The following is a 70352-nucleotide window of genomic DNA, read 5'->3' as shown; positions in this document are numbered from 1 at the left end:
CCCTCCTGGGGATTCGTATCTCCTGAGAAAGAGAAACAATACGTCCAAAAAGAGAAGGAAGGAGGGGAAAAAACAGGGACAGAGACTGGGAAGGTGGGTATTTTGGGATGTAATTAGTGCTAAGAAGACAATAAAAGAGGTCAATGAGAGAGAGTTGGGAAGAGGTATTCTTGGAGCCCATTTATCCAGAGCCTACTTTCTGTTGAACTAGAGGTAAACTGATGATAGGTTGATAATTTGGACATGTAACTCCTTCCAGATAACATTTTCATTAAAACGGCTGCTTTCAGAGTACTGATTTCAGACACCAACGGGCAAACTAACTACAGGCTTGAGCATTTCCGGCTCCATCCGGCCGTAGGCAATCAGCTTTTCCATCTGTGTGTAAACCAATCTTGCCTTTATGTCAACTGTTTAATGTAAAAATATTTCCCATCACTCCAACCCCAAACGGTTATTTGTCTGACTACTGTAATTGCATACAATTACAGAAAGAGATTTCACCAAACAAAAATTATATTGGTTTCTTGACGTGTGTTACAATCACTTTTATGTTGGGAAAAAATGATACGTCAGTGCCAACAACTGAATAGCCCACTAAGCCGTGGGAGGCGGCCCTCAGAAATGGGCCAATGCACATCTGTCACCTGTTTTTCCACCACAGACGTATTCATGTGAGGGACCAGACGGATTGAAAATTTTCCGATAACTCGGCCAGGGATGACGGTTTTAGCTCCAGGCTCATCAAATGCACCCTCAATCCCGTGGATTGACAGCGATGGGTACCTCCATAGGTGCATTAGAATTTCCTCCTGAATTAAAATAAAATCATTTTACTAAATTAAAGAAGCTCAAGTAAAACTGTTCAATTGTATCGCTTGTATCGCCGATTTCTGTGCATCTCTAGCACTGTTTGTGACAAGCTAATTATCACCTTCCTCAGATGTGTCTGGACTAGCCAGACAAGTGGGATTTCCCCTCCAGACCTGAGACACTCTGCTGCCTCTGGCTGACCGAGCCGCTCCACCGAGGAGGGCCCCTCGTCGCTCGCGCACTCAAGTTAATAGATGGCAAAGGGGCCCTTTCAGAATTTGGGGCTTGATTATGAATTTCTACCCCCAATCATCACGATGATAAGTTGTGTAGTGAAAGCATTTTCTTTTTTCAGAAGGCTTCAAAGAACTCTGCGTATGGTTGAGCCAGTTTTCTTTGCTGCTGTGACCAAGGCGGAGCTGGTCTGAGGGAAGAGATATACTTCACGGTAACAAACTCTGTCACATCTGTTCAACAGGGTTCCCCTTCTCCTGGCAGGTCCCCCAGCCACCACACACCAGAGCAGCAAAGGTTTTAAAAAGAATAAGAAGGAGAAGGCGAAAGAAACCATCCAAATTTGCCAGAAATGAAAGCTTTGGGCTCTGGTTTACTTACACTGAGGCGGCAATGTAGTAACTCACAGATTAGCCCCCAGGGCTCTTGATTTTGTCTATTTAAATGAACAACTGGGGGTCTTGGAACGGGAATGATCAGACTCTTCTCAATCTTTAAGCAGACAGCGCAGACAGCTGAACGCATTGGGTCTAATAAACTGATTTGGAAAAGCATGTCTGTGAGATGGGCGGCTGCCCCAAGGTTACATGCCCGAGGCCAGTGCTGGGCAGGCCCCACACAGACTTCTGGTTGATCTAGACCTTAGGGAAGTAAGTGGCCACGAAAGTGAAAATCTGCCTCAGAATTAACATCTGCTTTCAGTTCTGAGATGTGTGGATGAGCAGAACACAGTAAATCAGGAATTGGGAAAATATGATTTATTACTGTCATTCCTCTTTCAGATCAGCCATCAACTTGTGAGCATACCTTGGTGTCAAACAGAAATTTCTTAACGTGGCTGCTATGCCGGTATTCCTCCAGGTCCAGATCAATGGCTTTGTACATTTTTCTCTCTTCTTCCGTAAGAGGAGCCACTTGGTCATAGATTCCAGGGATCAGAATATGACCAGATGAGTCCACCAGGCTGCCTGCAAGGGACACGGGAAACCAAGCCAGGGAGGGCTTACGAGTGCACCGAGGTTCCGGCCCGGGCGCGGGGGCCCGGGTGACTCCTGTGGCCGCAGCGGGCCTTGTGACGGGCCCTGGTCCCCCCGGGCAGAGCCGCTAGCAGCACTCACGTCTCCAAAGGACAGAGCTGGTCTCCAGGCAGACTCAGCCTGAGCCAGACCCATTTTAATGTCTACCTCATCAGTGCAGGGATGGAAATACAGGGGTCTGTGTACATGTAACTGGGTAGGACTTAGCTGCATGACACTGGTCCTCAATTGTACCTTCTGTATCAAAAACAAGGTTCGTTTTTTAAATGTTCATCTATGCTGAGTTAAAAAGTAATACATGTTCGTCATTTAAAAACTTAACTATGAGATGCTGGAGAGGATGTGGAGAAACGGGAACCCTCTTGCACTGTTGGTGGGAATGCAAATTGGTGCAGCCGCTCTGGAAACCAGTGTGGAGGTTCCTCAAAAAATTAAAAATAGACCTACCCTATGACCCAGCAATAGCACTGCTAGGAATTGACCCAAGGGATACAGGAGTACTGATGCATAGGGGCACTTGTACCCCAATGTTTATAGCGGCACTCTCAACAATAGCCAAATTATGGAAAGAGCCTAAATGTCCATCAACTGATGAATGGATAAAGAAATTGTGGTTTATATACACAATGGAATACTACATGGCAATGAGAAAGAATGAAATATGGCCTTTTGTAGCAACGTGGATGGAACTGGAGAGTGTGATGCTAAGTGAAATAAGCCATACAGAGAAAGACAGATACCATATGGTTTCACTCTTATGTGGATCCTGAGAAACTTAACAGAAACCCATGGGGGAGGGGAAGGAAAAAAAAAAAAAAGAGGTTAGAGTGGGAGAGAGCCAAAGCATAGGAGACTGTTAAAAACTGAGAACAAACTGAGGGTTGATGGGGGGTGGGAGGGAGGGGAGGGTGGGCGATGGGTATTGAGGAGGGCACCTTTTGGGATGAGCACTGGGTGTTGTATGGAAACCAATTTGACAATAAATTTCATATATTGAAAAAAAATAAAAAATAAAATAAAATAAAAACTTAACTATGTATGGGTATGTCTATACAGCATTCCTGAGGAACCAAAATCATCATTCTCAGCTTCCCCCCCCCCCCCCGTAAGAACCATAATATAATAAGTACTCATCTTCAATCAAAAGTATAAAATCCTTGAGATCAGGTCTATGAGGCATACATGATGACTACAAATGCGTTCATAGTGAATAGGCAGATATACCAGTCTTTATTTCTGAAAGAGTTTGGGGATTCATAGGAAGGGGGGGGAGAATCATCAATGAATATCTACAGAGGAAGTAGATTTAGTAAAACACTGCTCACTACCTTGAAAAAATACTTCTCAAAGCAGCAAGTAGACTAGTGGAGATGGTGAAAAATGTAAGCGGGACATCGAAATTTCTCTTCGATCCACGCGGGACTCTTATTCAAGTGAAGACACTTCGCAAAACATATGCCCCACAGGCGTAATGAGATTGTAACTTGACAATGTCAAAAAGCTACTGTGACGCACTGTACCTTGAGGGCTTCCTGTTAAAGCTGACACTTGACAAAGCTCGGGGCTGGAGGCTCTGTGAGCACCGGTGTGTCCCCCCAGTTACGGGACACCCGCTGTGCTCAAAGAACCAGAGGAGTGCTGGGGACGCTGAGGATACGTTAAGACCCTGCTTTCGTCAGCAATGGTGCCATCTGTGGCCACACAGGCTGAATAGCAAGTGTGACCCGGCACAAGCAGACCAGCGGGTGGTCTGGCTGTCTGCGGGCACAACGGGATCCAAGGCAAACAGGCTACCAAAACCCACAGGACCAGTGGTAGGGTGGTGTCCCAGCACTCTGAGGCCATCCTCGAAAGCAAGACCCCAAGTTTCGAGGGCATCAAGGCAGCGAAATGAGAAGGGAGGTCTTCGCTGTTCTGGTTTTTGACCACATCCTCCTTAGCCCCTCCCCGGGCCCCCTGTGTAAGTCACCCAAACTTCCACAGCCACCCTGGGGATGGTATTGCAGACCGCTATCCACCTCCCTACGCTACTGCGTTATGGGATTCGTCGCATTTAGCCCAGCAGAGCCTGTGTGAAATACGTGATACAAACCAATTCATAAAATTGAAGTTAAAAACTAAGCTGGGTGCCAAGTGATTGGGACTGGCCATCACTGGCTTGCAGGCCACACTCTGCACCCTCACCAAAATCAAAACCGAACCTAAAAGCACCACCAGGAATCACCAGGTCCTCCCTTCGGGGCACGTCCCTAAAGGTCTGCCGACACTCTTGAACGCAAGGACAGAGCTGCAAAAGTGCACGAAAGACAGACCCCGTCCGTAATGCGGCTGGAAAGACACAGGGTAAAGAAACACGTGAGGGTCCACGAGCAAAGAGCTGTGAAGGGGAGCGGACACGCAGGAGCAAGGAGCAGGCAGGGCGCCAGCCAGGTTGTGTGGGACGTGACCGGCACGGTCTCGATGGCGAGAAGAGATGGGTGTTCGAAACGTCAAGGTCAAAACAATGAAGACCTGAGACACGCCAGCAGCCAGGATGCTCAGTGTCCGTACGGGACACTGAACCGGGACATTGTTCCTGTCATTTCAGGCAGCCGTGCCAGGCATCACCGTGGGGATGGGAGTCAGGGGTCCTTGGCAAATCAGGCTGTGACGTGAGCAGGGGCCTTGCCTCACGCTCACTGCACTTGGCCGGGGCCCGGGTGCGGTTTCGAGTCTTGGAGCCTGTTTTCTCAGGATGCAGGACAGCCGTCCCAGCTGCTGGCGGGACAGAGCACGGCCGACACCCCCCCGAGTCCCCCGACCCCTGCCCCGCGCACCCACCGGCAGGGAGATTCACGGGAGGCTCAGCACGCGGTGGCCTCCAGGCGCCGCAGGACCGGCCGGAGGGAAGACACCGCGCGCATCCGTGCTTCTGCCCCACACGGCGTGTTCTCGCTGCGTCTTTGCCCAGTCCTCCAACACCGAACGCGTCGGCAAGAAAAAGGACGTTTGCCAAGAGTTCATCTCCCCACCCCCTCCTCGTTTCCCACTTGAAATCACCGTCCTTCGAATGGGATGTGATTTCTGCAGCCACGAGGGCCTCGGCCGGGAGCCCAGTCTGGAAGCGCAGGGGAGGCGGAGGGTGGCGCCTTTGAAAACAAATCAAGTAATCCTTGATCCTCAGGAGGCCCCTTGGAATCTGACGTTTGGTAAAAGCGCCCTGGACCCGGTGACCTCCCTGCTTTGTGGCTTTTAGGTGAGGGCAGGGAGTAGGAATGCCCACAGAGGAATGCCCAGGAGCAGAGGGCTCTGTGCAGACTGAGTATGTCCACCCCCACCTCCTCCGACCTCCCATGTACACCCCACTCTAAGCCTCTTTGAAAACAGGAACTTGCGGTGTTCCCGGGGCCCGGGGGAGCTCCCTGTATCCCCCTGGTGGAGACTCCATGGCTTTCATACCGTTGGCACTCAACACACGTTTATGACTCATTAGCACTCATGGTTACCGGGATCACACAGACAAGGAGCGAGGACAGAGGGATTAGGAACTTGCACAAGGTCACACAGCAGCACCTGACTAACGTGTAGGGCACCTGCCAGTCTGCAGGGGGAAGAACCCAACAGAACCCGCTCTCCCTGACATCCTATCGCGCAGCGGCCCTCGGGGAGAGCCCGGGAGCGAAGACGCTGTCGCGGTCAGCAAGCACAATCCCTGCTTGTCATCTGATCAGTGCTGCAGTTCAACCGTATGTCCTTCAGGTCTTTCTACAAAGCATATGAAAGCCATATAGAAGACCCAATCCAGAGTCACTTCATTATGGATTATTTGATTTGTCTCAAAAATAAGAGAAAGTGAAACCATGTGTTTTTCATTCTGTTCGTGATCCTGATCGGATTGTTCTTAACAGAACCATATGCATTTGTAGGACTAAACAGAATTCTATGCCTGGGCGAAACCATACAGTCTAAGAGGATGCAATGCAGCAATCGTGATCGGGGGAGATTGAAATGTACCATAGAGATTTGATGATGCTGTTCTTAAGGAAAAGAAAATTAGCTCTGGTAAAACAGAAGATTAACTCTTTTTCCCCCCCACAATACTGAGTTGCATGCTATGTGAATTCTTCTGGAAACAATTTAAAAACTTTAAAAGAGAATGGATTGTTGTATTCCGTCTGATATTTTCAAGCATGTGAGATATGGTCTAAGAGTTATATTTTAGGAAAAGTAGAAGGTCATAAAGGAATAGATAGATGATAGATAAAGAGACAGAAAGAACAGGGGCACCTGGGTGGCTCAATCAGTTAAGCGTCCGACTCTTGATTTCGGTTCAAGTGATGATCTCGCAGTTCAAGCTCCACATTGGGCTCTGTGTGGACAGTGTGGAGCATGCTTGGGATTCTCTCTCTCTCTCTCTCTCTCTCTCTCTCTCTCTCTCTCTCCCACCCCCCCCATCTGCCCCTCCCCTCTCATGAGCTCTTTCTCCCTCTCTCTCTCTCAAAATAAATAAACTTAAAAAAAAAAAAAGACAGACAGGACAGACAGATGGGAGATAAATGACAGATAGCGTAGCTAGATAACAGATGATCGATGGATAGATTTCATTATTTACTTTGGGGAATGAATGAGCAAGAAGCTTTACAAGTAAAAACAGTTCTGAAGACCCTAATGGCGCAGGTGGACTGATGGTGCCCTCTCGAGACTGCCGAGGCCAAGGGGATACAAGCCAGGGGGCCAGAGGTGACGCTGTGTCCACACACGAAGAAAAGAGACTTTTTCTAGCTGACTCCCATAGCGGACATGCTTTTTGGGACATGTCTGGCCCAAAAGGGACACGTTGCAAAGCTTTCACAGAAGTACCCTTTGTGCCAAGTGAAGACAGATCCAAGTATTGTGGGGTCTGATGCTTCCCCGAGAACCTCTTCTTTTAAAAGAACACCCAATTATGAACACAAAAGCACAGAGTCCCTGCCAAGCCTGCAAAAGGGGCTCATCCAAGTGAGGCCCCTGAATATGAAGCTTCCTTGAACTCCCGGGATCCAGCCGGATGCTGGGCAGGCCGACAGAAGCAAGAGCTACAGGAAGAATCAAGGTGATCAGGGTGGGCACTCTGGCTCTCTGGAAACACGCACACGTACACATGACCTCCGCTTCCATACCCCAGACACGCTGCAAGGTCAGGGGCAGGCAGCCACGGGCAGACCCACGGGAGTCCTTGTGCCACTGGGGGCCACAGCAACCTGGACAAGAGGAGCCAAGTGGTGCTGATGTATTTGGCATCACCTCTGGATGCTTCTCCAGAAGGGTCTCTCCGCTAGTGACCCTGAGCGTGGCCAGTTGTGTCACAATATCCAGTAAAAGAAAAGGGGGTGAATTGAGGAAGAGCTTCAGTCCATGAACGAAAGTAATGTGGACTCAATAAGCCCAAGGAACAGTTAGCCAAAGCGGGGGAAGCTAGGAATACGGTTCTTCTTCTACTCGACCCTTACTCAGAACTGGCTCGGAAGCCAAGGGAGGAGAGATGCACTGAACCAAACGGAACTGTATTCCAGTAGGTTCCCCAGTGGTTAAAAAGTGAAATGAAATAAGACATTACCAAGAAGTGCAACCAAATCAGCCATTGGCTCATGGAGGATGCCGCCGAAGGTTCCTGAATGAAAATCTTGATCTCGGCATTTCACCTGGAAGGCAGGTAGGAGAGAAGACAGGCACTTACCCCTGTGGTAGCTCTGGCAGCAGCTATCACGTGGTCGGACACACCCCACGTGCTGTCCCTCAGGACTCCGGGGGATACTTCCCGGTCACAGTGCGTGGGGCACCTCCCGCGTCTTCGTTTCCCGTTCTTTCCTGCATCCTCTGAAGCTGATTTCAGTCCCCAACTGTCCCTCCAACATGGCTCTGTCTGAGGCCAGCAGCCCCTTCCCCAAGGGGCTGACGTCTCTGTAGCCCAACCCTGCCTGTTGCTCAGCCCTCCTTCCAGAAACCTCCTCTTTGTCCTTTTCTTACAACTCCACTGGTGTCTCCATTGGTAACTTCTTCCCTGCCTCCCGCCCTGGAGCTCCGTCCCTGGCTCCTACTCCCTCTACACACAGAACTTCAAGAACCCCTTCCCTTGGAGGTGCCGGGGGGCTCAGTCGGTTAAGCACCCAACCCTGGCTCAGGTCACCATCTCGCCGTTCATGGGTTCGAGCCCCGCGTCGGTTTCCGTGCTGACAGCTCAGAGTCTGGCACCTGCTTCAGCTTCTGTGTCTCCCCCTCTCTCTTCCCCTCCCTGGCTTGTGCTCTCTCTCTCTCTCTCTTTCTGTCAAAAATAACCATTAAAAACATAACAAAAATAAAAAAAGAACCGCCTCTCTGTGCTTCATTTACCACCTCCACACCCTTCAGTGTCCATCCCTGGAGGTCTGGCCTTTCACCTACCACTCACCTGACCTCAAAATGTTGGTTGCTTCTGGTGCATAATACTTTGGTGTGCTCCCAGTTTCTGAAATCCCGTAGATGTGGAGGGGAGCTGCGCCTCTGCTCCCACAGCTACCTCCTACCAGCTCACCCATTTCCAAAAGAAGAACAGACACGGGTCCTGTAAACCTGTCACCTTAAAGTTATCTTTGACTTCAGTGCACCCCACACCCAATCTGCTACCAGCTCCTAATGAGTTGCATTGAAATGTCTCTCTGGTTCGTTCCCCCCATCTCTCCTGCCAGGTTGGTCTTCCCCTCCTCCGGTCCATCTTCAAAGCACTGCCAGACGCATCTTCCGTTGAGTCACTTAAGCTTCAAACCTTTACTTCATGAGGCAGTCACACTAACTAAAGCACTGTGGGGCCTGCAGAGTCCCACCTCCAAAGTCTTTGCCACCTTCCCTCCACCCCCGATTCTCCTGTCACTTCCTGCACCTGCTCGTGGCCTCCCTTGACCAAGCCAAGATCTCCGCACCTGTTGTCCTCCTGTCTCCCCTCAGCCCTGCATCGCCCATCACTTCTAACTGTCTGTGGCCAGTGGTGCTCTTGGCCGTTCCCTCGTCCCTCCATCACACCGCCTGGAATGACCTCAGCCCTGGGTCAGCCCTGCCCACTTGGGCCTTCTCCTACCCTGGCTACTGAGCTCGGCTGCTAACAATGACCCAACTGCAGGGCAGGGGACTCTCCCTGCCCAAGCCTCCCCGACACTTGATCATGATCCGGTCCGTTCTCCCACCCAGTCCCCAGTCACCCTGTGGCAGGCAGACGTACTTCCTACTCAGCAGAGACCCAGAGACGCAGTGGGACAGATGTCCTGCACGTTCTCCCTCGGCAGTGTCATCCTGCACCTGCTCAGAAGAGCTCAGGACCCCCCGCCCCGCCGCCGCCCCCGTGCCTTTGCTCTCATAAACCCCCTGCTCCCTCGGAGCTTTTCGGTTGCCTCCTGAAGGTGCCCAGACCCTGTGCCCCTCTAGACGTTCTCTCATGTCACGCCTTCTCAAGGCCAAGTCTTTGAGAGAGGTTTCCTCAAGGACCTCGCTGCTTCTCCCTCCCATGTCTTCAAGCATCTGGGTCTCCGGGCAGTAAACTCCTTGAGGGCAGGGGCTGTTTAAGTCAGGCTGTCTGGCCTGGGATTCGGCATCCTCACATCTGGTGAGCAGAAGGCACACGCTGCCCTTTAAGTGCCTGCGAGCGCGTGAACGTTTCCACCTTCTCTACACCCTCTCATGCTCACAGCCGTTGGGTGTGGACAGGGCACGTGTGGCTAGTGTGCACACTGTTGCACGAGGACACACGAAGTGGCTGAAAACCTACTGATCTCCCAGGGAGGGCCGTCTGGCTCTAAAGTGCTATCGTATGACTAGAAAAGTTAAAGGAAGCCGAACTGGACCACCTACTCAGGGATCCCAACGAGCCTGGGAGGGGATCACTGGGCCCACTTTACAGGTAAGGAAATGGAGGCTCCGAGTGAAGGAGCCTGCACAAGGCTGCACAGGGAGTGAGCCAGAATTCCCATCAGCCTCAGCCATGCGGCGCCCCCCTCCTCCCCCTGCCGTGGGGCTCCTGCCCCTCCTTTCGGCAGCCTGGGCCCCATCAGGCAGTCTCCTTACCCCCTGCACTGCTCTTCTTACCTCCAAACTCCACAGCCGTGCTTCCTAAACCTTTTGGTTTTGTGAGTCACAAACCCCTGTATCCTCTCTCCAGAAAAATGCACACAGCACAGCCACTCTGTTTGGGGGGCTTCCTGAATCCCCCGTCCTGAGACCTCCGTGACCTCTGTGACCCGGCCAAGCCTCCAGGTCAGAACTCTCCTCTCTCAAGAGCTTTCTCTCTTCCCTCCAAGATCCCAGGACGGACTCCTCCCTCGCCCTCCTGGAGCTTGCAAATACCTCCACCCTGAAGTAGCTGTTCCCTCTCGTGCCGTAGGTGAGGGCCGGCTTCCCCTGGTTGATCCACAGGTTATCTGAAATTACGATGTAGTCTACACTGGAAAAGAACCGGTCCTTTTCTTTTCTGACCAGTTCCTCCAGGGCAACAGAACCGGCTTCTTCCATGCCTTCGATGATGAATTTGATATTCACGGGGAGATCCTGAATCAGATTAACAACAGAACAAACCATTCTGTCAGAAACTTGCACAACATGCCCATTCATCTTTTCGGATCCAGAAGTAGTTCGCGTGTGACATAAATCCATCACCACACGCATTCAACGTACGGGTTGTCCACATACCCAACGGCTCCATTTATAACAAAGGGGTCAGACCTAAGACCAGGAAGCAGAATTCAAGGGAAGGCCCAGCGTACGGCCTCCAGCATGACCCATCGATTCAGCGTGGACCACAAAGGACTCGGGGAAGGAATTCCTACCGAAAAAGCAACGTCTACACTTCAGGGCTCGGCTGGGCCGCCACAGAGATGGGCACCTTCCTCCTTCTCCCCAAAAGGAACCTTTCAAGAAAGGTCACTCGATTACAAATCTTTTTCTGTTCTCGTAATTCTGAGCGTGATGAATGAGAACTCCTTCCTTTGAACGACTGTCTAATGTTTAAGCCTCAGGATAATTTTTATTTCAAGTATCTGTTATTTTTCAGCTTTGAGTTCAATCTGCCTTTTAACTTATTCAAAGGCTTTGATCTTGCAGCAAAATGGAACTCAGGTTTTTCTCTAGCTAATATTAGGGCACAGAATAGCTCCTTTAAAATTTTTACAATGTGCCTTTCCCCCATTCGGTTTTGATCTTTTTGTATCTTTATAATTTATAACTTCATATCTTTGAGAGCCACATGAAGAGGAGAGGTCAAAGTCTTTTCCTGGAGCATAAAACATGCACAGGAGAACTCTAGAAGTAATTCCATGCAGATAATCGATGGCACAAACATACTAATTAGTTTTAACGAGTGGGATTGACTCACCAAAGATTAACAAAGGCAGGATGAGGGGAGGATTATATATTAGAAATTAAGTGACCTTCGGTCATTCAGTTGGTTAAGGGCATTTGGGGATAACGATTTGTTCAAATGTATCCCTTGGGTACATTTATTTCTATGTGTCTTAAGACGTTAAGCTGAAGTTCTGAAATATTAATATTTGAAAGCTCTTTATTAACATTTAACTAGAAAACAATTGCTGAGAAGTAGTTGGAAAGCTTAAGAATTTTCTGGCAAAATGTGATTAACACAACACAAGCCAGTAGCTGCTACGTGTTGGGGGAGGCAGACGGCACAGCTGTCCGCTCTGTCACTGACACCCAAGGCGCCCGAGACGAGCTGCTCCACTCCTCGGCCACTCACCCACCCACCTATGCGGTGTGGGTGTTAACAGTTGTCTGCCTCTCGGTGAAGTTAGCCACTGAGGTGAGGTGCATTTGCGCGCTCGATAAGCAAGACAAGAGAGAGGACGGGAGGGCAGAAGAACAGGAGGGCACCAGCAAGGAAGAAAGCACACTGCAAAGGGCCTCACACTCCCGGGCTCAGAGCTCCTCCTACCTGGGACTTCATCTACTCCACTCTAGGTTCCTGAGGTCGAGGGGACTATTCCTATTCACACGTCAGGTAAATGAGGCTCCAAGAGATTAACTGATTTGTCCAAGGGCAGTGAACATCTCCTCTGTTTTTGTTTTGTTTTTTAATTTTTTTAATGTTTTATTTATTTTTGAGAGAGAGACAGAGACAGAGACAGAGACAGAGACAGAGACAGAGTATGATCTGGGCAGGGGCAGAGAGACAGGGAGAAAGAATCCACAAAGCAGACTCCAGGCTCTGAGCTGTCAGCACAGAGCCCGATGTGGGGCTCAAACCTGTGAACCATGAGATCATGACCCAAGCCGAAGTCGGACGCCCAACCGACTGAGCCACCCAGGCGCCCCTCTTCTGTTTTGTTTGTGATCGTGTGCATTTCAGAGTTGAAATTTAAAAAGCAAAGCAAACTTTGGCCTTTATATATAGGAACTTTATTATAAATATTTCTTTCTCCCTTGGAAGGAAGGAAGGAAGGAAGGAAGGAAGGAAGGAAGGAAGGAAGAAAGAGAGAGAGAGAAAGAAAGAAAGAAAGAAAGAAAGAAAGAAAGAAAGAAAGAGACAAGAGAGAGAAGGAGGGAGGGAGGAGGGAAGGAAGAAAGGAAATAAGGAAGAAGACACAGAAAGAATGTAGAAAGAACTAAAGAAAGAGAAAAAGAAAGAGAAACCAAGATCATGTTAAACACTCAGGGCTTATTTAAGCAGGTATGACAACTCGGGAGGCAGCTTTGTAGGGGGTCAGTGGGACCCAGCCAGAACAATGGGCTCACTTAGGAAGCCCGTCTTTCTCAGTGAGATAAAGCAGTGGAGTCAAGAGTGGTTACATCCCTCTCTTCTGCTCTGTCTCAGGAGAAAATGAACTCCTGAAAGAGAAGGCCCTGGCTGCTGATGAAATTGCCTCTAGGAAAACATGGGACAAAGTCAGGACCTGGTCTGACGGACAGGATTTGGAAGAGGCCATCCAGGAGGGTGGGCTGGCTCGCTCTGCCTGGCACCCGGACACAGACCCCTACTTCCCCAGGTCTCCTTGGAACAGGCTGGATGGAGACCCACACAGCGGGACCCCTACCTCGAGCCTCCTCTGTCCTAGACAGGGTGTGCTGCTCTCAGAGCCTTTGGCTGGGGCTGGGGTGGGGACGACGGGCAGAGGGTCTGCTTCCTCTGTGACTGGTAACACCTTCCTTTTTGCCCATGAAGTCACCCGATGGGCCCCATTTCCTTTTTAAATATCCAACCTTCAAATGGTTAATTCAATGAAGTCATGTGAGCAAGAGGAGAGGAAGGTAGAAAGGTTACACATTTCGGTCCCACAAAATCCTTCTGCACTCCAGAGGCACAGAGCTAATGCTTTGTGGAGCCCAGACAGGAACCGAGTGTAATAAATGTGCATGTCCCGGAACCAACAGAGCCAACCCAAGCTTCCTTCTTCTTGTAATACCGCATCGAACAAGATAGGTGCAAAATGTCAACCCTATGACTTAACTTAGGCGCCCCATTCCAAACTGCACTTCAAGGAATATTCCACAATGGACGCCTCATAAGTAAGTCCTGAGAAGAAGGGAAGCTCTGGCTCAAAGGGCCTTGAAGAACTTCCTAAAACTCCGAGGCCATCTCACTGTACCCAGAGACCCCAGGGCCATGAAGCAGGTCCGGTGCGAGCTAGGGAATGAGGCCAGGACCGTGGGGACCTGTATTTGCAGCCCCTGGACCTCTCGGGTGTCTGGAGCACAGCAGGTGCTCTGAACTTCATGCACAGGGAGAAGCCGGCAGGCGGCTTTCCTTGGGAAGTGCCTTAGGAGTCGGGGTGTGACGGTGGTGCCTCCCCTCCTTCCTCTCCTCTCTTCCGTCTCCATTGGAAACGGCCCCTCCCACCACGTCTAGCCCCAGGGCTGTCTCCTCTCCGGGAAGATTCCCTGAACTTGCAGCTGCCACGGGCTCGGCGCGGGGATTTCCCAGCCTTCCCCAGAACAGGGAGCACGGACAGGGGCTAGGAGCCAAGGGCCAGGCTCTCCCTGCCATCGTGCTCACCAACTCGACGGGCTAACTCGGTGCCAAATGGAAATACGCCATCAACTAAACAGTGTTGGAAAGCTGACCACCCAAATCAATGCCCTCATTTTTACAGAGCAGAATCTGAGGCCCAGAGAGATGAACTCTCTTGCCCGTGGCCACACGGCTAGATTGAATCCTCGGTTTGGAGTCTAACCACATTCGTTAGTAGGAGGAGGGTGGTGTGAGATGAAACCACCCCTGAAGAACATCGCATGAGACAGTTAGATGCAAGCTTGGGTCCACCAATGCCATCCTCCGGTGGCCTGAAAGAGGAGGTCCCCCTCCTCAGAGCTGCACTCCTACCTTTCCATGCCCTGACTTGGACACCTATTGAAACCACTTTTCACACAAGTGGAAAGAGATCTGAGGATTCAGACAGAATGTCACATACCAGAGAGTTCTAGCTTGATAATCTGTAAAGCAGCTAATACGTTCTTTAAAGTGCATGTCTGTCTCTATTAATGAAGCCATATCTTGTGTTAAGGAGGAGGAGAAGACAAAAAAGACAAGCTAAAGTAAGATAAAGATAAAAGAGACAAGATAAAGATAGGAGACCAGACAAGAGAAAGATAAAAAAGACGAGTGCAGGCTCCTCCTGTGCTTGGTGTTTTGTTTTTAACTGTGGTCAACAGCGCAGGCTCAAAGCATCAGCACCACCCCTGCCCCAGACCAGCGGGCAGCCTCAGAAAGTCCCTTTGTTTTCCCAGGCCTCAAGTTCCTCATCTGTGAAGTGGGTGTGACGGTAACCCACACCCCTGGAGACTGCTGGGAACAGAAGAGGACACAGCGCAATTTTAAGCTCGGAGCACCGTGACACAAAGCACGCTGCCTTTAGTGTCATCGCCATCCTCATCTTTGTCATCCTTGTCGTCATCATTGCCCTCGTCATCACTATCACCCTTGTCCTCGTCATCGTGATCGTCATTGTCATCATTATGTCCTCACCATCGTCATCATCATCATCGCCGTCATCGTCAGTGTCCACATCGTCATTGTCATCACTGTCAACATCAATGTCCACATCATTGTCATTGTCATCATCATGTCATCATCACTGTCATCGTCATCAATGTCCACATCATTGTCATTGTTATCATCATGTCATCATCACTGTCATCGTCATCATCAATTCCACATCATTGTCATTGTCATCATCATGTCATCATCACTGTCATCATCATCATCAATGTCCACATCATTGTCATTGTCATCATCATGTCATCATCACTGTCATCGTCATCAATTCCACATCATTGTCATTGTCATCATCATGTCATCATCACTGTCATCGTCATCATCAATTCCACATCATTGTCATTGTCATCATCATGTCATCATCACTGTCTTCGTCATCATCAATGTCCACATCATTGTCATTGTCATCATCATGTCATCATCACTGTCATCGTCATCAATTCCACATCATCATCATTGTCATCATCATCGTCATTGTCAGTGTCCACATCGACATTGTCATTGTCATCACTGTCAACATCAATGTCCATATCATCGTCATTGTCATCATCATGTCATCATCACTGTCATCGTCATCATCAATGTCCACATCGTCATCATCATTGTCATTGTTGCCAATCACCATCCTCGTCATTGCCATCTTCACCATCACCACCACCTGCACTGTCATCATCACCATCGTCATAATGGTCATCATCATCAACACTGTCACCTTCACTGCCATGATCGTCCTTGTCATCATCATCATCGTGATCATAGTGACCAATGCCGACAACATCCCCTCCCAAACACAGCTGGTTACCTACTTCTTCCAGGGCTCTGAAGGCGCTCACAGCATTAATCCACGCTAAAACGGGGCCCTTGTTGTCTGTTGCTCCACGACCATAAAGTTTTCCTTTAAAAATAGGGGAAGGACTTTGAGAAAGGCACAGACGTCCCTGCCAAGTTGAGCAAGTTAAAAACAAAGGTAGTTTTATGGGTAATCATTTTAACTGTACTTTCTATTTTTCCAGGCACAAATCTTGCTTTGAGATCACCATGTCCGATTTCTTCTGTACAAACAGTATGGCCATCAGCTAGTCAGATAATACAAACTAATTTGCAATATACAAATCCCTCTGGCCTTAATAGGAATTAGCCATTTTATCCAAGCTTGCTGGAAAGAACCTGCAGACCTGTTGTGGAATGCCATGTAACACAGCCTCTCCTTTCAAGAGTTTATAATTCGCATGAGAATGAAAACAGGGTATGTGTGTATCTCCGTTAACCTTTCTTCTTTTCTTTAAAAAACATAATTTCACTCAGTACTTTAACAAAGGAAACTGTGTGACCCGGACGACTACCTTCCTCCCAAGAACCCCCATCTTGGGAGTTAACTCGCCCAAGAGCATGCATCACACGAACAGCTGTAGTTTATTTCACTAATGACTAACAGCCAGCCTTGTTGGACAACTGGTAGACTATAAGACTGGCAGCATTTTGTTGATCCTTAACGGTGACAGGGGATAGGAGTCACATCTTTAGTCCCCAAGCCTTGTAGGCAATCCCTTATCCACAAAGAACCCAACACTGATGCATCACTGACCATCCACTTCCGTCAGCGTGTAAGGGTCTGTGAGCCAGCCATCTTCCTGTCTAGCAGGCTGCACGTCCAAGTGGCCATAGAAGCACACGGTGGGCTTTTTTGGATCATTTCCCAGTTCGGCCAGGATGATGGGGGGTATCGGGAGAGTCTGACCGTCAGGCAACTGCAGAAGAAAAACAGGTCACATAAAAAAAATAAATAAATGATGTCTAGTTCGTCCAGAAAATTCAGACATGAGAGTAGGAGTCCTGTTTTGTTTCTACCCATGGTCTTCTGTAGAGCCCACACAGTTTTTCTGATCATCACTTTATCTACATTTAAAAAAGGGTACCATGAGCCACTTCATTAAAACCTAAAACGTAATGAAAAATACTTTTTTAGATGCATGGTGACAGCCATCTGAATCGAACATGCTCTTCAGTATGAACTCAGACTCCAAAGGCTTAAATCCAGTGGACATGGTTCTGGAAAACAGACCATTCAGGGATTCGTCAGTGCTGACGCGGGTGCAACGGCACTTAGAGGGAGGACTGCCATTTGTGACCGAGATGCAGTAAAAAGCCGTAACTCTGATGAAAGACTGGGTCCTTTGAGAAAGGTACATTTGGATGTAAGGGAAAGGACGGTTTGGGAGTAACTGGAACCACACGTGAAGGATGTGAATAGAATACGGAGGGGGGCCTTCCCAGTCCTGACACAACGAGAGATCGGTAACACCATCTCATCGGGGACAAGATGTAATTCTTCATCTTTACTGGGCATGAAGATTATAGGGGTGTTTTTTTGGAGGATCGAAGCCAGTTCCAGTCTTGCCACCCCCACGGGAAGCCATAGCTGACGCCCAGGGAGGTGGCCTCGCTCATGGTGGGGGAGGGGCCATCCAACCTGCTGAAAGCCCGTGTCCACGGAGTCCACGCTGGCACCCAGGCACCGAAGCTTGTCTGCAGCCAGGGCCATCATTCGGAAGAGCTCTTGCCTGAGGTGGGGCACGGGCTGAACGGAGTCACTCTCTACGGCCACCCACTCCTTAAGTATCTGTGAGGAAAGGCGACAAGGTGATTTGCCTGGGGAGTGTCACCCACACCCGCTCTGGGTGGGGTGCTCCTCACTGAGACGTCACTCAGCGGTAGGGGACACCAAATCTCTAGCACTCTTCATCTGACCTGAACACTGAGCTGGCAAACAGGCAACACCCAAGATGAACCGCCAGACGGGCCGGTAGAGACGTTTGCTGTGTAAGGAAAACAGGCCAGGACAGCTTGGGCACAGGGTTGCCTTCCTAGACAGCTGCGCCTGTCCTCCTTGGATCCACAGGGTGCACGGCAGGGCTCCTGAGCCACCACTTCTGGTTTAGTAAGAGCCTGGAGCAGCTGTCTGGTGACTCTGCTCTAGGACGCCGGGCCTCCCACAAGGCCCCGGAGGCGCCCGGCCCTCGCTGCTCACTCTGATCAAGTACACGGTGGCCTCGGCTGGGCTGCAGGGCTCCCTGACCACCCTTGGCATATAGGTGTTGTGGTCAGCCCCCGGCACCTCCGGAACCCAGTAGGCAGTGTATCCCGGGGCCTAAACTCAGGCCTCCGCAGGCGGACAGCCTTGCCTCCTGCACCGGGTTCTGCCCATTCGAGCTGGAGGGACAGCACATGTCCCTCATCCCCATGAGGAGGGCAGTGCTCTCCACCTGCGGGCAGTTGTGCATGTGATACCATCACACAATAAGAAATGTATATTTTGACCTTTGTCCTGGGCTCTTGACCAGAGCCTCTAAAACCTTGGTAATTTCCTATGAGATGACGGTGCAGGAGTATATTTTGTTCAGAGACTGGGCTCCTGAAAGAGAGCTCCCAACCCCCTTGGAATTTCTCGGGAGGCAGGAGCATATTTTGTTCTAATGAGGCAGTCCTAATGGGCTTCTGGATGGAGCTGGTCCCCAGAAAGACCACGCTGTGTTTAGAAGCTTGGGGCTTCCGACCCCAGCCACATCCTCTGGGGAGGGAGGGGCTGGACATTGGTTCACAATCGATCCTGCCTTCGTGAAGAAGCCTCTACAAGCGTCCCTGAAAGTACAGGGTTCAGACGTCTTCCAGGTTGGCGACTGCATCCGCGGCCCGGGAACGAGGCGCACCCCAACCTCAGGGGGACAGAAGGTGCTTCCAGACCGTGCCCTCTGTGCCTCTTCACCTGGCTGCTCACACATAGCCTTTATCATGTCCTTTATTACATAACATATGGCAACCGTAAGTAACTGTCTCCCTCAGTTCTGGAGCTGTTATAGCAAACCACGGGACCTGAGCGGGAGTCACGGGAGCTGCATGGAACCTGTGGGTAACTGGGGGCTCACTACCCGTGACTGGCATCCACAGTCGACGGTGGGGGTAGGGGGGTGACGCTCGTGCCAGGCAGGTGGGTCGGGAGGGAGCTGGACTGTGGATGCCCTTGGTGTCCAGAGAGCTATATAGTTGCTTGACATGTGGGAAACGCACATATCTGGCCACACAAGAGAGGGAAGCCAAAAAGACAACAAGCATTCCTTTCCGTGAGGATCAGAGAAGATGACGACACATGACTTATCTCAGCGCCCGGGCCCTAACAGGCACCCAATCAATACCAACTAGTATTGAATTATCAATAATAATCAATCACAGGGGCGCCTGGGTGGCTCAGCCGGGCGTCCGACTTCGGCTCAGGTCATGATCTCACGGCTCGTGAGTTCGAGCCCCGCGTCGGGCTCTGTGCTGACAGCTCGGAGCCTGGAGCCTGCTTCGGATTCGGCGTCTCCCTCCCTCTCTGCACCTCCCCCACTCATGCTCTATCTCTCTCTAAAATAAACAAATATTTTTAAAAATTAAAAAAAATAATAATCAATCACATTCCACTCTTGGGGCCCGAGCTGCTGATATTGGGACAGCCACCGTTTTTGTCAAAAACCACGCGTATTTTAGGTGACTGCTCTTGGACTCCCCACCTTATTTTAGTTTGATCTCTTTCCCGGTTGTGGCACTTTTATTTTTAGTATGAAGACATTAACTGGACCTGAAGGAATATCGTGTTTTGCACTCTTAAACTGACATTTATAGACCAGAGGCCGCCAAGTAATCCCTAAAGGCGACAGACTGGGAACGTGTGAGGAGGCTGCAGAAAGGAGAGTTTGGGCTGAAACACCCAAGTCAACCACCACACATTGCCCCCCGTTAATTCCAAACGACACCGGAGTCCCCAGTTGGGTTTCAAACACCCAAGAGGCCTCATGTGAAGTAAAGACACACACGAGTATGAGGAAGGATTCCATGAAGGTCAAGTGTAGGGCCAGCAGCCTGGCCATTCAGCCTTCGTGTCGGCACGAGACACGAGCTTTTCCCATCTGTCCGCCCATGAATATGGCCAACGCCGCTGGTGGATCCAGCATACGTACACTGAACGTGAATCGTGTGTCAGACATGGCGTGCGGGCTCGGGTACAAAGTCCCGTGAGATGTCACAGAGTTCCAGGGCCGTGGTGGACGCTGTCACGCGTCAAGGGGCCAGAGGGCCAGCGGAGGAGGAGGGGACTTTCAGGGAGACAGTGGCTACAGCCCTTGCCTGCCCCCACCCTCTCTGCTCCCAGGCCCCCTCTCCCCTTTCTCCACCCCTCCCACTCCATCTCTTCTCCGCGAGATGTATGCCCTGCACCACGTGCACTGGGTTAGGAATGGAGCAGAGGATTCTAAGGGAGGAGATAAAGTGCACATTGCACAAGGTCTACAAAACAGCTTTGACATTGACCTCGGCAGAACTCTGGACCTAAAGCTTGCTGCAGCCAGGTGGTATTACCCTGGCATGGCGTCACGGGGGGATGAGTCTCAGGCAGGCTCTGCAGGAGGAGGGACCTCAGCAAGGGCCCCAGTAAGGGAGGAATGGGCACTCTGGTGACGGTCCAGGGTCAGCGTGGGCTCAGCAGGTGTCAGCACTACGCGGACAGCCGTGAGAGAGAGAGATAGCACGAGCTGGGAAGGGGCAGAGAGGGAGGGGACAGAGGATCTGAAGCCGACTCCAGGCTCCGCGCTGACAGCGGAGAGCCCGACACGGGGCTCAGACCCACAGACCGTGAGGTCGTGACCTGAGCCAAAGTTGGATGATTACCCAACGGGGCCATGCAGGCGCCCCACAAATATTTCTTAGTTTAATTCAGTGAAGACTCAAGGGCATTTCAAATGGAATTAAGTTGCCAGGCAAAAAAAAAAAAAAAAAAGAAAATTCCACACCTCCCAGCAAATAAGCACTCACCCAGATACCCAAAGGGTATGCCATTTAAGCGTCTCGTGTGTGTGGTTCCTCCTACCTGTACAAACTCATTCTGGTGGAGATCGATGAACTGGAAGACCCTCTCCAACAGCCCGGAGGGTGGTGGGGACGGAGAGAACATGCCTCCCTCGAGCAGCAGCAGGTAAGCCAGGAGAGAGGTCACCTGCAGCGGGCGACAGGGGAGGGACATCAAAGATAAATACCAGATTTTGAACCTTCGACCTTTCAAATACTTCAAGAAAGCTTATGTTATCCAACACAGCTACTCCCGGTCATTTGGACTAAAATAACAAAAGGTAGTAGAACAGGAAAGAAGAGTTTTTGCTGTATCTTCACCAAATCACTTCATTTTCAACGCTGAAGAATTTTAATAAGACAGAAACCAAGTGAACACGTTCGGTAACATGCCGTCTTCCCTGTTGGCCCTCTTCCCGTGAAGGCAAGCCAGTGCTCCGCATCCCAGGCAGCAGCCAAGGGCAGTGTTTGTGTGAGAGAGAAGTGTGACTCAGTTTAAAAAAAAACCAAAACATTTTTGTGTGATCAACCAGTTTATTAGAAAAAAAAAAATTTTGTAAGGACTCTTTAAAATCCTGTGTGGCATTGTGGGTTCCTTCCATCCGCTCCTGAGGTTAGAGTCCCTTAAAAAGAAACTTACAAGCCATGCGGTAAGGACATCGAAGGCCTGGCCGTCACTTAGACACCGTCAGCCCCACCCTCCACCTGGGAGGCCCCCCCGGCCCTATCTCTTGTCTTCCCCGCGAACTGCTCTGGCCTCTCTGTTTCCAGCCATGAGGGGTCCCTCCTTCCCTTGCCTGTAAATGTGGGACCTGCTAGAGACCCCAGTCTCCCCCCTCCTCCCTCCGCAGCCGTCCCTCCACCCGGATGGTGGGCTCCAGGCTGGGCACAGAGCAGAAAAACTGGTCTGGATGAGGGTAGGACTACCAGGTCAGAACTAAACTAATCATCTTCTTCCAAACCAGCTCTTCCTTCTGGACTTTTGTACATTTTTACAATAGATCCTCGGCCTACGGTTCCAGGCACCAGCACAGCCAAGGTGAGGACTTGTGTCTACGATATAAGAAACTACAACTCAGTAATAAAATACAGATTAACCCGGTTTACAAATGGGCAAAGAATCTGAATAAACATTTCTCCAAGGAAAATACACAAATGGCCAACAAGCACATGAAAAGATGCTCACCATCATTAGCCATCGGGGAAATGAAAATCAAATCAAACCATAGCAACACAATTCACACCCACAAGGATGGTTAAACCCAAGAAGTCAGATGATGACAAGCGTTGGGGAGAATGTGAAGAAACCAGACCCTTCATGTGCTGCCGGTGGGGGCGTAAAATGAGGCAGCTGCTGTGGAAAGCAGTCTGGCAGGCCCTCAGATGATTAAACAGTTGCCATATGACCCAGCAATTGCACTCCTAGGTATACACTCAGGAGAGATGAAAATACACGTCCACACAAAAACCCGTACATGACCATTTATAGCAACATTATCCGTAACAGCCGAAAGGTGGAGATAATCCCAATGGCCATCGATGGGTGATACAGACAAGATATGTTGCTCAGCCCTAAAAACAAATGGAGTACTGATACCTGCTACTACAGGAACGAGCCTTTAACACCTTGCTAGGTGAAACCAGACGCAAAACGCTACAGATTGTCCAGAATAGGCAAATCCTGAGACAGAAAGCACGTTGCCGGCTGCCTAGGGCTGGGGGGATGAGGGGAGATGGGAAGTGACTGCTCACGGGCAGGGTTCTGTTGGGGTGATGACAACAGGTTCTGGGATTGTGACAATGACTGCACAAGTCAATATACTAAAGCCACGTAACTGCACCATTTAAATGGGCGAATTGCAAGATATTAAGTTATAGTGCAAAACAGTACAGCTGTTGTAGAAACAACAAGTATAAGCACTCATTCAGCATACCACTGAGTAGGAGAATTGTCCATAAAGGAAGCAAGGTAGTGGGTAACAAGGGGACAGTGAGCCGTCCTCGGTCAAGAACGGATTAAGAACTTTGTCCAGTAGGTGGCGCCAGTGGGCCGTTCATGGGCTCCCTTTGCCTCCTATTCTGGTGGGAACACAGCTGGATCCAGCTAGGCTCTTGTGGGGCAGAGCCAAAAGCTGAAGGGTGCAAATAAATCAGGAGGAAGGGACTCCTTGAGACCCACAGTGGCAGGAAGATGGAGCTCTGAGCACCCAGGAAAAGCCCTTTGAAATGGAGTAGGCTATTTTTTCCACCTAAACCAATATTTGAGCTTTTATTATCCACTCAATTTCCATTAAAAATTATCCGATGCTCCTCTCTGATGAAAAACAAAAAGGGATTTTTGAAGAAGAAAAGGGAGCCACAGGCAAAGAGGGAGAACTGTGACCGTAAGGCCTGAGAACATCTCCATTTCCAGGGGGAACTACCCCCTTCCCAATGGGAGCCGTATGCCAAGGACTGACCTTCCCAAAAGACCGCTCCTGGTGATGTGGCCCGGACAACAGGGGTCTACACCACTTCACTTTCACTCCCCCTCCCCGCGGAGCACATGGAGCGCTGCTGTCCTTTGCTATCAGGCCCACGGAGTGGCTCGGGGCACCAACCCTGCCTTTAAGATCTGGGGCCGACCCCAGGCTGTACCTCTGCTCCTCTCTGGAGTCTCTCACGTTCCTTTATCTGTTTGCTTCCCTGTGTTATAGTCAAGTTTGACCTTGAACTAATCACCCAACAAAATTCTGGAGATTTAGAAAGGCTATTCCTGACTTTGGCCTTGGCAGAAGGAAAAAAGTTGCTAGAGAAGGAGAAGTTGAAGAATGGGGTCGGGGGTAGAGCTGGGAAAGCCCTGGGGTGTTTTCTTTCAGGGAGCAGGTAGCCCAGCCCTGGGCTGCGGGGGCCGGTCACAGAGGAAGCCTTGCTTGCTGATTCCAGCTAGTTGTTCCTTGACTTAGAACAAATTTCCAAGTACCCCGGTGCTCTTATTTTTAAACACTTTACCTTTAAGACTTCTCAAAGTCATGCCCATGTCTGTGGTGTAACCACCCCCAGCCCCAATCCAGCCCCACCTCCTGAATGTCTCCCCTCCCAGGCTGTGGCCTGGCTTCCCACCGGACAGGACGCAGGCCTGTTTCTACTCTCCTCTCTCTCAGCTCCGCCAACAAGTGGACAAAGCCGGGTCATCGTGCGCTTAGCCGACGGCAGCCTGGAAATCGCCGAGGGCTGCCTTCACCAAGGGCCCTCCCCCCCACCTGCCTCAAAAGCAGCAGGAGCCCTGAGAGGGGGCTGGGGAGGGGGCGGATGTGGATAAAACCCACCCCCTCCCCATTTGCTGTCCTTGTTTGATTCTGACTGTTGAACAGAATAAACGATAGAAAAGGAAACTGTTGCCGCCCACAGAGCCTGGGCCAAGCTTGCTTCCTCCCACGACACAAAGGCCCATCAGCAGGGCCTACTTCCCCTTGTGAGCAACTTCAGTGCGGGGCCAACGTGCACACACGCACTCTACTCACCACGTCTCCTGGCGTCCCGCGCGATTGCTCTACAGGGCCTGCCTCTGCCCCGGGTCTGCTTGGATGGATTTGTTACAACACAGAAAAGAAGGCTTTATTCACCTAGTTTGTCTTACCATGACAGGATTAAAAATAAACCCCCACACCAAAAAAAAAAAAACACCAAAAACCCAGGTTTTTCTGCCGCTGCCGGCATTGAACTGAGCCAAGTGATCCCGGCAGAGATTAACTAACTCTGACAGCAATTGTCCCTTGAAGAATGAGCTGGAAGGGGGCGTGGCCTTCAGAGGGCAGCCTGGAGGCCCTCCAAGAGGAAGGAATTGGTTTCAAGGAGCAGAACTCCCCAGCAAGTCCCAAGAACAGGGGTTCCTCGGCCAGAGACCGCCCGAGGGGGAGCTGCGTAATCGCAGACAGCAAGGGCTCAGAGACAAACAGGAAGCGGGCCCCTGACCCCGTGCTCTCAGGAGGCCTGAGCTCCTGTACACAGCATCCAGCCCTCTTCGGCCCCAAGGCTCTGTGCACAGTGCTCCCTCCTGGATGGCAGACAGCCTGTCCGATAACCGAGCTCCCGACATCAAGGGCGCGTGTTTTCTCCTTCCCTCCCGTCTTCGCCCCACGTGGGCCGCAGGGAAGGAGAAAGCAGGCATCGCCCGCCTGTGATGTCACTTCAGACAGGACTCTTGTCACCCTTCTTATTCCCTCCAGGCTGGCCAGGGATCTGGGCCTCTCCAAGCACCAGCCAGAAGGAAGGCCCGCTCTGCGCGGCTTCCAGAAGCCCGCCGACACCTGCAGACACGCCAGCCATTTACAGCACGAGGGCAGACGCCGCGGACAGAGACGGTGAGGCTGTTTCTCCCACAGGCAGGTACCCGTGGAAGTCCCACGACGGAAGTCACGGTGCGGTGACTCTGCACCGTATGGAGCTGCAGAGTGGCTTCTCCCAGACAAGAACTTGTCTCCGACTCCACACCTACGCCAGGCCATGGCCTTCAACTCGAGGGGTAAGGGTGTGACTCCCAAACTGTCAACGCTGGTGTGCCCAGCCCTGGCCAACTGAGTATCCTAAGACGTCCTGGCTGTGGTTAGACCAGAGCCACCGCCTCCTTTTCCTTCCTTAAATCTCATTTGATTGACTTTTTCTAAGAGTTTTCACAGGAGAAGTCTAAACCGCCTGCAGGAGTGACTGAACGATCTCGGGAACAACAGATGAGATCGGGGTTCGGCGGCGGAAGGGAAACACCCAGAAGCCACAGAGGGCACGACGTGCGCACTGGGAGCCGGGGAGACCCAGGCCGAGCCCAGCAGCTGGGCTCACGGGGGAGGACAGAGGTGCTCCGGGAGTCAGGAGAGGAGCCCCGTGCGGTTCAGCCGGCATTTTTTCTTTCTTGGTCTAGAAACCTGTAATCGCGTACCTTCAACTCACAGAAAACTTGGTGTGCCTTCAAAGCATGGGGCTTTCCTTGTCCTTCAAGACTGGGAAGCAAGTCGGGGCATAAAGGGAAGGGCGGATTCCAGGCGTGGCTGCCTCCTGGAATAGTCCTGCGGGCGGCTCTTTGGATGTGAACAGAAAGTTCAACAAATGCAAGTTCAGGCACAGGGCAGTCCCAGGGGAGGGCAGGGGTGGACCCATCCCCAGTATTAGCGTCCTGGGGCTGCAAGAGCAAAGGGCCCCAGAAGCTGATGGTCTCACAGTTCCTCAAGCCTGTGGCCGGCCGTCTCGGGGGTCCCTGGCTCCCAGCTGCACCCTTCAACCTCGGCCTCCGGCTTCACCGGGCCCCCGCCCTCTCTCTCTTCAGAGGGACACTAGGCAGTGGCTTCAGGGGACACCCACTCCAGTATGACTTCATTTTAACCAATTACATCTGCAAAGACCCTACTTACAAATAAGGTCACATTCGGAGGTTCTGGGTGGATGTGAATTTTGCCCCTGTGCACCCGCTCTTTATTTTCTTATCATTACCCAATATTCTATACATTTGCTTAATAATTATCTGCCTGACTTTCTAGAACTTAAGTTGTATGAGGCCTAGGACTTTTGTCTCCCTGATCTCCACCTCCCTCAGTGCCTGTCACAGATTAAGACCCCAAGCCATAGTTAGGGACTGATTCAATGCAGAGTCCTGAAGGTCGACTGATCTTCACGGACGCCACTGCTTCTGGTTCCACACTGTGTAGAAAAAACGAACTTTGTCCACTGATAAAACCATTTCAGCTATAACATGAATAAGGGAGAAAGCCAAAGGTAAATCTGGGCAGACTGCGTTCCCTCCCAGCCATCCCAAGCATCTGCAGGGTTTCCTGAAGACCCACAACTGGATTTGTTCCTCGCTCTGTGTCAGGTCCTCCTGGCCTCCCTCCATCATCCACGGCCGGGCAACCCCCAGTTGTCCCCCTGCAGGACGCCAGCTGCTCCCGCCCCCTCCACGTCCACAGCCGGTACCCCACGACGCAGATGCCCATGGTCCGCACCCCTTCGTCCTAAAGGATTTCAGGTTTTCTCTTCTTCCTCAGAGTCCTCGGCTTCACCTGCTCAGTCTTCGGCGTCCTTAGCTGGAGACTCAGCCCTTCTTCTCTCCCCCCCGATTCCGCATCTCCGCCGTTCCCGTTATTCTTTTTCTAGAAGGACTAGCGTTGGAGTCTTTCACTCTGTCGTACATCCAAAAGCTCTCTCAGCTTTTCTTTTTTCTTCTTTACTTCTTTTCTCTTGGCTCAGCTTCTTGGGCAAAGCCCTGCCATGCTTTCCAGGTGACTGGTTCCCTCTTTGTGGCCCTTTATGCACTTCGTGAACCACTGAGTTTTTCCAGGGACGAGTTTTCATTTTCAGGACCTCCAATAGGTTGTGCTTCCTTCCTCTCCATCTGTTCTTGACTCCTAGGTCCCTCCCACATGAGATCATTGATTTCTTGAAGAATTTAAACACACATCGTTTGTATCCATTTTAAACATGTTCTACTATTTCCATTTCTGAGGATATAAACTCACTTCCCAATAGATTCTGTGGGCTATCTTTCTTATTATGAGTCTTAGCCACTTGAGGACTTTTCACCTGCAGGCTCGCCTTGAGTGGCAGCTGTTTCGTCCTCCTTCTCTGTAGTATTTCTGCCTAGGGATGCTGTGGTGGCCCCCACATGGTGCTCGGGATGCCTGGTCCAGGACCAGCTCTTACGGGGGTGGCTCGGCATTCCCAGACAGGGTGCAGTGGGGCTGGGGTGTGCCACCAGCAGGGACACCCAGCCGGTCCCTCGACTTCTGCAACGACACCGGCTCCGGTTGCCCTCTGTGCCTGGGCACTTCGGGCCCCTGTCACTCCCCGGGAGTCTCATTTCTAGATGCCGCAGCCTGTTTGGGACCCAGAGTCCAGCAAAGCAGCAGCTTCAGCCCCTGCTCCCCACTATAAGTTTTGTTTTGTTTTTGTTCAGTAGGGATATTTATTACATTTCTGAGTCTATTAATTAAATTTTAAAGCACATATAATTGGGGTATTTGAAGTGGACGGGAGAGCTTAAAAAGTGAGGGGAACCTGCATGATTCAGTCAGTTCAGCATCTGACTTCAGCTCAGGTCATGGTCTCACAGGTTCGTGACTTCGAGCCCCGCTTCGGGCTCTGTGCCGACGGCTCAGAGCATGGAGCCTGCTTTGGATTCTGTGTCTGCCTCTCTCTCTGCCCCTCCCCTGCGCACACTCTGTCTCTCTCTCTCTCTCTCTCAAGAATAAATAAACATTAAAAAAAAAAAAAACAGGAAAAATGAACTCATAATGAATCTTGATCAGAAGTCCCTAAGTGATTTCACGTCCCGGAAGGAAGATCTCCCCAGCCTGGCCCCATGCCAGCCTCACATGCAGCGTGTCCCCCCGCAGACTCACCAGAAACTTTCCCAAATCCGGGGAGGGCGGGGTTAACGTGGAGAGAAAGCTCCCTGAAAAGCCCTGTGCTCTGATCACTGCGCCTTAAAAGGCATGAACATCCATATCCTACCTACCCTCAGCCTCCAAGCCCAGTACACGGGATACATTAATAACTGTGGGCCCAGCACCGTGAGCTCGGGACATAAATCAAGGTGCAGTGTCAGTAGGGGCTTTGGGCTCCGTCATTGCCACAGGCCAGAGCTCCTGCAGAGGCCGGTGGCTGCAGCACAAGGGGTGTAGTCAGGCAACAAGATGTAAACTGTAAAGCTGGAGTCTGTTAGTACGGCCGACTCAAGGAGCTCCTCACTGTCTTTGGAAGCTCCGCCTGTGTGCACTCCCCCCACACCCGTGCTCACTCCCCCAACCCGTGCTCACTCCCCACCACCCATGTACACCCCCGTGTCCTTCCCCCACCTGCGTGCACTCCCCCCCCCCGCACCTTTGTACGCTCCCATCCTCCACCTGTGTCACTCCCCCGACTGTGTGCACCCCTCGCACCCGTGCTCACTCCCCCCGAGCTGTGCACACTCCCCCCATCTGTGTGCACTCCCCCCCCCCACCCTGTGCGAACTTCCCCCCTCCACCTGGGTGCACCCCCCACCTCCCTCCACCTGTGCAGCCTCCCCCCCAACGTGTGCACTCCCCCTTACTTCTCTTTCACAAGCTCCCCACTTCCTCAGGGTGCTCTGCCTCCCATTCCTTCAGGGGGACACAGGGACCAGCACCCCCAGCTTTATGTGCCCGTGGCTGCCAAAGCCCAATGTGGTCCTTTTCAGGGCCACGCATATTCCAAAAGGCGCCTCTGTTCCAACCAGAACTCTTCTGAACGGGAAGGATTGTAATCACTTGAAAGTGCAGTTGACACACAGGACACTTGAGGACTTACAGGGTGGCAGGGAGAGGTGCTCTGGGGACAGGAGGCCCTTGCACCCGGCAGTGTAGGAATTACCTACTGTCCTGTGCACAGAGCTGGAGAGGTGGAATGGGACTGTCCCTGTCCTTCACTGCCTCCTCCCCAGAATTAGTGAGACTGAACTAGAACAGCTGGTGGGGGCTCAGGCTCTACCCCAGAAGCAAGCCCCCAGCAGGCCCCCCCAGGCAGGAGCTCGGGGCAGGCGCCCCTACAGTGTCCGACCGGTCCACCCTCCCCCCACCCCCCTCCACTGTCCTCGCACTGCGACCCAAACAGTGCCTAGGTTTTATAAAATATGACTGGTTACAAAGTTTCCAAAATCTTTTTGGAAACTGGAAACCTTAAAGTTATACTAAGTTAAATGATGGATATTCATTAAATATCCAGACCATTTCTAAGATAGAATACTGAAACACTTATAAACATAAATTTATCTATTTTGGCTTCTTATTACAGACAAAAGAGACAAAAGATGTGTGAGTCTGTTGGCAAATATGTTCTACATTTGGGAAGGAACCTGTACTATGAGGGAGCATATGCCTGTAGAAATTATGAAGTGGTGTCTTCACAAAGTTGTTAATCTACTGCAGAATGTATGTGTAACAACTAGTTCACAACTGCTTACTTCCTGGTGTTCCCTAGATATTAAAGTTACAAGGCTTAAAGGTTCTAATCTACGTAGGTAAGGGAAACTAAGAATAATGAGGGTAAAGAAATAAACTCCGTACATAAAGTACACAGGAAAGTATTACGTGTTTTGGGTAAGAAAATGTATTTAACGAATGAAAATGTGCCCTTATTAAAAGAAAAGAGTAATTTTGTCCTAGTTTAGGGGTTATCTAAAAGCTATTTCAAAATGTAAAGAACAGGAGAATTGGGCACGTGGGTGGCTCAGTTGGTTAAGCATCCGACTTCAGCTCAGGTCATGATCTCACGGTTTGTGGGTTCAAGCCCCGCGTCGGGCTCTGTGCTGACAGCTCAGAGCCTGGATCCTGCTTTGGATTCTGTGTCTCCCCCTCTTTCTACCCCTACCCCGCTTGGCTCTGTCTCTCTCTGTCTCTCAAAAATAAATAAAAATGTTTAAAAAGAACACAGGAGAATAATACATAAAAAGAAAACACGTATCAAAAGCTGGGGGAAAAAGAGAGTAACAGAGAAAATCTTATGTTGTGTGGAAACTGGCTAAAATTAAATGAATTGATTACAAGGGTTTTTTTTAAGAGCTTTAATATCAAGAGTGTGCCTATATAAAACTAGAATGTATTATTCCTTCTCTATTAAAAGGACAAAATTATCTTGGATTATTGCAGAAGACTGTTCTTTACGTGTTGAATAATCTGCCTACAAAATGAAGATTATGTGCCTTGTCAAAATAACCCCCTGTACTTTCTGGTGTCATAATCAGGTCTTTGATGACTTAAGAAGGTTGAATCTTCTCAATAGTAAAAGAACTAAAGGTTTTGTTTTGTTTTTCAAACCAGGCAACTTTCTGGTCTGCCCTTGACATTTTTAAACGGTCACTCTGGTTGAATAGATAACCAAGTATTATTTCACAGTGACCTCTGATCATATTTAATCAAGTTTTAAACCTTTGGACATTTTTGATAACTTCCAAAAGTCAAATTCTACATGAAGTCTTTTTGATCTAGAACCAATATTGGAATTTTTCCAGAGGGTCTCTGGAAAATATCAAAAATTTGGGAGTGATATTAAATTATAATTAGGCCCACTGGACATGTTGGATTCCAGGAGAAGCAGTGTCAAACAAGTGATGTTTAACCTTCTTTAAGTTGTATTTGTACAGGTGTGTGTTACTAATACAAGTATTTCAGAAGTTGTATACAATTTCTAGAAATTTATCAATGTTCTTACTGTATGTATAATCCATCATAATACCAATGTTTACTTTTTTTTTTCATGCTTATCGATTTGAGAGAGAGATAGAAAACAAGTAGGCGAGGAGCAGGGAGAGAGGGAGAAAGAGAATCCCAAGCAGGCTCCACACTGTCAGTGCAAAGCCTGACGCGGGGCTCAATCTCATGAACCATGAGATAGGAGGCTTAATGGACTGAGCTACCCAGGAGCCCCTCCAACGTTTACTTTAAAATGCTGTGTGCCTCAGAAATAACCAAATTTCCTTGTCAATTCACTCATTTTAAAATGAGCTTTCAACACATGTTTACCCATGGTCATTTTTAAGTCTCTGTCATCCTCAGACAAGTTGCTGTCTCACTCTGATCCTTCTCCCAGAACACCTGTGATCTGCCGTAGCAAGGACACTCCACGGTGGCGTCCCTCGAGCCCTGAGACCCTGCCACGTGATTGCACAAGGATTTCCAGAATAAGAGAAGGCTGATGCGGTCACAAAACCCCTAACCCAGAATCAAGCAAAACAAAAAGTTAACTACATGGGTCTGAACAAACCGATGATGATGATAGTCATTTTTTAAACTTTTTGTTTGAAATATCACTGGCTCCTTTAAGATTTAAGGAAGCCCTTTTTTTCTCCTTAAAAAAAGTTTTTTTTAATGTTTTATTTATTTTTGAGACAGAGAGACAGAGCATGAGCAGGGGAGGGGCAGACTGAGAAGGAAACATAGAATCCGAAGCAGGCTCCAGGCTCTGAGCTGTCAGCACAGAGCCCAACCTGGGGGCTCAAACTCATGAACCGTGAGATCGTGACCTGAGCCAAAGTTGAATGCTTAACTGACTGAGCTACCCAGGCGCCCCCTTTTTTCTCTTCTTAAGCTATCTATAACTTACAGTAATCCGATAAATTATCTTTGTAAACAGGAATTAAAACATTTATGCTTTTCTCCCTGCCTGATCCCTCTGGAATCTGTAAACTCTTATTGAGTGTTCTTATTTCCATGGCAATATAATTTAATTGTATACACACACACACACACACATATGCAATGTATATAATATTTCTATATAATACATATATATATGCAAACTCATATGTTAAATAGTAATGCATTGTCCTTATAAGAAAATATAATTTAAAACATTGATTACCAAAGCCTTGACTGGAATGTCATATTGGAGAATAATATGCATATAGAATCAGATATGACCACTTTTAAGGAACTAAAGTCGACTTTATCTAACCAATGAAGCCCCCCCAAAACCAGCCTGGTACCTTGCTTACAGGGTTTCCAGCCTTACATGTAAGTACATGTAAGTAAGGAGGGATATTTTCTGGCAGATTTTAGGAAACTTAAGATATGAGTGCCATGTGATTTCACTTACATGTGGGATCTAAAAAGTAAAACAAAGGCACAAACAGAGTCTTAAAAATCAGAGAACTTGTGGCTGCCACAGGCTGGGAGGAGATGGGTGAAATAAAGAGGATTAAGAGGTAAAAACTTCCAGGCACAAAATAAGTAAGTGACAGAGTTGAAAAAGTACAGCATAGGGAATATAGCCAATATTACCGCGATAACGTTGTCTGGTGACCACACTTACGATGAGCAACGAGTAACGTCTAGAACTGGGGAATCACTATGTTGTAGACCTGAAAATAACACCGTATGTTAATTATAATTCAATAAAAAAATTAATTAATAAGAATATATATTGGGGACCACAGAAGAGAGGAATTCGCCCAGATCTGTTGGTATTACAGGCAAAGAATGATGACAAGTCCTTGGCTTAGCTTCCCGGTCTAGAGAGACTTCAAAAGTCTAATCTGAGATTCTTCATGGAAAGTTCTGGTAAAGCAGACTTAAAAAGAGCCTATGTGACCAGTCAGTATTCTTGTTGCACTTACGTAAATTATCCGGCCAAGTGTAATGGGACTAGACTCACTTTACAAACACATTAATCCTACTGTGATCACATTTGACCGAAATGGGGGTGACTGTAGAGAGAATATTGTGTTTCAGTACAGAACTGCAACACATTCATTATCAGATCCTAGACCCAGTCATTGTCTTTGAGGTTCTGTTATCCACCTATAAACTAGGCTGGGTCCTGAATTTTTCAGTTTCCTCCAATAGCTGGCGACAACTCTCCAAACTAATGTTTCCAATTTTCTCCCACCCTTCTGACTTGGAATTGCTAAAAAGGAAAACTTCCCTTTCTTCCCAACGCCCTAGAAACTGAAGCTGGACAACTTGATACAAACTTCAGAGAAATCACTACACCGGTTCATGTACGGACAGCTTTTCTTGTCTGCTGCCGGGTGGGCCACTCAGGAACTTCACCAGAACACCCAAGGCCATCACCGGTCACACCAACCACAAGGCAGGAATTCACTAGACTCACACCCACTCCACCATCTAAAGATGCTCCAAACCCAACATCCAGAAAAATCTCAACTGATCTCCCTCTAGACTAAAAAACAGAGTCTGGAGTTTGTCCTAATCATAAACTTTTCTTTCCTTAGAAATGCTTCTTGTTAAGTAGCTGACTGCCTGCACCACAGGGAGCCCTAGAAGAGATGTGAATAGATGAAGGGTTCCTTGGGGCTGGAGGTGGGCACTGGGGAATAGGAAGAGATTGACAAGGGTACAGGATTTCTTTTATGAGGTCATGAAAATATCCTAAAATCAGCTGTGGGATATTTGCACATATCTGTGAATATACCAAAAATCACTGAATTACCACCTGAAATGCAGATTCCTGGGCCTCCGCCCCAGAACTATGCACACGAATGTTGGTGGGGTGCGGGAGAGTTCAGGGTTTGGTGAGAAATGTCACCAGATGTCACCAAATGTCAGGGTTTGGTGAGGATTATCCACATCCTCCCTCGAAGTTGTACCTGGCTTTCTGCATTCAACAGAAGTTCTGCTCTGTGGTTTTATTACGAATATTGGTTTTTGTGGAAGAAAAAGCGAATATGGACAAGCACGCTGTCGTATGTCCTAGCTCGCCTGCCCGGAGCAGCCGTGGGGGCCTCAAGTCCACACCCGACTCCACCACTCACGCAGCACAACTGCATTCCAGGCACTGCAGAAACTACTGGAAAATCCTGCAGATCTCACCCCCGTCAGGTGGAGACGATGAGTGTCTAGCACACCTGAAGTGGCTCATCTCAAGGGCCACCCGGGCATCTGCCCTGCCCACCTGGCACACCGGCACGGCACACGCTCTCCTTAGACAAACGCAGTCCGGCACCCTGTCCCCTAGACTCCGGATGTCGGAGGTCTACTCTCCATTCTTCCTAGTTTGGGATCCATTGGGCTGGAGTTCCGCAGCCTCTAGAAATTCCCCTGGACCTCAAAGGAAAGGGGAAGAGAAGGTCTCATCAAGGCCCTCAGCTGCCCAAACTAGCGATCGCTCTGCAAACTGCCTGGCTGTGCTCCCACCGCCACCCCCATAAAAGACAAGGCTGGCATAGTGGACCGATTCACATTTGGAAAACAAAGATGCTTCAGAGAGATTCATTCAATCCGAAGGCAGAGGAAGGAACAAGGCATCTCATGCGCACAGATAAAGGGATGAAGTAGGGGCCCGGAAGTCATCTGACGTTCCTGAAGGCCATCAGGGCAGCTCAGGCAGCGTGACAAAACAGGTGCTTCACCGCGTACGTGTGGAGGGGCTGACCTGTGAGCGGGAGCAAGTGCGTGTGCCCAAGGCCAGCAGAGCTGACACAGAGGCAGGGGACACACCCTATGACATTGGGCAGGTATGGGAGCCCCTGCTCTGTCATCACGGGCCCTCAGGAGGAATGTTACGTAGGAGCTAGACCAGCATCGGCGGGCCCCGAGGTAGCCTGCTCGGGCTGCCACAAGGAGGTTCCATAGGCCGGTGGATGCAACAAGAGAAACCTGTTCTCCCCCAGTTCCAGAGGTTGGGAGTCCAAGATCAAGGTGTGGGCACAGTTGGTTCCTTCTAAGGGCTGGAAGGGAGAAAATCTTCCCGGCCTCTCAGCTTCTGCTCCTTGCTGGTGGCTGGTGTTCCTCATCTTGCAAACACATCACTCAATCTCTGCCCTTACCTGCACATGCCCTTCTCCCTGTGTGCGTGTCTGTGTCCAAATGTCCCTCTTTCATAAGGTCATCAGTCCCATGGGATTAGGGCCCGCCTACTCCAGTATGGCATTGTCATAATTGCATCTGCGAAGACCCTATTTCCTAATAAGGTCAAGTTCTGAGGTAATGGGAATTAGGACTCCACTGTAAGAATTTTGCAGGGGGACACAATACAACCGCTAACAGGCTATGTCTCCAAACCACCTCAAGAGATCTTTCTTTTTATTTTTTTAATGTTTATTTATTTTTGAGAGAGAGAGACAGAGCGTGAGCAAGAGAGGGGCAAAGAGAAAGGGAGACACAGAATCCAAAGCAGGCTCCAGGCTCTGAGCTGTCAGCACAGAGCCTGATATGGGGCTCATATTCACGGACCGTGAGATCATGACCTGAGTCGAAGTCGGACGCTTAGCGGACTGAGCCACCCAGGCGCCCTGAGAGATCTTTCCAAACACACCAGACCGTGAATCCAAATCTCCAAGGGTTGTCCTGGCCAAGGTTGGTCCCTGATCTCTCCCCACGCACGGTTGGGGCCACAGGACCATCTGCACCACACATCTGGCTCAACGTCCACACTGTTCCCTTTCAAGCAGGCTTTGGCCATGAGCATCTGTTACTCCAAGGAACTTCTCTTCTTACTAAATAACTGTTCAAGCTGCACATTGAAGCAGCCTGTCCACCAAGGCCATTTCAAACATAGGTCAGTGGAATTCTGCAAACCATCTTTCTATGCATCACTCCATATAGGGGCTGTTGTCTTATGACAGATTGACAGGTTCTCCTAGATGCAGGTGATTTATGATGCTGACTGTGAACCTGGTCACGGACGGTACCAGGCTCCACTGACTGTCCGAGTCGGCCCACAGTCACGTGTTGATGGGAAACGGTGCAAAGGAAAAGAAAGGAAGGCGTGAACAACGTTGGATGAGGCTTGCTTCCTGATGCCCACACAGCAGGCTCCCTGAAGCCGCAGGGACTGATGCAGATGTTAAAGTCCCCTCAGAGAACTGAGTTAACAAAGTGTGCCCCACGGATCCTTCCTCTATCTGATGCCACGCAGTCTATTTTTCTGATTTCCTTGGGACAAATGTGACGGCACGCCTACGGAGTGATGGGAATTTCAGCAGGCACATTTCCCGGCCCTGGTGCAGTTACAAGTGGCCACGTGACCCCTCCCGAGAGTCAGAGGCACGTGGAAGGAACACGGGCGAACTCTGGATTGTGCCTGAAAGCCCAGGCTGAAGTGCGGGGGGCACCGGAGCAGCCACCAGGGGCGGTGACGGGACAGAGCCGTGGGAAGCGGGCCCCCAATGACAGAAGAGCTGCCAGCAGCCCGGCCTACCCGCGCAGACCTTACGAGGACAAACGTGGACACGGTCGTCGTGGCGAAGCCTCTGGTCCCAGTTGCCCGGCCTATGTCCTCACTAATACACGTGGTAAGGATTCTGACACGTCTGTCATCTTCTCCTGACACTGTTACCGCAAGGAACGGGCAGACTGAACTTGACCTTCCCTCCGTGACGCGGAGACGCTCCAGTCCCTTCAGGTTCAGGTCTGAGGAGCTCCTCTCAGCTCGTGGCCTTCCGGGTCAAGGATGGGGCCCTGTAAGTGCTAGCTTTTTCTATGGGAGACCAGCCAGGCGGTTGTGTTTTTGTTGGTGGAGTAAGACAGTACGGACAAGCTTTGGATTTCTGCAGTTCAGAGGCCTCCCCAGATGCAGAACAACTTCTGGAATGCTCACTGATGAGCGCCATCCCCTCCGCACCACATGGGGCTCTACCCCCCGACTAGAAACCAGAGCTAAAGCGCAAAGGCCCGGAGCGAGGTGGCTCAGAGGGCCGAGCCGCACAAGTGTCCACGGTGAGTGAGTGGCCTCAGAGGCTGTCCTCGGACCAGCCTCGCAGAGGGTTATGGGTGGGCCGGGGGAAGATGAACGGGGGGGGGGCCCGGACCTGAGGGCTCTGCGGAGGAGAACCCAAGGAGTGAGGGTGAGAGAGGCCGCGGGGCTCAACGAACCACATCTGGTGTCACCAGTCCGCTCTCCTGGTGTGGGTGGGTGAGGAGCCCCTCCCCCCACCATGAGCCCACATAGCCACCCACACCCCCTGCACAGGATGGCGTGCTCTGCGAGTGAGGGCAGGGGCAGGGACTCTCCCAGACGCTTCGTTTTTACTTTTTATTTAGCAGCACATACTGAGAACAACGAATCCTTCCACTTAGGCTTAGGTTTTGAGGAATCATAATGAAGAGAAGACAGGAAACACTAGTCACGGTTTAAGGTCTCGAGAAAGGACAGAACCGCACAACAGCGAGGGATCGGAAAGGGTGGCCCCCCGATTAATATCCTGAGTGCGCACGAGCCTGAGTCAGGAAGCAGAGATGGGACAGAAAGCACCCAGACCTCTGTTCAGCCCAACTGGATGCCAACCAGAACCTCCCACAGAACGTGTGCTTTCAGATCTTGGCTATTTTCCAGAGCCCCTCACGCTGACCACCTCTGAGAACTCAGCTGTCATCCAGTCTGTTACTGACAAGAGGGAAAGGAGAGAGATGGGCTTTGCTCTCCTGAGCGATCAGAAGAGAGCACGGGGCGGGGGCAGAGGGCGGGACTCCTCCGGCAGTGCTCCGGGGAAGACGGGCCGTCTCACTTCTCCAGCTGAGACACCTCATACAGGTACGCAGCCAGCATCTTGGTTCCTTCTATGTAGTTAAGCCTAACGGAGAAGAACAAGCCATCGTGTTGGCTGGTGTCCAGAGGTCCAGGCGCGCACACGGCATTTTCTGGGACGCCCACCGTCCTGCCCTGGTTTTTAGTTCCGCTGGCCTCTAGAACCTGGTTCTCGAGTGCAGGGTCCAGTCCAACCGCTCCTCTAGGGACCAGTCCTGGCCCGGCCTCACAGAGTATAGGGGGCCTCACCCAGGACTTGATAAGAAAAGCCTTACTTTGATCACAGCCCCTCCTTTTGTGTGTTGGATAAGAGGCTTCCAACTTGTGCCCTGACACCCAGGTCTCTGGGCCCTCCTTCTGCCCTCTGAGCAGGGTCTCGCCTCTGTTTTCGCCCCTGACTAGCCCACCCCCGTTACCCCGAAATGCCCACGGGTCATCCCTGCCTGGAGCGCTCCTCACTGCCGCTAACCCAGAGACCACCTTCCATCCCTGTTGGTTAAAAGAGCCCTCGGCACGTCTGCATAAGCCAGGAACACATAAAAAGGGCTCAGAAGCACAGCCGGCAACGACACTGGGATTTTCCAAACAGGAAAAGGGCGGAGGTTCTTTAGCAGCCAGAGATGAAGTCCTGAGATCAACACACACCACTGGCTGAGCCTCCTGGGGAAGACCCACCACCTCCAGGAGCACCCCACCCCCCCGCCTCTCCCCCGAAGCGTTCACTCCCCTGCAGGCGGGGGGCCACAGAAACCGCTCCCTCCCGCTCTGCTACAGGACAGGAGGAGGCGGGGAGCGAGGAGGCAGCCATGAGGACACGAACCCGGTTCAGGACGAGGACCCAGAGCCTCACCTGTTGAGTTTCTCGTTCTGGGAGTGGGCGCCATCATCGGCTGAACCCACAGGCAGCAGCATAACATTCTTCCCTGTGGCTTCCTGAAAGGTCAAAGTCACAGGAATACTGCCACCTTCCCTGGTCAAGTCCGGCTCGACACCAAACACTGGGGGAGAACAGAAGGAGAGATGGTGAGGCCGGGCGCCCACTGCAGATGCAGGGTCCGGACCCTGTGTGCGGCCTGCAGCCGGCAGCCCCGCTCTCAAGGTGGGCTGGTGGCAGGGCCCCGCCCACACACGGCCTCCCCTCGGGGCCCTTGCTTGCGTCCCCAGAGAGAAGTCTGACCTGTTTTCAGGGCTCTTCTCCCAGCCATGTAATGAGGGTGATTGAAGTCCGACACCCAGGGTTTCCCACCGTGGCCCATGTACACCTTGAACTTGTTGGGGCTGTGCAGTTCAGCAAATTTCTTCGTCAGGTAGCTCGTAACCTGAACCACAAGTGAGAGACACAATGTATTATTAGCCTGGCGTCTGATCCGGTGCTAGAGATTTACTCTACAGTGGTCTACAGTGAGTCTACGATGGGCCGATGACAAGCCTACAGAGGTCCACAGCTAGGCTACATAAGCCTAGCACACGTCTACAGTGCTAGAGTCTGTAGACTCTACTAGTCTACGAAGAGCCTCAGTGGGTCTCATTTTCTGCTGCTAAATGCTGAGCATAACTGTGATAACAAAAAATGGATTTTATCAAGAAACAAAACCCAGCCATTTGAAGGTAAAAGGTAAGCTTTAATTTCAAGCAATTCACCCTTTACATAGATGTTCCCACATGATAACACTTAAATCAAGGCTTTACGAAGTCTCTTGGTTTGCTTTATAATAATCACATCTAGACCAAAAGTGGAGACCGCGGAACACCCGATGGCAATCTCAGTCCTCAGTTACCTGCAGGAAATCTTCCTGGATGAGGTGGGGCCGCTACTCCCCAAATCTGCCCCCCTCTGGAATTCTCCCCTTCCAGAATCTTGCCCTTCCGCTCCTCACCACAGCCCAGACACAGCTCCTGCGGATCCCTCACCCAACATACTCGGCCCAGTCGGCATGGGATCTGAAGCCTTAGGATGAGGTCAGAGGTCAGGTTTTAGCATGCCTCAGCAGTGACAAAGGTCACACGTGATGCTTTTTATATGGCCTTTAATCTTTCATCAGTTTCTGAACTGCTTATTCAGTAATTACAGAGCTGGCAAGAGTCAAGAAGCAGGAAGTGTGGGTCTGGAGTTTGTATCTTTAGCTGCTCAGCGCCCTACTGGGAATCTTCACCCCCGGAGTCTCCGCGGAGGCACAAGCCCCCCTCCCGGCGTCCCAGCTCCCTCACATGCCTGCTCGCTCACAACTTCAGGAGTCATGTTCGGCACGAGCCTGATGGAGAACTTGCCCACCACTTTCCTAGGGATCACAGTCTTGGCCCCCGACCCAGAAAAGGCGCCTTCAATCCCGTGGAGGGAGAGGGACGGGTACCGCCATCTGTGCATCAGGATGTCTTTCTGCAAAAACAGCAAAGTGGGGCAGGTGACAGCACCGCCTACTTACGAAGGAAACGCCAATGTCATCTGGAAGTCGCCCGTAGTCACCGGCCAGCCTGGGGTGGGCACGATCACAGGCGGGAGGTACAGACCCTAGAGGGCTGACGGGTGAGCCCGCCCCAGTGCGCTCTGGTACCCGCTGTGACACAGCACAAGGGGACTGTGCCACTCTGAACGGCCTCGAGGGTGGCATCTCCATGCCTCCTCGTGGCTCTGTGCTGCCGCAGAATAGAAGAGCCACGGGGTTCCCGCCAGCCCCGCAGAATTCAGGGGTAAGCCGTAGTCCCACAGACATCAGAAGCATCAGGAACCGGGAGGAGGAGGGCAGCACGACGCAGGCCACCTGTGAGCCCCGAGGCCCTGGGCCCACAGGGCACAGAATGCGGCCGTGGTTCCTACTGGAAAGCAAAGCCAGGACCGTCCACTGTCTCCTGGGCCCAGTGACCACAGACAAACATCGTCCCTCTGCCAAGGGGACTGGCACAAAGCAGCCCCCATCTCCCAAACGTATGACAGGTACCACAGACACGCAGCCACCTGAACAAGCACCTGGCAGAGAGGAACCTGACAGGGTCCCCGGGGCTCCTCAGTGACAGCCACCTAATGCGTGGACTTTCTGTTTGTGACCAGGTGATACCTGGCCCTAAGGCAGACCGCTTCCGTAAACACAGACACTAACCGGAAGGCGGCAGGAGGAAACAGAAATCTGCTCAGAGCCCCACTTTTCCAGGCTCACCACCACCCCCCCCCCCACCAGACTAATGTCCCCTGGCCTCAGGACCCAACCGCCAGCTGCCCCGCCTCCGCTCCGACCCACTGACTCTGGGGTGCCTGTGCCCAAGGTGCCTCTGCGCCCCTCCCGTCCCCACGACACCAGCTGCAGGCTCCCCCCTGCAGCAGCACGACTGGTCTCCCCACCCCACGGCCCCAGCTCCAAACCCGTAGAGCCTCTGCCACGGTCTGCCCTCAAGTGAGGTCTGATCAGCCCGTCCCTCTGCCCAAAACCACCGCGTCCGTCATCTTCCCGGAGAGCACGTGAGCTCCTCAGCACATCACAGGCCTGCTCGCCCGGCCTTCTCCGTCCTCCTCTGGCCAGCCCTCCCCCCAGACAGCTTGCCTCGCCCGTGCCCTGCTCTGCCGCTCACCCCTCGGGCCTCACCCCTCCCAGGCGCACTGCGCTGCAGTGGCCTCCACACCCTTTCACCCTCCCTCGCCCATCTGCCTCCTGGAGAGGTGAAACTCATGGGCTGAGCCTGGCCACACTCCTCGTGCAACCCGGGGTCTGTTGCTGCAGTCCAACTCACGTTGGCTAAACCAGACGTACCCTGACTAAGAAGAAGAGATACGGTAACACGGTTTTCTCCTAAGAGTTAAGTGACCATTCTGTGCAAACGGTTTCCACCATGGCACCCGGCTATCAGGTATGCCTTGGGTCATCCCCGGGCCCAGAGGTAAAAATTATCCAACAAATGCAAATAAGGCAAAAGCCCTGCCACTATGTGTTCTCCCTGCACATTCTCTAGCTCCTAAGTCGTCAAAAGCCATCGTGTGACTTTTTTAAAAACCTCCTAATTCCAAGCCCGAAAATGCGCCGCTTTCCAGCATCTGCACCAACCGAGGGCTCCAGGACACAAGGACCTGTCCAAGTCTTTGCCGGCACCTCGGGCTCCTTCCCACCGGGGTCCCCTGGGCAGGGCATGTCGGGAGGCCTTGCGGACGGATGGGCTGAGGCGGCGGGGGGTGGGGGGGCAGCACCTTGCACCCGTGCAGCAGAGTCTCTGCCCCCACGTCCCTGGTGTACTCGTCCAGGTCAAAGTCGATCTTGTCGTAGAGTGCCAGCTCCTCCTCGGTCACGGGGGCCACCGCCTCACTGATGCCTGGGATGAGGATCTTTCCCTTCTTGTCCATCAGAGAGCCTGGAAGGGCACACAGAGGAGGAGCGCTCGGCAGGCAGGCAGGCAGCTCCCACAGGGCGGTGCTCGCCGCGGGAGCCTGTCCGCCCAGCCACGGGCCGAGGAGGACCGTCTTCCGGGCACGTATGAGGGAGCGCTCAAGCACCATCTAGGCACGTGTGATCATCGATAGTTTAAATAGCTCAACAACCCAGTGAGGTGAGCAGCATCACCTTCCCATTTTTTTTTTTTTAATTTTTTTTCAACGTTTTTTATTTATTTTTGGGACAGAGAGAGACAGAGCATGAACGGGGGAGGGGCAGAGAGAGAGGGAGACACAGAATCGGAAACAGGCTCCAAGCCATCAGCCCAGAGCCTGACGCGGGGCTCGAACTCACAGACCGCGAGATCGTGACCTGGCTGAAGTCGGATGCTTAACCGACTGCGCCACCCAGGCGCCCCATCACCTTCCCATTTTAACGCAAGGACACCAAGACGCCGAAGGGCAGGTGACGCGTCCACAGTCACAGACCAGGATACACACGGAGCAGACTGCCTCCAGCAGGCTCCCTGTAAAAGCCACTATGCTAGCCAACATTTCTTTTTTAATACATGTTCCACAAGAAACTAGCTGCTCCCAAGCTAAGGAGGAAGACAAGCAGGGGCGCCTGGGTGGCTCAGGCGGGTGAACGTCCGACTCTGGGCTTCAGCTCAGGTCTGATCTCATGGTTTGTGAGTTCGAGCCCCACATTAGGCTCTGTGCTGACAGCTCAGAACCTGCTTAGGATTCTCCCTCTCTCCCCCTCTCCCTCTGCCCCTCCCCTGCTCGCGCTCTGTCTCTCCATCTCAAAATAAATTTAAAAACTTAAAAAAAATTTTATATAAAAAAGGAGAAGGAAGACAAGTAGAACAGAGTAGACTCTAGTCCCAGGAAGGAGAGGCTGACAGGGAGGGAGACAGAACTTAACCGAATCATGGCAAAGCCACATCCAGCCTCAAACTGGCAGGACACCAGGACTGGGCTGGGCCCCGCTCCCACAGAGCTGAGCGCACAGGAGCCCTCGCTGGGCCGCTAAAATATAAAACACGCTGAGGGGGTGCCCTCCGAGGGGCGGGAAACACAGCCGTGTCCAGCGGAAGGATGGTCAAGTGATCCTAAGGGACGGCTCCCACAGGGCCTGGCGAAGCCAGGGTCTGCCCCAGTCGGGTCTCAGGGGCCAGGCAGGCAACACTCAAGGGGGTCAAGGGAGACAGGGGCAGAAATGAAGCGTGTCCATGTTTTAAAGGAACAGGGAGCAGCGGGGGGGAGCAAGAGGGAAAGAGAGGAGAGTGGACCATAAAGGGTGGTGACAAGCCCCAAATGCTGGGGACAGCCTGGAAACAAGGCCCCTCCAACTTGTCTCCCACGTCCGCAGGGAGTGGCGGGAACCGTGCTCACCCATCAGCAAGATGAGATCCGTCATGGCCTCGTGCACCGAGCCTCCGTACACGCCAGAATGCAGGTCTTTGTCGCTGCACTCCACCTGCACGGACACAAGAGACCCCTCCACTTGCGGCTTGGTGGGAGCTCATCCTCAGCACGCGACAGTCACGAGACCCGACAGTTTTCAAGACTGCGATCTGCTCCCGCCAGGGGCAAAGCAAGGCATTTCCCAAATGACAACCCTCCGGCAGCGGGACAAGACGGCGCTCCGGGCCACGTCGGCCACGGGTGGGGGGAGCGCCGCCGGCCGGCTCCCTGAGCACCCAGAGCCCTCTCCCGAGGCTTCGCGGGGACCCCGCGCCTTTCTGCTGAAAGGGAACAGCAACACGAACGGCAGCGGCAAGGACCTTGAGCCTGAGGACCCGGGACCAGACCCCGCCCGCCGCCCCCCCGCCCCCCCACTAACGTGCGGGCAGGGGCAGGTTTCAGGCCTCGCCAGGCCCGCGCCTCCACACCTGTAAAGCGGTGAGGTGGGAGCATCTGGCTGTCGGCCAGAGGGTTCTTGCTCCGGCCGCCCGGGAAGCAGTCTGGGGAGACCAAGCGCTCAGGGCAGCGGTGACGGCCGCTCTGGCATCTTCGGCCCACAAAACGCTCCCTCACGGGAACCGGTTCACCCCGCGTGCCAGGCACCTCATCCGCGGATGGGACCCGGGCTCAGCTGCCCGGGCCTGCCCGCCCCGCCCCTGCGCCCGGGCGGCTTCGGCGGCTTCGGCGGCTTCGGCGGCTTCGGCGTCTAGTGAAACGACCCAGTTCCCTCAAGACCTCCGTTCCAGGCAGGGCCTGAGGGGACATCTTGACTTTTCAAAGTCTTTCTAAAATGCTTTGCACGAGCCAATCTTCTAAACGACCTACCAGTTATCTTTCCTCAACCGCTCCGAGGCGATCCTGCAAACACCCCCTAGCTGCAAGCTGGGTGAAACTGACTTCTGAGTGCCGTCCGCGCCCGGAGAAGCGCCAAGTCGCGTCACGTTAACGACCAGACGCCGAGAGGGCTCTGTGCGCCTCCATCACGCGCATGGCTCCCTTCCTGGGACCCACGCACCGGGGGCTACGCAAGGGCAAGGGGGCCTACGGGTTGGGAGGAAACACCACAAACACGTAGAGCTCTACACGATACCTCAATGAAAAAGTAGCAAATGCCCCTGAGACCGTATGTGATGCACGGCTTCTTCTTTCCCAGCCAGTAGTTGTCAGAAATGCACACGTAGTCCACGTCTTTAAAGAATGTGTCCTTCCGCGAAAATATCAGCTCATCCAGGCCTTCCGAGCCCGACTCCTCCATGCCCTCTAGACAGAATCGGACGTTGACCGGGATCTCCTGTGGACGGGAAAACGAGCACTAGGAGGCATTCAGCTCTCAGGCGCTGTTTCTTCTTAGACACAAAAGGCCGAAGCCACCGAACGCTTTGAAATCACAAATCTCAAATACTCAACTTCCCCCAGACCCACCACTCGGGCAGGCTGTGTGTGCCCTGCAGCCACCCTCCGCCCTCAGGTGCCGGGCTGTCGGGGGACAAGCATGGACCCAGCCACCCCCACCCGGAGGACTCCTTCCGAGGATGCCACAGTGCGACCACACTTCCTATTCCCGGGGACGTCTGCGCTCACCCAGCGTGAATCAGGCGTCTCCAGGGAAGCCTGAGCTGCTCTCTCTACAACACAGGCCGGGACACACAGAAAACCAGTCTCCACGGCGTCAGTCACCAGTCACCACCCACGCGCTGTTCCCATTCACAGGTGCTCTGCACTAGGACCCCCACTCTCCACACGCTGACAGGCCCTTTCCCCGAAGAGCGGACGGTAACCGTAAGACGTGGCCTCCCTGACGCCTGCTCTCCGGTTTTCCAGGTCTCCCCAGAGCTGTGCAGTGAGGAAGGCGGCCCTTCCACAGATGGGAAAATGAAGCGGCATCCGAGTGACGTGACCTGCCAAAGGTCACACAGGCTACAAAAGGCAGAGCCCCACGTGGATGCAAATCCGTGGAGTCCTGGTTCAGAACTGCCCCCAAACAGCACTCGGCACCAGCTACCTCGCTTCCCCTGCTTCTGTCTCTCAAGTGAAATCTTTCCTGGGACGTTGGCAGGTGGAACGACTGTTAAGTGGCGCTGCTCCGGCGGCCGCACACGGCCACGCTCCCCGCGGTCACCCCCAGATCCCGAAGGACCCCGGAGGAAGGAGAGCCTTTCCAGTCCCTGAGCCCAGCCAGTCCGAGGCTCTGGGCCTCAGCTCCCTCCTGTGCAAAATGACACCTGGGACCGGGGAGTCCCAGACCCTTCCCAGATCTACCACTGTACCCTCTGACAAAAATGCTTGTCTCATTATTCTCGTTTTATCATGACACAGGATAGACCAAGCCGCAAGAACGCTCTATACACACTGATCGAGATTAGGTTAAAAATAGCTGAAAAGATCAAAAAGTAACAAAACAAAAAACTTCGGACAGCTGAGATTCTAGGACCTTTTTCCTCTCTACTTTTCTAAACTTTAGACAAGGAGAAGGTATTTCACAGTTAAGGGAATATATTTCAAAAGCTAAAAATTTCTCAGGAAGATAAAAACCACCCTGAGAGAGACAGGGGTTGCCCACGACCACGGAGCCCAAGTCACGGCCCGTCGGTGAGCCCTCTCAGAGATGGAACCTACAGCTGAAAACTCAAAGTTCAGGTGCTGGCTGGATTCCTGCCGAGTCATCAGGAGTATGACCTCTGAACAACTGTAAAACCATTAACAATTCCTAAAGCTGGAAAACAATTATAATCTTAAATCTGATCCAACTGCTAATACGGTCTCGGGGAACCTTGCTTTCTCCGATCCCGGTGACCTTTGATCTTCACAGGCGGTTCTAGAAACAGACAGCCCTGCTTTGTACCGCTCTGACGGAGCCAGTGAGACATGGCTCAAGTACCTGATTCGTTTTCTGGAAGGCTTCCAGGGCATTCAGCCAGCCGGCCACCGGCCCCTTATCATCGGTTGCGCCTCTCCCATACAATTTGCCTAGAACAGCAATCAGCAAATTCGGTTACGATCACAATGAAGTAGAAAAGAAAGTGCGTTTCTGGAGCTCATCCGATACCATCTTCGCGCGCCACACGCAGCCCCTCTTCAAACCAGGCGCCCTGTTTTCGTTCTATCAAGAGCCCCACGTCTCCATCCGAAATTAGATTAGGATTTGCTATGATCTAAGAGCAAGCCACGTGGACGCCCCCACGCTCCCCTCCCCTTCTTCCGCAGACACGGCAGTTAGCGCTCATGTTCCTCCTGACCCGGGGCGTGGACTGCGGGCCCAACCCCAGGAGGTCACTACCAGCCGGCCAGCTACTTAAAATCTACTTCCACGACCACCGGGCAGCAGTAAGGGGTAGGCGAAGTGGTCATATGTAGGACCCATGGTGCACCGTCATCGAGAGAGAGCTGTCTCCCTCAACCTCATTTGGTAAAGGAAGGAACATGTTTACTCTTCACTTCTCCAGGCCATCACTTGGAAAACCAGAGGACACAGTATTGCCTCTCCTCCGTGAAATCAGTCACAGGACCCACCCCCCCCACTGCACACTCGCTCCTGGGACCCCTTACAGAGGGAGGTGGCTGGGCTGGGCACTGCCTGCCACCACGGACACTGGGGAATCAAGCTCAGACCCTCCTCCTGCCCCTGTCACACGGTGTAGAGCTCGGCACAGGGAGACCAGGACAGAGGAAGGACGGCAGTCCAGCGAGGGCGGGCTGAGGCTCAGCCCCTCTCTGGCCTGGTCTGTGGTGAGCAGTCAGTTCTCTGACTTCCTCATCCTCGGCTTGCTTTTAATGTTGGACACGTTCAACGTGACCACCCCGAAGCGGTGTGAGGCTTCAAGCCATCACCACCCTGGGAATTTCTTTCTATCAACTAAACCGGCTTTTCGCAACAGCCGCAGAGCCCTCCTGAAAAGCATCCTTGTTCCCGCGACAAGCACTGACTGCATCACTCCGACGAGCCAGAATGCGCTGGACAGAGGTGCACGGAGGCGCCGTGCTCCCTCCCTCCAGGCCCCAGCCCCGACGAGGCGACACAGGTCACCACCAGCTGACTGCAAGGTGAGGAGCTGGTTCAGCTTCACCCACGCCCGGGACTCCACCGAGGGCGCCGCTCTGTGTGTCAGAACCGGGGACAGGCCGAGTGGGAGGCCTCACACGCCAGCGCCGATGCACAAGCAGGTGTTCCCGTGGCGCAGGTGAGGAGCCATGAGGGGCAGACGGGGGGGTGGGGAGGCCGAAGAGCCACGGAGTCTCCCGAGAGGTGTCGGGACAGACACATCACGCTGCGGTCATCACGTGGCAGGAAGAAGAGGGGGGCAGGACCCACAACGTCAACAAGCCACGGGAGAGCGTGCAACAGGGGAAGAGCGGTGGCCGGGGAGAAGGCCCAGCAGGCACCGGGGCGTGTGCGAGCAGGGGGGGGACCGGCCAGGTTTCCGGTGCATGTGGCGGGGGAGACGGTGACAGAGGGAACAAGGGGGAAGGGCAGGCCGGAGAGCAAAGACACGGAATTGTGTTCCGGACAGTGGCAAGCGGAACGGCCCGCAGACGTGTGGGTCTGACGCTCGAGGGAAGCCGAACAGCAAGTCACAACTGCACCGCGAGAGCGACGGCCGTGTGGAACTGGGTCTCCTCAGAGATGCTGCTCTAAGTGAAAAGGTTCCTCAAGTGTGCACAGTAATGAACACGGCTGACGCTGAGCCGGGGAAAGGTCTGAACAGAAACTTAACGCATCCAGTGAGAAGGGCTCTGATGAAAGACGGTCTGGACTTTGCCCCAGGGGGCCAGGTACAAATGAAAGGGCTTTTTCCTCTGGCCAGAGATGGCCAAGTATGGAGACAGGGAAGCTCAGGAATGAGTGCACGAACAACCTTTATACTGGACAGGGACAAGAAGAAAGAGGCCGGCCTGAGGTGGGTCCTCGGTAAAGACGGTCAAGTGCCTGTGGGCACGTGGCCGGGGCGGCAGCCACTGACTATCACTGAGTGACTGTTATGTCCCTTGCCACGGGAGGCAGGGCTTGGGCAGAGACCAGTGCTTCCCTACTGTCCCGGCGCACAGCTGCTGAAACACACCCGGGAAGCAGCCGCATGCCGGGTTAGGTATCAGACTGCAATACCTTTTGAGGGCTGCAAACCTGAATTCAGAACACGTTTTCTGAGAAAATATCAGCAAGGGAAGAAGTCCGACAGACCCCAGGCTACAAATACTCCTCTCCACGAGGACAGGTAAGCTTTCTGATGTTTCAATGACTGGTGCACATGTGTGGAACTTCCAGAACCCAATTGCTAGGTGATGTGAACACGACTTGCTCTGGAAAGAAAACAAGTTACTTTCTGAGGCAAGAGAGTAGAGAGGCTTCTCCAGATGCTTCCCCTTCCCCTGCTAGAGGAAAGCGTCCCTCACCGTCGCGTTCCACCAGGGTGAAGGGTTCGCTATCCCAGCCGTCCTCGAGGGCTGCCGGCTGCACGTCCAGATGTCCATAAATACACACGGTTTTCTTCCGGGGGTCGGAGCCCAGCTTGCCGAGTAGAATGGGAGGAAGTGGTATCTCGGACCCATCAGGGAGCTAAGAGACGAGAAGGAAGCAACAGAGGACAGCCATTGTTTCAAAAATTCGGTGCTTATGGGAGATACCATTAAAGTACCGTGAGAATTTTTACCTGTTCTTATCAACCTTCATTATAGAGTTTAAGAACACCTTGTTCAACTGCATCAGTTAACAACAAATTACTTTCCCATAATCCACAGCACTTAGGCCACATAATGTTTACCAACCGCAGGGAGTTTGGTGAATTTTTCAAAGCTGACTTTTTTAAACGTCTATATTGACAAAACATATTATGAAGGCCATGCTTGGGATACAACTTTGCTCATTATTTTCCAAAATAAGGATGAAAACTACTACCATCTTCAAGCAGGAGACAGGTTTGAAATTCCGCACGTGGGTCACAGTTATGCACGGGAAAGGATGCAGACCAGGACAGAAGGGAACGGAATTCACAGCAAGTCATATTAACGCGGGCAGTGGGAGCTGGAGCCCCCTCTCGGCTTCCTCCCAAGCCTAATCAGTGTCCCCCAGCCTCGCAAGAACGGGGGACAGGGTATCAGTCACGGCACTAAGTGGACACGTCCCTTGGGGACCATGCCAGGCTGCTGGAATTCTTGTACGATTTGTCTTTTTGTCTTTCCAGTGCACCCCGCTCATAAATACTCAACTCTCAACTCGTAACTCTTGGCGACCCTGCAGTACCCATGCGCAGCCTGGGAACCAAGGTCGCTTACCCACATGAACCGCCCCCAGGGCCGAGTTCACGCACCAGTACGGAAGGACAGCCACAGCCCTGAGAGGCAAAGAATCGTTCCTCAGACTCACCACCCTGGTCACACGTGACGTGTGACACTAGTTGCATCCGGCCCTCAGCTGGCCTCAGAAAAATAATGACTTTCAAATGACAAATTTTCTCTAAATAAATTTCTACTCAGTATAGCTGAAATGCTCAATAGTTTACCATTCTCAAGGATGCCATTTGGGCCCATAGATAAATTTATACCGAAATTCATGTTGCAAGTTGCAAACTCTGTCGGGATGTCCCTAACTTCCCAGAACGTGAAAGAATAAAGTCTGGCTGAGAAACACAGTCCAGGGTTTACGGGGATACCACGTTATCCTCTACCAGAGAACCTGCCTGGGCAGAAGCCTTCGACAAGGACCGCACGTGTCTCCCCACTCCTGCCCCAGCCCCACAGCCACCACGTGGGTCCAGCTCCCAGCCCTCAGGCTCACCGCACCGGCACCCAGGGGGTTGCACGCCGTGCTGTGCACTTTGTTCACTTCTTCCCTCACGCCACTTCTTGCTCAGGGACCACGACTGTCCCATTTCCTGAGCACTTCTGTCGGGAGGTCAGGCCCTCGGTGACCAGGTCCCCCACAGCTACCGGCCAGGCACCCTTCCCATCCTACCGCCCAGGCAGCAGACGGGCCCGACGTGACGTGGCCTGAGCCAGCCTCAGCAGCGAGCCCCATGCCAAAGAGCCCCACGTCGGCCCTTCCCACCGTCCGTGCCCGCCCTCAAGCCTCACCCGCCAGGGACCCGTGCTCTGAGGTCCGGCACTAGGACCCGGGCTCCCTCCAAACGTCACCTCTCCCCCAGAAGCCTGGGGACGCTCCAGCTTCTGCACGTACGCAAGACATCCAACTCCGCCTTCAGACCCGCCCCAAGCCTCCTGGCTTCCTAAGAAACAGAACGCTGCTGCCCAGTGGACTCATGGGGAGAGAAGCCCCCAGAATCTATGGAGAACTTTTCTAACAGTGGTGCAATCTGTCAGTTCCTTGATAAAAACAGGTCTTATGTAATTCAAGAGCGTAGCAGTCATTTGTGTTTTGTGGACACCCTTTCTTTAGGAATGCACTGTAACACCAACATTAAATAGAATCAATCTATTGTAATGAAACAACCCTGACAAAGTATTCACCACCTAGATTTTTTTTTAACATGTTGGGAAAAAAGGTAAGGGAGCGGTCAATTATGCTTCTAAAAGAAAATAACACAAAGAAACTTGATTTATCCTCTCACAAGTGGGGAAAAGTGCTGGGAAGATGCAGTGTATCTTAAATCAACTATTACATCTGTTGTCAAAAGAAATCTCAAAGATACGATACTGGACTGGGAATCAGGAGGCCCACGTGTGAATCTCCTTTGTCATGACCTGACTGCGGGTTCCCTGAAGAGACACAGCCCATCTGGGCCTCTGGGTTCTTCCATTTGTGAAAAGACCAGACGGGGCTGAATGTCCACACAAAACCCCGAGATTATGATACCACCGGACACTTAGATCATCAAGCAAGAGAACCGAGAAAAGCCAACCCTGTCACACTGTGCAATATAAAAGAATATGACAACGGGGCATTGGTGGTTCAGTGGTAGAATTCTTGCCTGCCACGCGGGAAGCCCAGGTTCGATTCCCGGCCAATGCAGCCTTCGTCTTTGGGGCACCTGGGTGGCTCAGTTGGTTAAGCAACTGACTTCAGCTCAGGTCACGATCTCACGGTTCACGGGTTAGAGCCCCGCATCAGGCTCTGTGCTGACAGTTCGGAGCCTGAGGCCTGCTTCGGATTCTGTGTCTTCCTCTCTCTCTCTGCCCCTCCCCCACTTGTGCTGTCTGTCTCTCTCTCAAAAATAAATAAAATGTTGGGGCGCCTGGGTGGCTCAGTCTGTTAGGCATCTGACTTTGGCTCGGGTCATCATCTCACGGCTGGTGAGTTCGAGCCCCGTGTCGGGCTCTGTGCTGACAGCTTGGAGCCTGGAGCCTGCTTCAGATTCTATGTCTCCTTCTCTCTCTGCCCCTCCCCCACTTGTGCTCTGTCTCTCTATGTCTATTAAAAATAAATAAATGTAAAAAAAATAAAAAGCAAAAATAAATAAAATGTAAAAAAAAAAATTAAAAAAAAAAAAGAATATTACAAACTTATGAAATATGGCATTACCATGGGACTTGAAATCACCTGAAACTAAAAAGTGGAATAATGTTCCACGAAGTGAGACTGTTTGTTCAAGTTAGGAAGAAAACGAACCGATTTCATCTGTCAGAATCCTGACGAAAATGCAGCTGGGCCCCCAGCCCCCACACAAAGGTGCTCGTTTTCAGGAACCGAGTCATTAAAAAAGTGCCGTTTCTACCCCCTGGGATGCCAGGGGACACAGTGCGGTGAGCGGGAAGCTTCGTTACTTCTACACCTACGTGGGTAGCATGTGACTGCCTGGTTTGAATGCAGGCTGCTTTCTGCTGGGGGGGGGGGGTCCCCACTGTCTTCTAAGAGTGGCCATTATATTAATGTATTTCTAAGTAACCTCAACAGCTCTGCCACCTGGAGAGAAATGCCGAGTGTTACAAAAGCTTTGCCCCAGTCCAACTGAGGGAATCACACAGTTTAGTACCCAAATCGGGCCTTTCCCGTTTGTTCTAAAGACAAGCAGATTACCTGAAGCAAGATGGCTTAAGAATGTGCTGAGTCCTACCAACCCCTCAGGCAGACCTGCTCCCCAGGGTTCTGTAACTCCCAGGTGCCGGCCCCTTACCTTCTGTTTCCCAATATCTGCCAGTTCCACAGAGCCCCCCAGCTGCTTGATGTCCGCCGCAGCGACCTCCAGCATCCGCCTGATTTCACCTCTCTTCTCGGGCCACGCAGATACACTCTGGATGGCCACCCATTCCGCGAGTTTCTGTTTGGGGATGATCAGCAAAAAGGGACTGTGAAAAGGTGCCCCTTAAGGAAGAAAGGTTAGTCGTGATTTTGCCAGGTTTCGAGGACGCCAAGTTGACTTCCTACCTGTGGCCGCTCCATTTAAACGTGACGGCTACATGTAAAAGAGAAGAGCTACCTCACTGGTTTTTTGTTTAAGATTTTTAAAAACTGTATTGTTTCACGAACTACAGCTTAATAGCAGAAAAATGTCAGAATGTGTATTTTTAACCATTAAGCACGAGATGAATGTAAAATGCACAAAGTTCCATAAGTAAGTTTATGTCCGAGTCTAACAAAATTAAAGCTGAAACATACAGAAACAACATCTTCACAGTCCAGGTCAGCTTATTATCCACGCTGACAACGGCCAAATTCTTTAAAGTATAATTTTTAGAATGAGAACCACAGATTTCATCTGAAATGTGTCTTCCAAGAATAACTTTAAAGCACAATTCTTTAAATTCATGTCAAGAAACAGATGAACTTATAACATTACTGAATCATTTAAAACAGACTAAATGCAAAAAAAAAAGTTAAAGTTCTTTAGTCTGTACTACAAGAATTTGCATGCAGAGATTAAACAAAAATGTCGGATGAGCTCTTCTACTTCTACGAACATATATATATAAAGACTTTCTGTCAAACACTAAAGGGTAACTTGCATACTGTGATGAGAAGGTAGAGGAGAAGACCTCTAAATAATACATTTTAGGTTACCATTTGTGTGTGTGTGTGTGTGTGTGTGTGTGTGTCAAGAACTCTGGAAGCTCTCAGCAAATTTTCAGTACAAAACACAGTATTATTAACTACAGTCACCCTGCTGTACATTCAGTCCCTGGAACCACTTATCTCATAACTGGAAGCTTGATCCCTTTGACTGGTATCTTCCCATTCCCCCCCCCCCCAACTCTCAGCAACCACCATTCCACTTTGTTTCTCCACATTCTACTTTTTAAGATTCCACATATATATGAGATCACACAGTACCTGTCTCACTCTGTCTACACAAAATTTAAAAAAAAAAAATTTTTTTAACATTTATTTTTGAGAGACAGAGCATAAGCAGGGGAGGGGCAGACAGAGAGGGAGACACAGAATCTGAAGCAGGCTCCAGGCTGGGAGCTGTCAGCCCGACACAGGGTTCGAACACACAAACTGCGAGATCATGACCTGAACTGAAGTTGGACACGTAACTGACTGAGCCCCCCAGGCACCTGTGTCTACATAATATTTTTAATACTTGATATAAATGGCATGGCTCCGGGGTGCCTGGGGGGCTCAGTCAGTTAAGCATCCGACTCTTGATTTCAGCTCAGCTCATGATCTCGTGGCTCATGAGCTCGAGCCCCATGTCAGGCGGGCTCTTTGCTGTCAGTGCAGAGCCTGCTTGGGATTCTCTCTCCCTCTCTCTGTCCCTCCCCCACTCATGCTTGCTCTCTCTCTCCCTCAATAAACAAACCAAAATAAATAAGTAAATAAATAAAAGGCATAGCTTATATTTGCTTCTTGACAGTTTCTCTGAGCCCCACTGGATTAAACCTAATTTTAACGTTTACTGCAATAAATATTCTCTTACCTTAATGTAGCGATCCTGATTTTCATCAACATACTTAAACAGGGTAGTGAGGGCCGACATCTTTCAACCGAATCGTGGGCCTTACAGGTTCCTGGAAGGAAGCACAACCTGTCCGTCCTGCCTGTAGACGGGTCTGACTGAGCAGTGGGCCAGGACGGCACTGGTCGAAGAGGCAATAAAGTTCTACTCCACCCTCGCAGCCATCACGAGGCCTCCAGGAAGTGATTGCAGTGCACACACAAGCAGTGAGAGGCTCAGGGTGATCTCCCAGTTCCTTTCTCAGAAGGAACGTGTGCACAAGATTGTGGGCCAGAAAAGATAGTTAACTGAAGGAAGGGCCTGAGTTGAAGACAATCTGATGAAAATTAAAAGTAGGCAGCTGCCAGTAACACTGATTTATCAGCACTTAAGATTTTTCTAACGCACACACTGAACTTCCCACTTACTACCACCACAGACAAAATAATCACTCCAAAGACTGCAGCAGAAGTGTCACATCCTGTCTGTTACTGTCACAAAGCCACAACACAACAATCAAAACCCAAGGCAAAGAAAGTCCGATTTAAAAAGTTGATAATCTGAGCCCAGAAACGGTCAAAGGCAACATGTGAAACCTCCACACGGGCCTGATGAAGAAACGTCCATGGAACTCAGCCCCCCTCCAGAGTGCATTTTCCAACACCCAGCTTCTCATGTGTGAGACCCAACACATCCTGCTCTGCCACGCAAACACATACAGGGGAAAGGAACTCACTTGACCAGCCGTCTAAAGGTGGGAATGAGCAGGGAACAAAAGGATTCTGGTTTGGGGACTTTCAAAATCGGTTCCCTCTCCTTCCCTCAACTGACATTTCAAATTCCATCAAGTGGCAAGACTGGCCAGAAGCATCACAAGTCACACCAGACATCTCAGAAATGCAGCAGTAGTGACGAGGTCCTGTCACATCCAGGTAGTTCTAAATGCCTGTGTACTGACACACTGCAGTCGAAGAGTAGTTTTTTCTTGGTAGAGGATTCCAAAGTGATTGCTAAACACGGCAGTGACTCTATACCGTGACATGAGGCCTGGCGGCTGCTTAGCAAACAGAAAGATGCCCCAGCTGTGCTGTATGATTTCTATGATTTCAGAACGGCCAGCTCCAGCTACGTAGTTCTCAGCGCATAAAATATTTACACACCTCCCAGCCACCTAAGACTGCTGCCCCTGAGGCTTTGATCTGAAACACAAGTCAGTCCACAAATGCTGGAGAGGCATTTCATGAGCATAAACAAGTGAAATTCCCATCTATCTGTCACCAATCATGTAAACTGGGAAGCTATCTAGGACCATATGCTACACTGGGTGCTTTTCATTTGGGTTCCTGGTTATGAAATACCAGAAACCCCAAGCTCACTGTGGGATCTTCTCACTAATATTCTTTGCGGTCAAAATGAACAACCACCTTCCAGCTAAGGCAGAGATACATCTGCCTAAGTCGCACTTTTACCCAAGACGGAACAGAGATCAGATTGTTCAGCTCTCCATGCCAAGTCACCAGGGCTGCCTGAAAAGCAAATGCTTCTCTGAATTCCCAATCTGCTCAAAGGAGGTCAGGCCAGGGCCATTTTCTCGCTCCCGCTCACAGTTCTAGGAGCTCCTGTCCCAACCTGCCCCTCTTCCCCATCCAGACCGGAAACCATTAAAGATGGGACCCCTTTGACATGCCCTGCTGAACCCCACTTGTGAAGGTAAAAGCGCTGTGTGGGAGTGAACAAGAGAAAATATTATGCTTTCAGAATAAATGCCCGGATCTCTAACTTTCCCGGGGAGTGCCATCACTTAAATAATGAAGCTAGTGGCAGCTGGAACCACCCGGAAACACCTACATGTGTCCCAGTCCTTGTCTCTCATGTTCTCCAGCTCGTGACACCAGGTCAGCACGAGGATGACCGTCCGGGACCCCGCCCATGCCGCGGGGGGCCGCCCGAGGACAGGACCACCCCCAGTTTGCACATGGGGAAATTGAAGCCGAGAGCAAGACTGAGCCGACCGCCTCACACCCGCCTGAAAGTCTGACCCTAAGGACCCCTGACCCCGGGCCCCGGCCGGCCAGCAACATCGACCTAAAGGCTCCAGGGGAGAAAGAGAGCCTTGAGTTTTTTGGGGGCCTCGTCAGGAGGAAGTGATTGAGCGGTCTTCTGCGCGTCTTGCCCGCCGCCCGCAGCGCGCCGGGTCCCCGCGAGGGCCTTCTTTTAACCGCGGTACCCTCTCTCCCGGTCCCTACTGGCCACGCGCACCAGGCGGTGGGCCAGGCCTCTCCAAGCCGGGGCTCCCGGCCACCACTCCCCCGGGGACCTCGGTCCCTGCTCCCACACGCCGAGGCGCGACCCGTCCGCCCCCTCCGAGGACCGCCCGGCCAGGCCCGTCCAGACCGCTTACCCCCTCAGCTGCAGCAGCGCCGGTTCCGTACCACGTGCCCAGTCACGCCCCCGGCGCGGGACCGCCTCCCGCCGCCCCGCCGCCCCGCCCACCAATCCCCGGCCTCTTCCGGAGTGCCGGCGTCGCCCCGCCCCTCCACCGTCCCGCCCACCAACCTCCGAGCTCCTAGGGGAGCTGGCGTCGCCCCGCCCCACGCCTCTCCACCCACCAATCAGCGGGCTTGTTGGAGAACCGGCTTCGCCCCGCCCCTCCCCGCCTCCCAATTTCGGAGACCTGCGGGGAATTCCTGAGCTGTGACCCTGAGGGCTGCGGCCGTGCGGTCGACTCCTTGCCTGCTCCTTGCTTGGTCCCGCTGGGCTGGGGTCGGGTGCGTGGATGGTGAGGTTCTGAGGCCCCGGGAGCGGCGTACACCCCACGCTCAGGCTCGGGGCGGCGCGCCTGTGCCCGGTCACACGCGGTGCCGTTTGATGCCTCCGGGCCCTGCGTCCGCAGGGCCCCAGCGGCCCTGTTTCTGGGGGAGGGGGTGTATCAGTGTTTAAATCCAGTGGTCTCTGGACTGTGGACGCAGGAGGACCCACCCTTTTTCTGTGCTTACCTTTGAAATACCGAGACCCTAGGTGGTGGTGATCGTCTCCGTGAGAGCGGTCCCACAAGAACTTGACAAAGAATCTACCCTCCCACATTTTGTCTGCCGTTTATAAAGTTTATTTATTCTGGGAGAGAGAGAGAGAATCCCAAGCAGAGCCCAACCCGGGGCCTCAGCCCACTAACTACTTAGATCAAGACCTCAGCAGAAAGCAAGAGTTGCCTGCTGAGCCCACTGAGCCACCCAGGTGCCCTTGTTTTTAATAGCAAGTTTAGTAGTTGCAAAAGATGTAAATACTTAAAAAAAAAAAAAATGACCTCTCCCTTAAATTTTCCGTCTATATCCTCTCTCAGAGTGTTGTCAAATTGTAACTTCTTGTCGATTAAAGTTCGAAAAATGAGGGAAAATTAAATACTGAGAAGTCCCGATTCCACTTCCTCCCCCAGTCCAGTCATACTGTACAAACAGCTTTTATCTTAAGAGGAAATTTTTTCCATATTCGGTAGTCTATTATTTATTTTTAACTATTTCTTTTTTCTTGAATCTTTGTGTTTCTTAAAAACATTTTTAATTGAAGTACAGTCTTGACATATAATGGATTCGTTTCAAGTGTACCAGTGATTCAACAGTTATAATCATTACGAAATACTCAGTGTGTAATTACCATCTGTCATCATATAAAATTATTACAATATTATTGACTCAGCTGTAGGTTACATCTCTATGACTCATTTTGTTTATAGGTCTGTGCCTCTTAATCCCCTTTACCTAATTTGTGCTCCCACAACCGCTACTCTGGTGTCTATATTTATGAGTCTGTTACTCTCTTGCTGTTGTTGTTGGCTTGTTTGTCCACGTATAGGTGAAATTATAAGGTTTTTGTCTTTGCATAATACTCTATACATCCATCCAGTTTGTTGTGAATGTCAAGATTTTATTCTTTTTTTTTTTTTTTTATGGCTGGGGAATATCCCATTGTGTATATATCTCACATTTTTATCCATTCATCTATCAGTGGACCCTTAGATTGCCTCCATATCTTGGCTATTGTAGATAATGCTGCAATAAACAAAGGGGTGCATATATATCTTCAAGTTAGTGTTTTTGTTTTCTTTGGGTAAATACCCAGAAGTGCAATTACTGGATTGTATGGCATGTCTATTTTTCATTTTTTGATGAACCTCCATACTGTTTTCCAATTTGTACCAATTTACCAATGTCACCAATTTTTTTTTTTTTTTTTTTTAACCAATGTTACACCAGTTTATATTCCTACCAATTGTGCATGCTGGGTTCCTTGTCCTCTGAATCCTTACCAACACTTGTTATTTCTTATATTAACCATCAAACTAACATTTTTACATTTGATAGTCTTTTATTGATGATCCTATTACACTTCTCTGCAAGAGAATATGTATAGAAATTTAAATTAATATTTACTTTTCTATAGCTAGAAATCTCTAAGTGTTAAAGTTTTTTTCTGGATTAAATTCTCATTACAATCATTATTCATATATGACTAATAAAAACCATGGAAATATATTACAGTTCACCCTTGAACAATACAGGTGTTAGGGGTACTGATGCCCCCTGCAGTCAAAAACCCATTTAAAAGTTTTGACTCCCCAAATACTTAATTACTAATAGCCTACTGTTGACCGGATGCCTTACTGATAACATAAACAGTTGGTTAACATTTTGTATGTTATTTGTATTATATACTCTATCTATATTCTGTAAAGTATATATATTCTATAAAGTAATCAAGAAGAAAGAAAATGTTAAGCAAATTATAAGGAAGAGAAAAAAATATACTTACAGAACTATACTGTATTTATGTGAAAAAGTCCACATATGAGTGGACCCATGTAGTTCAAACCCATGTTTTTCAAGGGTCAGCTGTATACATTTGACAAAGAATTTTTAGATATTAAAAGCAATTTATTAGAAATGTATCATTTAAGCATATCTATTTGGCTTTTAAAAAATTAGTTCAGGTGTCTATAAGTGAGATTATTGCTTGAATGAGACAGGGTTCAGTGAAAAAAAGAACAAAAAGGGGACTCAGAGTAGAATATATAAACACATTAAGTTCATAAAGTTTTTATAGGTATGTGGTCATGATAAATAAAAGAAAAAAGAAGCTATTGGTAAATGAGAGCCAGGAAGGGGTTTGAGTCCAAGTAAAAAGTGAGTATTATTTATGTACCTACTAATCATTTGGCAAAGTTCGTTGATGAAAATGTTTCTCTTACAAATCTGAATAAAAGTCAGGAAAATACAGAATTTACTCTTGATATGGAATTTTTTTACTTGGAAATATAATGTTAATTGTCAGAAGGTGGACCTTCTATTTTCTTCCCCTTGAAATAATACAAATTATGTAGCCAACAGGCATCCTTGATGAAGGAGGCATTCTCCAATAATAATATATGGTGGCATTTCAAATTGCCCCTTTGTTTGGGACATTTGAGGCTTTTTGAGTTAAATGTACAGCACTTAGGGACACCTGCGTGGCCCAGTTGGTTAAGCATCGACTTCAGCTCAGGTCATGATCTCACAGCTTGTGAGTTCAAGCCCTGTGTCGGGCTCTGTGCTGGCAGCTCCGAGCCTGGAGCCTGCTTCTAATTTTGTGCCTTCCTCTCTCTCTGCCCCTCCCCTTGCTCAGGGTCTTTCTCTCTCTTTCTCTCTCTCAAATATAAATAAACATTAACAAAATTTTAAAAATTAAACGTACAGCACTTAGAATGATGCCTGGCACTGAATGTCTTGGGGTGTTCAGGCTGCTACAAGTACCATAGACTAGGTGGCTTATAAATGACAGAGATTTATTTCTCACAGCTGGGGAGGCTGGAAGTCCAAGACCACGGTGCTGTCAGATTTGGGGACTGGTTGAGAGCCTGCTTCCTGGTTCTGTACAGAGAGCTGTCTTCTCGCCGTGTCCTCACACGGTAGCAGGGGTAAGGCAGCCTCGTGGGCTTCTTTTACGATGGCACAAATCCCGTTCATGACCTAATCACCCTGGTGATTAGGTCTCAATATAGGAGTTTTGGGAGGACACAGTCCGTCTACAACACTGTCTTAAAAGGAGCGCAGAAAGGCGGGAAGCAGGACAGCAGGCAGCTCACTGCCGGAATGTCCCATCCTATCCGCCCTAAGAGAGAGGACGTGTAGAATTTGAGCAGCTGGGGATTGGTGCCCTCAAAACTCTGAGGCCTCCTTGAAAAGTCCTCCTGTGACCCCGGGTGTCTCAGTCTGAGGACCACTACCTGGCTCGCTGTTAAGTAAATGAGCTGGTCTTTGAACCCAGGGTGTGCGCAGCTCGGAATGCCCAGCAGGTGGCCCTGCAATCCATTTGTTTTCGGGCGAAGGATGCTTTGCAGATCGCTTTGTAGCAAGGAATCTGATTTTAGCTCAAGGATCTAAGCAAATAAATTTTCTCTTCTTCTCTGCTGGATTTTTTGGGGAACAGGGACACCGTGAAACAAAAACAAGGAAAGAGGTATGTGGACGGTTGACCAGAGGTGGGGTACTTCCGAAAGATAAATGTTGTTGTGCCTTATCTGAGAATTTAGGGAATACAAGATGTTGAAAGTTACTATTGATTACAGACCCACTCATAAAAGCTTTAGATGCTACTTTCAACTACTACAACCTCCAGTTCCCGGCACGAGTCACGGCCTATTCTCCAGAATAGTTCTCCTCACTCGATTCTGTGGAACCAAAGTTAACTAAACACACAGCCGTGGGAGCACCCGTCACCCCGGAAAACGGAGATTTTCCTGGGCACGGAGGCCACTTGGGAGAAGGTAACTACATTAGGAGAGAACCTGCCACGCAGGACGGCATAAAGAAGAAAGTAGAATCCTAGGGGACCAGCAGCGAGCAGCTACAAATGACCCACACGGCTTCCCACTTCCTTAGCCCTAAGCAGCTGGTCAAGTCTAACCTCCCCCAGAACTGGCCTCCGAGAGTCTCTCTCCCGCCCTGCTTTCATTCCCTTGGCCTCAGCCAGTCTGTTTTTCCAGCCCTAAATGCTTGTATTCCCTGCAAGACACGTTCAGGATTAGTATGTCTGTCATGTACCACACCCCATTGTTTGTGACAAGAACCAGGGAGCCGAGGAGACAGAAAGGCTGAGAGCGAAGTGTTCGGTTTCTCTCATAATTCGGCTTCTGTCTCGCTGTCTCTGATCCCAGGGGGGCATACAGTTAGTAGGGACTGGGACTCTAAGTAACCCCTGCCTGGGGTTAACAGTTCTGTAGTTCTGGCTTTTTGTCTTTTGCTGTTGTGTCTGGGCAACATGGACAGTGCATTCTCTCTTTTACTGCAGGCATTTTTAGCCTTATTTATTTATTTATTTATTTATTTATTTATTTTACTAAAGAGGTGGTTAGGCAGCCATGTGTCTGCAAAGGGAGCCTTGTCAGCTTAATGCTGGATTTTCTTTTTTAATACTTGGTGTTTCAGAGATACATTTTGTTAACGTGTCAGAGTAGCAAATAGACCTTTGCAATAGAACTCTTTACGTGTCAGAGTAGCACATAGACCTTTGCAATAGAACTCTTTCAGAAAGAACGTTTTGAGGGGTGCCTGGGTGGCTCAGTCGGTTGAGCGACTGACTTCGGCTCAGGTCATGATCTCGAGGTCCGTGAGTTTGAGCCCCGCGTCGGGCTCTGTGCGGACCGCTCAGAGCCTGGAGCCTGTTTCAGATTCTGTGTCTCCCTCTCTCTGACCCTCCCCCGTTCATGCTCTGTCTCTCTCTGTCTCAAAAATAAACGTTAAAAAAAATTTAAAAAAAAAAAAAAAGAAAGAATGTTTTGGGAGTCGTGGTTGTGTCATACCAACACGAAGCCGTAACTAAGCACGTTGGACTTGAGCTTCAGGTACAGACAAGCCCAGTACCTGGCACACAGTAGGCGCTCACTAAGAACTTGATGAGTGAAGAGACGAATGGATGGATAGAGCTATTCTTGCTTTCTTCTGTTCTTTCCTCCCCTGCCTCGGGTTGCTGTCCAACAGGTGTAGTTTTCAGCTGTAGTGATTTGGAAGAAAAGTGAAAATGCTCTCCCTCCCCCTAGTCCTGCATCATCAAGCAAAATTGTATGTTTACTGGAAAGGCTGGAGCCTCAATCTCACAGTTGCTTACTCAACATCTGAGGCTGGACCTCTGAATAAATGCATAAAATTCTACGTTTGCAAGTTACAAATGTTGGTAGGCAATCTAAGGCCATGGCAATTCCATCCAAGCCAAAAAAAAAAAAAACAAAACAAAACAAACTCCTCCCGTCCCTGCAAAATTTCAAAGAAACAAAATTCTTGCCCTACACATGGTCCTTGGACAGAATGGGGGTTGGGGGAAGCCCCCTTATCAATTCCTTAACAGGTTTTAAGATGCTATGGCCAGTTACCAACTGGGTGTGTGACAGCATTCACATAGCCTCCAAATGGTTTTGTGTTTCCAGGTATCTTTGGATCAGATCTTTAGATTTAGTCGGAAACTGAATCGTGGTACCTTCCCTTTGGGTTACTTGCATTAATTAAATATGGGGAAAATGCAGAAACCCTCATTAGAAAGGACTATTCCCCAAACTTGTGATGTTTAATCATCCACAGAGTAGGCTTCCGTATGATCCTCAGAGCAAACACTGAACAGAATTTCTTTGCCCTCTGTGTCCTGCTACCTTTCTGTTTCTTTTTTTCAACATGTATCATGTGCTATGAGAGTAGAGTGGGGATAGCAAAGAAGACAAGTATCTTCCGTCTACGGTTGTGATGGACCACCTTGTTCCTTACCAAAACGCTCAAAGACAACGGATGCCATGCGTTTCTTGCCTGTTTTTGAAACAACAGCTATGACTCAGTTACAAAAAAAGGTAACTTTGACAGAATTTCCACTTTTTTTTTTATTGTGGTAAGAACACTTAACGTAAGACCCACTCTCTTGACAAATTCAGTGCACTCTCCAGCCCTGTTAACCCTGGGTGGTATCGTACGACAGACCTGTAGAGCTCATTCACCTTGTGTGACGGAAACCCCGTACCCACCGGATGGCAGTTCCCTCGTCTCCTGTCCCCTCGCCCCTGGTAACCACCAGCCTCCCCTCTGTTTCTGGGAGTTCGACTATTTTAGACACCTCACGTAAGTGGAATTGGGCAGTGCCTGCCCTTCTGCGACTGGCTTACGTCACTCGGCATAATGTCCTCAAGATTCAGCCACGTTGTTGCAGATGGCAGGATTCCCTTGTTTAATCCCATTGTATGTATGTACCACATTCTCTCTATCTACTCCTCTGTCCACGGATATTCAGGCTATTTCAAAAAATTAAAAATAGAACCGCCATAGGATTCAGCAATCTGACTTCTGGGTATTTATCCAAAAGAATTGAAGTCAGAATCTCGAAAAGATACCTATGCTCCCATGTTTTTATGGGACATTATTCACAATAGCAGTGATGTGGAAACAGTCCAAAAAGTGTTTTAATTGCCTTTGTATTTTTAACTCCAGACTTCACAAAGTCCTTCACTCTCTGTACTTCAGAGAAAAACATTAACTTGTCCAAGAAAGGGAAACTGTAGCTGTACTTACTGTATTTACTATAAGTAGGTAGGTCTGAAAAGGTGGAATGGGAGTCGAGGTCACACAATGAGCCATCATCTGAAGGGAAATCTGAAGAATGTTTGGAGATCTGTAAGATGGATCCTGGGCGGGGCCAGCCCACCCCCACGCCAGCCCACCCCCACGCCAGCCCAGAGGGGCGGTTTGGCAGCCTGAGGCTCTCAGTCACGTTACACCACAGTAGAAAGGTCTGGAGTAAGGGACGAGGAGGACTGGTTATCAAGTGCACGGCCGGGGTTCTGCTTACACGAACACCTTTACTACAACACTGACGTGGACAAAAATGATTTATTTTTCATTTTAGTCCTTGACATCTTTTCCACTCAACTAATGTGTGTGAATTTCCAAGTGCTGTGAGAATTTCAAACTGATCTCGGAGCTTGCCAATGAATAATGCTAACTGGGATTTGTCATCCTTTATAAGAGGACAGGTTGTCAGGACTCACCTCTGAGCTGGCGACGAGCCTTCAGGGTTCATCGCCTCCCTCGGCTGCAAGAATACCGCTATTCATCTCTCACCGATACTTAAAAGTGCCCAAGTATTTAAGGGTTATAGTTAATAATTAATCAAGAAAAAACTTTTTAATGTTTAAGCCTGCTTCCCCGCCCCTCATCTTGCACTGCTTATTTAGAAAGGATCCAAATGCTGAGTTTAATTAAAAGCATACAACACTTGTTGCGGCTTACTGCAGATTTAAAATAAAGGGTAAAAAACATAACAGAAACACGTGTGGTCACCAAAATTATACCCATTTACCGATACCTCACAGCAGGTTTCTGCCAGAAGAACTCTCACACGTTGCATTTAGTGGTCGATGATCTTTACGTCTCTGCCTGTTTCTAAGCCAGTACAGTTTCTTCTTATGATGTAAGGATGGCTAGGAGAGAAGGTTTTCAATTTTCGTTTCTGTGATCAGCAGACTCCCCTGGTACCTTTCCTTTTCTCGTTTGAGGAGGAAAGTGTATATTGGGGGACTTTAAAAATTCATCATTTGTTTACATTTCCCTGGCAGTTTGCAGCTATTTTCCTGGCTCGTCTTTTATGTGACAGAGAGAGAGGTGGGGGAAAGAAAACTATCCTGTTTCAGAATATAAACAGCGTTAAAACCCTTGGCTGAGCAAAGGAAAGCTGAGACCGCTGGGCGTTCCGGCACACATCAAGAGTTCCGTGTGTTTTAGGTGATAGCAATCTGTCCACGGGCTGCAGGCTAGGCGAGCCCGGAGGAAGACAAACGCACTGAGCACTTCTGTGCGTTGTGTGTTTGCTGCACAAAAGCTGTGAACACAGCCGGGAAACCTCGGTTTCTTCTCTGGATGCGGCAACACAACCAAATGCGCAGAGAAATGCTCAGCTGTGCGATGGCATTCTCTGCACTCGGACATCCATCACCTCCTGGGGCCTCAGGTAGGGTTTTCAAGACAGTGGCTGGCTCGCAGTGTCCTTTGAGGTGGTCTAAGGTCAATCAGCGTGTCACTGCACCTGCGTCCGTTTGCTTTTAAGTCTCGCCTCCGATCGTGGAGCGAAGGCCACGTCAAAAAGCATGTGGCGCCAACTCTCAGGCTGGGGGTTTGGCCTCTCTCAGTACCATGTGTATATGTGCACCCGGCCACTCTTGGCCTTGTTTTCAAATAATTTATTCACGCGTATATGAGTCTCCCGGGGCTGCTGTAACAAAGTGCCCCAACCAGGTGGATCGCAAGCAGCAGGAGTGTATTGTCTCGAGGTCTGGAGGCCAGGAGACTGCAATCAAGGCATCGGCAGCAGGGACGTGAGCCTTCTGAAGGTTCTAGGGGAGGATCCTTCCTGCCTCTTGCAGCGTCTGCTGGCTCCAGGTGTTCCTCGGCATTCCTTGGCCTGCCGCTGCGCCTCTCCAACTTGGGCCTGTGCCCCCACGTGCACCTCTGTGTGTCCCTTCCTCTCTCGTAAGGACACCGCCACCCACTCAGTACAAACTCCCCCTAATTATGTCTGCAAAACCCCACTTCTAAATAAGGGCATGCCCTGCCCCGAGATTCCAGGTGGACAGGAATCTGGGGGGACACGACTCAACCGGGTAAACGTGTACCTCACAGTCACCTTCTGTGCGCACGGTACAGAAATCCATTCTCCAGCCCTCCCCCCAACCCCCGGCCAAGGAAGCTGCTGCCGACTACACCTGATGGGTCCCTTCACCCTGGCACATCCACCCACTGAGTCAGCCAGACACCCGATGATCAGTGCCCAAGCGGTTTCTGGCATCTACTAGCACTTCCAGAAGCAAGCGGAAGAAAAAGGAAGGAAAATAGAAGAATGAGGTCGTGGGAGAAGACTCTTGATGGAGATGAGACACTGAGGAAGGAGAGCTCAAGCAAGTCCCTGGCTGTCAGGCTGGCTCCCAGGGGCTGAGCACCTGCTGCCTGAGAGCCAGCATCAGCACAACTGGCCCACCCACGGCGTGTGGGCACGTCTTTGAAGCACAGGCATACAGGCGGCTTCGCTCGGATGGAGCTGCACGCTGCCCGATCAGAGGGGCACACAGCCCGCGGTTCCCATCCCCTGCCGCGTGCGAGTGCAGGGGAAGCTTTCTAGAACCCAGCGAAAGTAGAGCGTGCGAGTCCCTCCTCGAGGGTTTAAGGCCAGCGTACCAGCTGTCCACACACAAGGACACAGGGATGGACGCACATTCAGCGTGTGCCTAGCTGAGCGGCACCGCCCGGAGCCCACTGATGATGGGATCTTCCAGCCCAGTCGGAGAAGTTCTTTACCGTGGAATTTACTGTTCAGGCCTCCTCTCCCACTTTTAAGTAAGCATCCACTTTTGCACCTAACTTTGATTTGTCATTTTGTGTCTGTCTTCTTAAGCAGAACATCCAAATCCCAAAACCTTCAGGTCTGACAAACGGGGACCAGCCTGGGCTAATGAGGGATGGTAGGGCTGCCCAGAACCACCAGGCAAGACGTTCACGCAGGCCTGGGCCCCGGCTGCTGCCTCAGATCATTCCGTGAAGACATGGGGGCTTCATTCCAGAGGCTTCTGTTGTCTCCTTGTGATTTATATCATGCTGTCTAATTAAAAAAAATATATACATATATATATACACACACATATATATGTATATATATATATATAGCTTTTCACCATACTTAATTTTACAGAAAAGAAAATTGAAGAAACCATCCGTGCCAGAAATCCCATGTTCTTGCTGATCTTCGAGATCTACCTCAGCTCATGGAAAAATCCCCTGGGCGGTTGTGAAAACCACGTCATCTCCCTGCAGGTCTCTCGTGGTTCCCGTAGAACCTGTCTGGGATACAGCCTGAGCATCAAGATTCCTGAAGTTCCCAGGGCCCCTGTGTCAAGGGCCACTGATGTGACCCAAGTTCTTCCACGTGGTGTGCTTGTGTCATAGGGAGGAGCTGTCACGGTGGGGGGATGGGCCCCAGGGGGTTGTCCTTGCCACACTTCCTTCGGGCCATGTACGAGGTTCCCGCAGAGGGATCCAGGGAGGACTCGGAGCGGGGTGGCTGAGGGTGGGGTCTGAGCACCTGTGGGGAGGGGGCCAGGTGCTGCTGCAGAGCAGGGTGGGGGGAGCCACTCTCCTGCCTGTACCTTAAGGCCAGCAGCACCTCGGCACCGAGCCGCCAACATCAGCTCCCAGAGGAGACCTTGTCTTCATGATGCGTGTGGGTTTGCCAGGGAGCTCTACGGGCAACAGGTATTGGATCTGAGGGGCCCACGCGCTGCCTGCAGCGGACAGAGTGGGGCCCCCATCAGAAACACTGAAAAGTAACTGGGGGCACCGTGAGGTGGGCAAATTTATAGCATCGAGCAGACCAGGGGGATTGTGCCACAACAATAAATACGAAGAGGACATGTGCCCTTGTTCTGTAATCCTGGTCTGCTAAGACCTGAGACACAGGGCAACATTAATGTGAACCTCTTTCGGCTGGATAAAGAATTCCCTCAATACAACCAAAGACAACAAGTTTCCAATTAAAGCTTTTGTTGAACAGATGGGGTTCAATTGTTAAACGCTACCGGGAACGCCAAACAAAGTTTTACTCCGCTTTAAAACATTTGTTTCCTGTTGGGCAAACAGGGGTAAGATCAATGAAGCGTTGAGTTCAAACACGCAATCTGTTCATGGGTTATTGTGCAGGTTTTCAAACTGTAAACAGTTGTTGTCACTCACAATTCAAGTGTCGCCATTCACTGTGTTGTAAAAAGAAACGAAAAGGAATTGGAGGCTGGTTTTGTGGACGCGAGGAACTCATCCTTAAACCTGCCGGTGGCGGAGTTTCTGCTCAACACTCAAGTGCTTCAGGTTTCCCTCCATGTCTGCTGGAAATCCGTAGGACACAGCTGAACCCCCACCTGCACCCAGCACCCGCATGCCAACAGTGTCCTACCTGTACAGTCCATTCTCTGACTTCTGGGGGTGCCTGGAGAATACTCCTACCTTCACGCAAGTAAAACACGTGTGCGTTAGCTTGCTGTCACTATTGTAACTCACAAAAACTTAGTGACTTTAAACAGCAGCTGTTCCCTCTCTTACAGGCCTTAGATCGGAAGTCTACAACAAAGGAGTCAGCAGGGTGGTTCCTTCCAGGCACTCTGGGGAGAATGCACATCCTTGCCTTTTCCAGCTTCTGGAGGCCCCCTGTGCTCCTTGGCTCGTGGACCCTTCTTCCTTTTCCAAGAACCTTCCTTAATCACACCTGCAAAGTCCCCTTTGCTGTAAAGGGTGATAGACCACAAGCTTCAGGGATTAGGAAGTGGATGCATTTTTATTGTTGTTGGGGGGTGTCATTATTCAGCTTCCCACATGTGTGACGTTCATCTCCTGGGAAATGAACAATCTCCGATCGAAAACCCATCTGGAAAAGTCCAACCTCGCAGTGTCTTAGACCAACACTTGGGGGGTCTGTGCTCCTGCACAGTGAGTTTTGGCTTAGCCACGGGCTTCTTGTTCACTTTGCTCACACCAATAAAAACACTCAGCCTTTCTTTTCCATCCTCCTTTTGTTGGTAACTGTCTTGTTTCAGATGTGTGACCAGATGTTAAATGCGACTCTTCCTATGGTCTTCAAAGTTGTGACAGAAAGCTCAAAGACAAGAACAATACAATAGGTCCAGATATTCTGACACCCCGGTGCGGGGGCTCCACCAGCCAAGCAGAACTTGGTGCAGGAGGTGTCCAAAGGGGTCCCGACAAGATTAGCCCTTCTCCCCTGTCACCTCCAGGCCACTGGCAAAGCCAAGACTGTTCAGAAAGATTGAAGAGGGAGTTGATGAAAAGCTCTTTCGAGTAAGCTGTTGGGGTGCTGGATATTGGTGCTTCCCAGTGGGAGCTTGACAACCTTGAGCCACTTGAAAAGTTTGTCATGAGTCTAATGACCTCAGCTGAATCACTATAGCCCTGGCTGCTCCAGCAGAGCTAGAGGAAGTGGCTGGGATGGGAACGGTCTGCTTCCAAAGTTTCCTGTGGGCCAGGTGTGGACCCTGCAGCGGGGAACCAGCCTGGATCATCTTGAGAATCTACCCAAGAGAACCATCTGGAGAAGGGGATCCCGGAACAAGGGCAGAGGATAAAGCGTAAGCAGTCAGAGGAAGCATCAGCCAACCAAGTAAACTGTAGGTGAGAGACACTAGCCCTAAGAACATTATCTCTGAAGAGCTCACAAAAACTTCTCTTGATTACAGAAATCAGCATTTGAGATATGCCATACCTCTAGGACTCCAATGTCAAATCACAACCGTCCTCAAGTAAGACCTTTCCCTCCTGAGGCTGCCATATGCATGTGAAAGTCACCCTGTGGACTTTTGCAGTGCACCACCTGTGGCACTTTCCCATCCCCTGTAACACAACCATAAGGGCTTGAAACACCAGCTAGCAGGTGGAGGGTTTCTGGTTCCTGCTAATACGAGACTGAGCGTGGGCTTTTGGCTTTCTTACCATAAACAAACCTTGGGCTATAGAAAGAAAGCTATACAAGTCAAAACGACAGCACATAGGCAACTGCAATTCCCCTAGGAGACTGGTGTCCCACGTGGGTTGGAGCAGGGTGAGAGTGGCTGTAGCTGAAACAGAGGGTGACTGGTGTTGGCTGGGGGAGAACAAGTGAGTGGAAACGCTATGGAAGCTCTCCTTCTGCCCCAGCCATTGCCTTGGGATCCTCACTGCCTAAGACCGATGATGTAGACATCCATAGGA

General features: G+C 50.7%; 2 protein-coding genes, 1 long non-coding RNA gene and 1 other non-coding gene across 7 annotated transcripts in view; 2 read left to right on the top strand and 2 right to left on the bottom strand.

The window, feature by feature from the left end:
• Positions 1 to 25410, bottom strand: part of CNDP1 (carnosine dipeptidase 1) — a 30915-nt gene extending 5505 nt beyond the window's left edge. Inside the window, exons 1-9 of one of the 2 annotated variants that reach the window (XM_007084737.3) lie at positions 24447 to 25410; positions 20966 to 21091; positions 17537 to 17686; positions 16652 to 16814; positions 15873 to 15961; positions 10413 to 10613; positions 7660 to 7744; positions 1855 to 2015; positions 648 to 812 (exon numbers count right to left, since the gene is read on the bottom strand). In XM_007084737.3, coding sequence (XP_007084799.2) covers positions 648 to 812; positions 1855 to 2015; positions 7660 to 7744; positions 10413 to 10613; positions 15873 to 15961; positions 16652 to 16814; positions 17537 to 17686; positions 20966 to 21049 — 1098 coding nt within the window. In that variant the 5' untranslated portion in view covers positions 21050 to 21091; positions 24447 to 25410. The remainder of the gene's footprint in view (positions 1 to 647; positions 813 to 1854; positions 2016 to 7659; positions 7745 to 10412; positions 10614 to 15872; positions 15962 to 16651; positions 16815 to 17536; positions 17687 to 20965; positions 21092 to 24446) is intronic. The other variant, XM_015538715.2, reaches the window with a different exon arrangement.
• Positions 25411 to 37405: 11995 nt separating this feature from the next.
• CNDP2 (carnosine dipeptidase 2) lies at positions 37406 to 57024 on the bottom strand. Of its 3 annotated transcripts, XM_042962133.1 has the most exons (12): positions 56954 to 57024; positions 54535 to 54625; positions 52792 to 52935; positions 49118 to 49280; positions 46608 to 46696; positions 44820 to 45020; positions 43658 to 43742; positions 42083 to 42243; positions 40124 to 40288; positions 39089 to 39230; positions 38762 to 38909; positions 37406 to 37957 (listed from the first exon to the last, which is right to left on the bottom strand). In XM_042962133.1, the coding sequence occupies exons 2-12, from the start codon at positions 54592 to 54594 to the stop codon at positions 37888 to 37890; spliced, it is 1428 nt and encodes a 475-aa protein (XP_042818067.1). In that variant the 5' UTR covers positions 54595 to 54625; positions 56954 to 57024; the 3' UTR covers positions 37406 to 37887. The 3 variants fall into 3 exon arrangements, with proteins under 3 accessions (XP_042818067.1, XP_007084800.1, XP_042818069.1); XM_007084738.3 differs by lacking the exon at positions 56954 to 57024 and having other exon boundaries at positions 54535 to 56895; XM_042962135.1 differs by lacking the exons at positions 44820 to 45020; positions 46608 to 46696; positions 49118 to 49280; ... (1 more) ...; positions 54535 to 54625; positions 56954 to 57024 and adding an exon at positions 44158 to 44302.
• Positions 51619 to 51689, top strand: TRNAG-GCC. The gene has a single exon. It is a non-coding gene; the product is annotated as a tRNA-Gly (tRNA).
• Positions 57025 to 60591: 3567 nt separating the features above from the next.
• LOC122232603 lies at positions 60592 to 69143 on the top strand. Its single transcript, XR_006209960.1, has 5 exons — positions 60592 to 61041; positions 63270 to 63415; positions 67294 to 67415; positions 68298 to 68618; positions 68696 to 69143. It is a non-coding gene; the product is annotated as an uncharacterized LOC122232603 (long non-coding RNA).
• The last annotated feature ends 1209 nt before the right edge of the window (positions 69144 to 70352 follow it).

The sequence above is a fragment of the Panthera tigris genome, chromosome D3 (genome assembly GCF_018350195.1).
Source record: "Panthera tigris isolate Pti1 chromosome D3, P.tigris_Pti1_mat1.1, whole genome shotgun sequence".
Classification (NCBI taxonomy): Eukaryota; Metazoa; Chordata; class Mammalia; order Carnivora; family Felidae; genus Panthera; species Panthera tigris.
Note: the sequence above shows the minus strand (reverse complement) of the source record. Positions and strands in the feature narration are given on the sequence as shown.

Excerpts from the sequence above, each read along its gene's own strand:
- CNDP2 (XM_042962133.1), bottom strand. The coding sequence starts at position 54,594 with ATGTCGGCCCTCACTACCCTGTTTAAGTATGTTGATGAAAATCAGGAT. Across the intron at positions 52,936-54,534 it reads ATCAGGATCGCTACATTAAG|AAACTCGCGGAATGGGTGGC; the intron begins GTAAGAGAATAT and ends ATCCCCAAACAG. Across the intron at positions 38,910-39,088 it reads GAGAAGAGCCCTGAAAACAG|TGTTTGGTGTCGAGCCGGAC; the intron begins GTCAGACTTCTC and ends GTTCTCCCCCAG.